This window comes from Bidens hawaiensis, unplaced genomic scaffold (assembly GCF_021521415.1).
Source record: "Bidens hawaiensis isolate Kalapana, Puna unplaced genomic scaffold, B.hawaiensis_p1.1 tig00010855_1, whole genome shotgun sequence".
NCBI classification, from domain to species: domain Eukaryota; kingdom Viridiplantae; phylum Streptophyta; class Magnoliopsida; order Asterales; family Asteraceae; genus Bidens; species Bidens hawaiensis.
Genome location: NW_027491838.1, coordinates 209957 through 281802, shown reverse-complemented (window position 1 = coordinate 281802; position 71846 = coordinate 209957). Strand labels below are relative to the sequence as shown.

Here is a 71846-nt window from a genome sequence, read left to right as displayed (position 1 = left end):
ACTCGCTCTTGCGCAATCCTTATTCTAGCATGTAAAGGCAATGAGATGACCCTAACTTCCTATCACCTCTCGGTCTCAAAGAAGGTGCCTAACTGCTGTACTTTAACCAAATAATCATGCAACAAAACCCTACGGTTGTTCCTACCGCAAACAAACCCTAAACACCAAGTCTAGAATCAAACAATGCACCGATCAATCAATACAAAACTAATCAATCAACACACGGGGTTTATGCAATAAATTGATATAATTTCCAGACACTAAACACAACCTATTTCATGTCTAAATCAAACTTTACAATAACAATTAAGGTCTATCAATCAAATAATCCATGAAACCTATCAAAACCTAACAATTAACATCATTCCTAGGTAGAACTAACAAGATTAGCCTATGATCATATTTGGACAGCAGCTAACATTCAATAAAAACATCATATAACTCATACCATTCATCATAATAATCATCCAACAATCAATTCTACTCATAAACAATTCAATCTCTTAAACAATTGCAAAACAATTCAACAATTAAGCAAGAAACTAAAATTGTATGAACAATGAAAAAGAGGTAAGGATATGAGATGTTCCGGGGCTGCTCTCGGCTGTAAAAACAGTGGTGAATGATCCCGAGGCTTGGTTCTTGTGTCTTCTTCCTTCCCTAGCCGCTACACGATCAAAACCTAAGCCGAAAAAACTTTTTCTCTCTTCCTCCCTTCTGCTCCTTCTGCGATCGGCCAGAACTAGGCTGTTAGGGTTTTTTTAATTTTTTTTTATGTTATAATATTGTAAGTAATGGGCCTCCATGATGCATATGGGTCGGGCTTTGAGCCTTGTCTTGAACTTGTATGCGTAAAAGGCTCGTAGAATGCTCGAAAAGCTCGGTTTCTTCTTCCTTGTAACCCATAACCTACAATATGAACAAACTTATGTAAAACCTAAATAAAACGAGTTAAAACACATAAAATATAATATATTACATAGATAAAAGGTGCGGAAATACGTGTGTTTTACAACACATCATTGAACATCAACTCAAGACCCCCATTAATCATACTGCAGTCCTTGTTTAAAACCTAAGTAGTTATGATCAAAATTTTATAAGTAAGCCTTTCAAATATTTGATTTGTATATTAATTTATTTATATGTCATTACGCATGCAGAACATATTAAGAGACATGCAAAATCAAAACTGGTGAGGAAAATTAATAATTAGTCAATTAGAATTAGCCATTCATATAACGATATACTATTATACATAGTCATAAATAATCTCGTCTTTATTATAAGCTCTTTCATAAGACTTATGGGTAATAGACCTTTAGTTATATGATCCTTAAGCATATCATGAATGTATTCGATATGAGAATTTAGTTTCCTCAATTCGTTCATAAACGAATAATGTATTTCATATCAAAATTTAATGCAGCACCTCTCGAACTGTAACTGTTTGAGAAAACGTGGTAGCTGACTTTATCATAAGAAGTCTTCAATATATTATTTATATGGAGTTAATAAACTTATGAGTCCAATGATAAATTTTCAACAACACTTATTAGCAATTGCGTTGAGATTTAATCAACATATTATGTCCTTAAAATTTATATTGTTGTTATCAGTTTATTATAACTCCTCCATGAGATATATTAGGTTCTGACATAAGAATATATCCCGAAAATTACATTTTCTTATTTTTGAATATGACAAAGTTTAGAGTAATTAACCTGTTTGAATTCTCACTTTTTCTTTTAAATTATAGTCCCTCGTTTCATTTATAGATATTTCAATACTCTTTTAGATGCTTCGCATTAATCTAGTCATATCTAGTGTGTTGCAATTCGAGTAATATCTGAACTAGTATAGACTTGTACCTACATAAGGCTTCTACTTAATGAAGCATAAGGAAATAATATCAGTGATCCTATTATCCTCTAAAGGAGAGCATTATTGTGTGTTACATGTATAAAGGCCCTTTTAAGTTAAAACTAATGTCTCTTCGGGTCTATCTCAGTATGTTATGATATATATCACGTAAGGGATATCTCTTGAGATCTATCATATCAAAGTATGTATAAACAATACTTAGACTTATGTAACATATGCTTGTTAAAAGAATGTCATCTATATAAGGACAAGTTTGTTTTTAGTTGCTCCCACTTATCTTGAGGTAGGTACATTAATCCACTTAGTTGTTGATGAAAATTATTGTATAAAGGTTTCATCACATTTTGATGTTTGCATTAACCCATACATGGATTATATTGACTTATAGACTAAATGTTCTTTGACCTTTAGTTTAAAACTTCAAGTTTCTTTATGAACATGTAAATACACATGTCAGTTGCTAGGAAAAGTTGTTTAAACGTTCATGTTATGTATTTCTTAAATATTATAAGCTACTTGAGCAATGATGATCCTCAAAGAAATCTTTTGTAATAAGGGTAAGAAGATTCTTTGATGATTTATCCCCTCTTGAATATAACCTTTAATAATCAATCGTGCTTCTTAGTGTCTTAACGTTTGTATTAGGATTTAGTTTAGTTATGAACACTCTTAGGTGATTCAACCAAATCCCAAACGTTATTATGACTTATAGAATTTAATTTAGATTGCTAATAATTGCTTTATTTCATTCAAAAGATTGATTGATATTAATGGTTTAATTAGAAGAGGTAGGATCAGTAAACTTTTCAACATCCATTTCAACTTTAGTTAAGGAGGTTATCTAATCATCAAATTTAGTAGGTTTTTAAAACTTAGAAATTGGTAGGTTTTTAAAACTTAGATGACCTCCTGATTAATTATTGGTTTTATTAGAAGTTTCAGTTTTATGGATTAGCTCTTGTTTAGGTTGCTATCATTCTTAGGATTCTAAGTGTGTAAGAGTTGGTGCAGTATGGTGTATAAGAGGTGTAATAGGAGTAAAATTTAGTGACTCTCTTCCCCCCCCGCCTCGTAATGCTCCCACTGATCTTCAAATCTCTTGAGAAAGCTACATGAGAAGTTTCAATTATGTACGTGACGTAGGAACATTTCATTCATATGTTAAACTTAATTTGATTTCCTTAACGTCCATATGTCATAAGAAACTTAGGGACATATTTAGAAGAAATCATATTAAATTAAGTATGTTTGAATGGATCTCTATAAGACCGTGGATCATAGAAGATATATTAGATACAAGAAAATAGTCGTTAAATGATAAATTATGTCTGAATATTCCATTTAGAATAAGTTCCACGAATGTCAGTGAAATATAACTTCGGGTGGACCCATACTTATTCCTTAAGCCTAGTAATGTTTATGGCATCTAACACATGATTTTAAAATCACTTAGAATGAGATTATTTGAAAATCATCCTCATCAACCATGTCATGATTTCTCATGAAATATTGGTTTCAATGGATGACATTTATAGGTCTCGTTTGTCTTTTGTTAAAATTGATAACAAGAGTTGTGAAAGTATATAGTATCATCTAGTTCTATCTTATAAATGTTTCTATTCGGATATTGATAACAAATAAGATGAGAATTTAGTGTAAGAGTGACTTTATGTTGTCTATGCAAACCTCACAACTGTTATAACGCAGCTTAAGTATTGATACTAGATTCTGATTAACTATCAGAATTTATAAGGTATCCTAAAGCATAACTAGAACAATTTATTATGGTTTATGATAACCTGAACATTTAATTTTGTCACCAACACTCATGTTAGTTATTCGTTGATTTTTGGTAAGGAAACATATATAGAACTACAATCAACCTATCATGTGTTAATTGGAATATAGGATTAGCAGACTTAACTATCATGAATATGTGACTACTTATTTTAGCCAACGGTTCTTTTAAATTATGGAAAATCTCGTTGCTTATGCCTAGTATAATGACATATATTGCAGTGAGGCTTCTCCTTAGAGAACTTAAAGCTAGAAGTTATACTTGTATTTTGTCTATGAACCTTAGAATTATCCTCTTTCCGGTTTTAGTGGTCGTGAGTTGAATAACATCTTACTTTCCAGTACTACATATATCTTTTTTTGTACATATGTTGCTGATCAACACACTCATTTTCCTTTGGTACTTTTGAGTGTTATAGTTGATTCTTAAGACATCAAATTGTACCATTAAAAAATTTAGTATCTAATGTAATGGAAAATTATACTTGTTTTCATGTGTGAGCCCTTAATTTTATGGGTTATGTCATGATATTGTACATTATGATGCATTCAGTGATGCCATTTGACCTTATAGTTAGAATTTTAAGAAGTAATGTATGCATCTTAGGAGTTATTTTGATTATTTTTTGGATATTAGATTAGTTTTAGGGAAAACTAAATCTAAAATAACTCTATTTAATAGCATGAGTTTATTAATTATCATAAGAGACATTATGTTTGACTCATCCCATTTATGCTCTAAGTTTCTTCTTTATTACTATTATTAGAAGGAGCAACGGGATGGTCATGTCTTGAGGGATAATAAAAAAAATGAGAAGAGCTAAAAGTTAATGAAACTCTTTATGAGGCAAAACATATTGGGTTTTACATTAGAGTGGATGATTTGAATGGGATAGTAATTTATAGAAAGAAAATTATAGTGAGTAATGTAATGGGATATTAAAGTAAGATAGATTAAATTTTATGATCATTAGATTAATGAAGGATCATTAATGTGAGGATCATTTTATTTTATTGAATATGCGATATGTCTATTATTAACATCAAACTAATAGACTATATTAATTAAAAGTTCTACTTAAATAAAAAAATAAATCACCTTTGGGCAGAATTAAAATTTATTTAAGTATATGTACAAAATAATTGTAACACATCACCTTTGGGCAGAAGTGAAACAATCATTTTAATTATACACGAGTTAGTTTTGCTTGATTTAAATGTAACTCATCACCTTTGGGCAGAAGCGATACATTTAAATCATATTAGGCTAAACTAAAACGGCTTGTATTAAGACTTGAATGATATGCTATATGTAATGCATCACCTTTGGGCAGAAGTTTACATCAACAATTTATTCAAGTTAAAGCCTTTCTATGTTTTGTAAAATTAATCAATATATATATTTATATTTTAAGTGTCTTACAAATCATTAATTAATAGCTTGTATTAAGACTTGAATGATATGTTAGATGTAATGCATCACCTTTGAGCAGAAGTTTACATCAACAATTTATTCAAGTTTAAGCCATTTTATGTTTTGTAAAAATTAATTAATATATATCTATATTTTAAGTGTGTTACAAAACATTAATATATTATCGTGTTTTCGGTTTTATTAGACCTCGGAAATTATGAGTTCTCTGTCAACACTTGAGTTTTCGGTTCTTTATTGTGTTTTCGGTTTTATGAGATCTCGGAAATTATGAGTTCTCTGTCAACATTTGAGTTTTCGTTTTTTATTTATTGTGTTTTCGGTTTTATGAGATCTCGGAAATTATGAGTTTTATGTCAACACTTGAGTTTTCGGTTTTAACCAAGATTTCGTTTTTAACCAAATCCAAATTATTTAAGGTAAACATATTTTGGTTCAAATTCTTTAGAGATTAATTTTATCTCCAAGATTTGTTTTAAATTTTGAAATTTATAGATTCCATAATTATTCAAAATTTAAAATTTTTAAATATTTGTTTATTCAATTATTTTAAAAAAAACACAATCATAATCCGAATTTTAACCAAAATATGTAATATTTTCGAAAAACTCATGACGAACACGAAGAACATCACCGAAAAAACCATAAAGTTTTTAATAGATATTTAATGTGAAATTGGTTATAACATTGTTTTTAAACAGTTTATGTATAACAAGATTTCAATAAGTTAATAAGAATTTAATGATAATATAATAAGAAAACAGAATTCAGGTTTATCAGATTTTAGTTTCATGTTTTCCGGTTTAGATCCAGATTTAGGGAAAACATAAAGAACTGATTAATCAACATAGCTCTTATACCACATGTTGATCAGTTCTTCATGTATGTAATAGAAAACATGAATGTTATAATAAACCTATAACTAAAAACATACCTGTTACAGTAGAGAGAGTGGTCATGGCTGATGAGAATCCTTTTGATGACATAATAGTCAACTTGGTCGAGTTCCCCTTTAGGATGTATGTTAGTGATGGGGATTATGGTTCTTGAGGAAACCGAATATGGAGAGGGGGTCACGAATTTCTTAATGTGAGAGTTAGGTTTTTCTTATATTGATGTTAATTAATCTCTTCCATATACTTATATACACACAAGGGGAAACCCTTAATTAGCAAGTAATGGTAATATGGTCAATCAACAATTACCTAGCTAATTATTAATAAGGTATGATTTAATTAATTTTGATATATTATTATATAAATAAATGATAATGATGGCCACACATAAATATATATATATATCCATATATTTATTCTTATATATATATATATATATATATAGAGAGAGCAATGTTAGAATAAGAAATGACTTTTTTCTAAAAAGTGTAAGAAGTGATATGGGCCATTGGATGATATATAACAAAGGAGAGTAAGATGGTCCATAGATATTTTGTTATTTTGGAATTAATTTAGGAGTTATTATATTGTTATAATATTCAATTAATATATTGATTGAAAATTACTTTTGGCATCTTCCCCGGAAGACCAGATCCATCACAGGGATATCAATTTGCTCAGCCGTCGTCGCCATTTCCATCCACCGTTCCGCGCGGTTACAGTTTGATTATTGGTGTTAAATCCACCGCACTTGTAGTTGCAGTTTTATTATACGTCTTCGTCGTCCACCACTCCGCCGCCATCATCAAAACTCTAGTTTTCTTTGCCGGATTTTACCGATGGCGGATGTGGATGTTGGTGACGGTGGAGTGGGGGTGTATGTCGGCGGAGGCAGAGGCGATGGTGGTGACGGCGGAAGTGAATGGTAGTGACGATGGAGTGGGGGGTGTACGGCGGTGGCGGCGGCGACAGAGGCGGTGGTGACGGCGGGGTGAATGAAACGTCGCCGGCTTAATATGATATGCTTTAATATATATTTTTTGTAGTTAGAATTAATACTAATTATGTTTTAATTATTGGTGTTTTTATGTTAAGTGTGTTTTTATTCTTGATGTTCTTAGTGTTCTTGGTGTTCTTGAAGTTGTGTTCTAAATATGGATTAATATTTGGTGTTGTGTTTTAAAACAAATTGTAATATAGATTACAATGTGTTTTTTGTGTTGTAATTTAATTTTGTTTCCATATATAATACAAAACACTAGACAATTATGCCTTTAGAGTGTTATAAAACAAGTATTAAAATAAAACACACCGACTAAAAAACACACTTTCCATCTAGACCATCAGATCGTTAAATCTAACGCGCCAGATTACTTCTTACACATTTTAGACACACTTCACTTCTTATTATAACTCCACCCTATATATATATATATAGAGAGAGAGAGAGGGGGGGGGCTAGAAGAAAAAGAGAGACTTTTGTGAGAAGTATAAGAAAAGATCTAGACCGTTAAATAATACACAGGGGCATTTTTTGTCCATAAAGTTTTGCTTAGGAATTAATTAGGTTGTTAATAGCCCTTTGGATCTTATTTTGGATGAACTGAGAGAGAGAGAGAGAGAGTCGTGGATCTGACACGATTTAAGTTTTACGTAAAAGGTAAAGACGAATACTCGATGGATCCGACACGTTTTTGAAATCTCATCATTTTAATTTTATGCACAATATTATATATATATATATATATATATTGTAACGACGTAAATTTTAGAATTGTTAATTATTATATTATTATGTATGTTATCTATATGGGTTAAAACAATCGTCATTCCAACAAAGGACCCATTCGATTTGCGGAGATAAGGCTTTAGAAATATTGTGTCATGTTCAATGTTCATATTCATACATAGTGTCTTATTTGTTCATTTTCTTACCACGTGTGTTATTGTTCATTGTAATTAAGTTATTCAAAGTAATGTTTTGTAGTGTTTTAATTCTTACGATCACATGCTAGTATTGTGTTTTAATTAAATGATCAGATGTGTTGCTTGAATCAAGGCTAAATTATAGGAACGACTTAAAACACACATGACCATAATGGCCTTTTGATGCAAAAAACACATGCTTAAAATATAATACACCATAATTTTTGGTAACTTTCAATCTTAGCTATTAATCTCTAGATCTAAGGGTTCACATTTCTTCCTATCCTTTTTAGACACATTGATCTTTATATATATATATATAGAGAGAGAGGATAAAGAGAAAACTCATCTTTAGAGAGAAAACTTAAAAGCTCCTAAAGAATTATTTTTAATTAAAAATAAAAAAATATCTTCAAATTTATGTTTTTGTCATTATTCTTATATTTTCTTACCCTTTGCTCGAAAAAAATAATAAATAAATAAAAATAAATAAATAAAACCCGATGTAATGCACATACGTATTACTGTGCGATACCGTTGTATTACACATGTGTATTACTGTGTATTTTTGAGTTTAATATTGTTTAATTGCATATATTCAATATTTGTGTATTGTATATGTGTAGTAGTGTTGTATTATATGGAAAAAAAATAATAATAAAATAAAAGTCGATGTGGTGCACATGTGCGTTAATGTTGTTTACACATACGTACTAATGTGTATTCGATGTGTGTATTAGTCTTATATTGCATATATACAATAGTGTGTCTCAAATATGTTCAATAGTATTGTATTCTATGCAATACAAACACTTTTGCATACATGCAATGCACACTATTAAACATGCGCACTATACCGACGAGGTTACCGACAAGGTTTTTTTTTTTTTGAAACCAATAATAACATATAAGAATAATGAAAAAAATAATTTTAAAAAAAGTTACAAATAGTTTTTTAGAAGTTTTTAAGTTTTCTTTTTAAAAGCAGTTTTCACTATATCCCACCTATATATATATATATATATATTAGAGTTTTCTCAATTCTTATATGAGTTTTTATTTCATCGTATACCGGTGGTAACATATAATAATAATAATAATAATAATAATAATAATAATAATAATAAATGGTTAGTGAAGCAAGTAACAAACATGTGATGTAAGTTGGAAGCAGTTGAGTGTAGAAAGAAGCATTGAGTTTGAGTAAGCGTCGGTCGGTCACAGGTACGGCCAACACCACCTCCTCCACTTGCTTCTCTCTCTCTCTCTCTCTATACAATTCCTCAATCGCAGATCCCAACGAACGAACAAACAAGGTATGGTATCACTTCCTCCTATCTCAATCCGATCTAATTTCACCGCAATCGAGCACCATTAGCTCCGATTGCAGTTCAATTGCTTGCATTCTGATTATCTGCACTTCATTTCATTCATTATTTGCTGTGGAATTAGGCTTTAGCTTTGGGATAAATCTAAGAGTCTCGCATTTATATGATGATCAAGTTTGTGAAGTTGTTGTAATTTCACCGCAATCAAGCACAACTACCTCCTATTGTAGTTAAATTGCTTACATTCTGATTCTGATTATGCTTACTTAATTTGATTGTTTATGTTTTTTAATTTCTGTTGTAGAATTGACCAGAGCTAGGGTTTTGTGAATTGTTAAGTTTAGGTTTGTGATCACGTTTGTTACTGGAATTGGTTTTTACAGTTGTGAGTTAGCGAGGCTTGACTGGATACTGGACAGTTGACTGAACATTGTAGGTTATTGAAATTATGAATGCAAGCGATGCTTATGTCAGTAAACATGTGTTTATTAATGAGGTGTGCAAACTAGCTTGCGGTAAACTGTTGATAGCACAAAACGGTGAGAAAATGATAGGGGTAAAGAAGATAGATACATCAAGTTGGGTTAAAGGTCATAATCAAGAGTCGTTTGTAATTATAATAAAATGAAAATAGTTAGTATGTGTTGTTACTTGCATTCTGGTCTGCTTAGAACATGACACATTTTGGATTATAGAAGTTTTGTAAAATTATAGTGTTCAATGCTATATGTGTAACATATTTTCAAGTGTGAAGGTCGTTGTTACGCTTTGTACAATTTATTTTCATTTTTATAAAATCAAGTAATTGTGAAACTTGTTCAAACCCTAATTGCTTAAAATATCTATAAATTAAGTCAATTTGTTAAAGTATGGCATCTATAACTGCTTATAAATGTGTATATGTATTACGTAGTATTCAACTTATACATATTAAATTCAAGTAAATGGGATATCAAATCCTAATTGCTTAAGATATCTATAAATCAAGTCAATTTTGTCCAAAGTATAAATATCTATAACTGCTTTAATGTGTATACGTATTACATAGTATCCAACCTTTATATATAATAAATTCATGGTTTACTATTTGTTTGACAGGTGATTAATTTCATTAACCCTTGTTCAGAGCTACTTGCATCTGCAAAAGTTTATCTTCAATATTCAAGCTGTTGTATATCTTTCGCTATGCTTCAGTAGCCTTGTTTCTACAAGCATGTAAGCTTTTGTTTTAATTCTATTTTAATGTTTTCTTTTGTTCTTGTTATGATTGTTTAAATTTGCATTATTTCAGGCTCAGAGCTGTCAGTTATTATCATGAGTTGTAGGATGCTTAATCAGCACAGCAATGGGCATACGTTTTATAACTTTTCAAGGGCCATTGCTAATTTACTTTTTATTAGTTTGCTGTTTTGTGATCAAACTTCAAGGTCTTACTAGTGATGGTATGCTAATTTATGCATATTGAAATTTGAAAACTGTATAAATGTCTAGGGCTGTAAATGAATCAGATCAAACCGAACAGAACGAGACCCTTGTTTATGTTTGTTCATTAAGACAAACGGACGGTTCATGAACACATAGCCGAATGGAACTTTTTGTTCATGCTCGTTCGTTAAGGAAATGATTTTGTTTTTGTTCGTTCGTTAATTTTATAAATGAACAACGAACAAGCGAACATCTATTAATTTTAAACTAAATCCAACATTCTTAAACTTGAGTATTAGACATAATCACCCAAAATAAATATAAACTTGAGTACTTCACATAATTATCTGAAAATACTTGACATATATAAAAACCTTGAATGACCAAACATAAACAAAAGAGTGTTTTAATGAACGTAAATGAACGAGCATAACCAAATGTAAATGAACGAACATAAATGAACACATTACCGAACATTCACGAACACGACTTCTCTTCATGTTCGTAGACATAATCCACCCAAAATAAATATAAAGTTGAGTACTTCACATAATTATCTGAAAATACTTGACATAGATAAAAACCTTGAATGACCAAACATAAACAAAAGAGTGTTTTAATGAACGTAAATGAACGAGCATAACCAAATGTAAATGAACGAACATAAATGAACACATTACCAAACATTCACGAACACGACTTCTCTTCATGTTCGTTCATTTAGTTAATCGAATGGAATTCCTTGTTTATGTTCGTTTCTTTTTTAAATGAATTTCCTGCTGAATGGTTCGTTTGCAGCCCTATAGATGTCTAAATGATTTTGTTTCTTGAAACTTTATATTATTTGCCTTTTATAGTATTTGTCTTTATTTTTATCAGGTGAAGCTCTTGTTAATTTCCGAACAAACATTATTAGTTCAGATGGTTTGCTTCGTCAGTGGAGGCCCGAGGATCCTGATCCATGTGGATGGAAAGGGGTAACATGTGATTTGAATACCAAAAGAGTTGTATATTTGTAAGATATTAAAACCTTAAATCTTAAACCTTAAACCATATATTGTTGCAAGACTTGTAATTTCTTTGGTTGTTTATGTAATTTTGCAGGAATCTTTCAAATCACAAACTAAGTGGGCCGGTATCACCAGATATTGGAAAGCTAGACCGTTTAAGATTTTTGTAATCGATTTCGAGGCTTTTATCTTGATATTTTAATGTTTTTTTGTGCATGATTTTTACAAATAAACTATACCTGTTGCTAATGATACTAATATTATGTGATTTAGAGATCTTCACTACAACAACTTTTATGGGGCAATTCCTCCAGAGTTAGGAAACTGTACAGAGCTGCAAGGATTGTGAGTACAATAATTTTAAATATGATTAAAGTTTACATTTTTCTGACATCCTGTTTAATATATATGGAAGTTTTGTTTTTTAGATATTGATGATTTTGTTTATTAATAACAGTGACATCATTTTTTTCTCAGATTTTTGCAGAATAATTACTTCAGTGGAGTTATTCCTACTGAATTAGGAAATCTTTCGAAGCTTCAAACATTGTAAGTTATTCAATTATCTTCTGTAATTTGATCAAGATGGTTTTTTGATATTATGCTCAAGGATGCCATTCGTACGATTTTTATGCTAGTTTTAGGCCTGGAAACGAACTGAATGCTCAGTGAACTGTTTGTTTGGCAGGAAGTTCGTTTTTGTTCATTCATTTAATAAACAAACAAAATTGAACACAACTTTTTGTTCATTTAATTAAAGAACATGAGCATGTGTCTTGTTTGTTCATTCACATTCGTGAATGTTCGGTTACGTTCCTTTGTTTATATTCGTTCAAGATTGGTTCAAATATATTTATTACCAATACTAATCTGAAATCAATTTGAATTTTGTAATCGAAAAACCTTGAATTGACTATCTTTGTTTACTTTTGAACTATTGGATGTAATGATCATGGTAGTTTAGGCTTTAACTTGGGAATACGTTTGCTTTTGGCAGGTGTTTCTTTATGCTCATTCACTTATGTTTGTGAACCATTTGCTCAGAATATTAACTGTCGAATATAAACGAACATTGACACGTTCATTTTCTTAACAAAGGAACATGAACCAGAAAACCTATTCGTTAAAGTGTTCGTTTTCGTTCTTTTGTTTGGTTAAAATTATACGAGCGAACATGAACAAGCCCCGTTTGTTTTTGTTGAGTTCGTTTACATGCATGGAATTCACGATTCGTGTGCGTACTTTTAATATCTACAATCTGAGCTTCTACACAACTTTTAATTGATTATTTGTTCAAGAAACTTCTTAGTTACAGTGATATGTAACGACTCACAATCAAGAGATATTTTATTCCTCAAACTAATTAGGGTTTTGTTTTTGTGCATTGCAGGGATATATCTAGCAACTCTCTTAGTGAAAGGATTCCCGCATCACTTGTATATTTAAGGAACCTTTCAATTTTGTAAGCGTCATATTAATACTTTTTAATATTGTTGTTGAATCTTTTATTGATTTATGTTCTTTGTACTTTTGAAGCAACGTCTCCAACAATTTTCTATACGGGGCCATCCCATCTAATGGTGCTCTCGATCAATTTGGAACCGACTCGTGAGTTCTGAGTTTTCAAATAATAATGTAATGCAACTTTAAATCTTTAATTGAAGTATTGATATATATTTTATTTTATGGTTGACTATTCATAGTTTTCTTGGAAACCGTGGCTTGTGTGGGACGAATATTAATCAGTCATGCGAAAATGATGGAGGTTCAGGAGGCTCGCATCCTCCGGGTTTGTTATAACTTGATGCATGATATTGTACTTTTATTGCTTTTGTATGACGATTTATTGACTTACATAACATTTTATGATAATATTGTTTTATTATAGGAAGTCAAAATGTGAAGAAGAATTCGGGGCGGTTACTTATCAGCGCTTCTGCTACCGTGGGTGCTCTGCTTCTGGTTGCACTTATGTGTTTCTGGGGTTGCTTTCTTTACAAGAAATTTGGTAAAAATGATGTCGAAGGTCTTGCAGTTGATGTTAGTGGAGGTGAGCTTTTAACAATACTTCTGTGTGTGTGTACATATATGTGTCTGCATGTGTATATATATAGATGTATATATGTATTTTTGTGTATATTTGTATAGATATATACATCCATATACGTGTGTGTACAAGTACAAATAAATACATCTCTTTCTCTCTATATACACATGCATAGATATTTTACACAGTTTTTTTTTTTGGTGAGAACACGCATAACAAACTAAATCATTCATTTTTCCAATCTTGGAACAGTTTTATATAGATATTTATTGGTTTAGGTGCATCGATTGTGATGTTTCATGGAGACCTGCCATATTCTTCAAAAGATATTATTAAAAAGCTGGAAACTTTGAACGAGGAGCATGTGATTGGCGCTGGCGGGTTTGGAACAGTATACAAACTGGCAATGGATGATGGGTGTGTATTTGCTTTAAAAAAAATAGTGAAACTGAACGAGGGATTCGATCGGTTCTTTGAGAGGGAGCTTGAAATTCTTGGAAGCATTAAGCACAGATATTTAGTGAATTTAAGAGGATACTGTAACTCTCCAACAGCAAAATTGTTAATCTATGATTACTTATCGGGTGGCAGTCTAGATGAAGCTCTTCATGGTAATATAATCCATCCCTACAAATGCATCATATGTATGTATGTGTGTGTGTGTGTATTTATATGTATCCATCCCTACTAATATATCATGTGTATGTATATGTGTGTGCGTGCTCGCACGTGTGCTTGTGTGTAGGGTTTGAATCTTTTAAGAACTCCAAAAAGTTGAAGAACATCTAGAATTCCTAACAACCAATCGTTTTATCTATTTCTTTTTATATATCTTATATTATTTAAGGGTAGTTTTGTCGTTTATTATATGTAATTTTGTGATTACATATATGTAATCTCAAGTTTACATATGTGTCATAATAACTAAATTTCATATATGTGCAATAACCAATTTACATAGATGTAATCATAATATTGCGTATAGTAAATGACAACGCTACCCTCAAATAGTAAATGATTGGTTGTTGGGAGTTCTTGAAGCTCTTAAATTATTTGAAAGTTCTTAAATGATCCCGATTCTATATGTGTTGTGAGTGTAGTAGTTATGCAAGTACACGGGATAATAATAATAATAATAATAACAACAACAACAACTAATTAATTATTATGTCATTTGCAGAAAAAGCGGAGCTTTTAGATTGGGATGCTCGGCTCAACATAATAACGGGAGCTGCAAAAGGGTTGGCATATTTGCATCATGATTGTTCCCCTCGAATTATACACAGAGATATAAAGTCAAGTAACATTTTGCTTGATGGAAATTTTGAGGCTCGGGTTTCAGATTTTGGACTTGCAAAATTGTTAGATGATGAAGAATCTCACATCACAACCATTGTTGCTGGAACTTTTGGTTACCTGGCTCCAGGTATGATCATAAATTTTGATTACATGTACAATGTTAAATATTCTTTTTGAAACATTATGTATGTTACTTATTTTGTGTATAACATTTGTTGCAGAGTATATGCAGAGTGGTAGAGCAACAGAGAAGACGGACATTTATAGTTTTGGTGTACTTGTGCTTGAAGTTATAAGTGGGAAGAGGCCCACTGATGCATCATATATTGAGAAGGGCCTTAATATTGTTGGCTGGGTACGTCTCTTTTCTTTAATATTACAGATTAGGAACTCAACATAGACATACGCATATGTATATAAAGATGCTCAAAAATTTCGTGGAAACAACATAGATGCTAACACAATTATAAGATGCTCAAATATTTCTTGGAAACAACATAGACATACGCATATGTATATGCGTAAAATTTTTGTATGGGTCGAAACGGCTAAGCGATTTAACTATTTTTTGTAAATAGTGGGGTGCCAAATATGATTACAATATTTATCTTGGTTAAACATTTATCTAATATCTTTATTAAGTGATCAAGAGATTCTAAGCATTAAAAGCATGGGTGTGAACGAGCCAAGCCACTCATGAACTAATTGAGATCGGTTCACAAAAAGCTTGAATGGAGCCGAGCTCGAAGCCGAGGTCAAGCCTAAAGATAAGCTTGTTCAATAAACGATCCCGAACTTCACTTATCAAGCTCGAGCTGGCTTGCGTGCCTAAACGAGCCTATTATTTATATGCTTTCTTAGTGTATTAAATATATATTTGTATAATACTGAGTTTTACATATAAATTTATGATACAAATTAGTTAATAAAAAATAAGCAAGCCGGGCTCGAGCTTGGAAAACTACTCACGAGCTCAACTCGAGCTTTAGAAATAGAGTGTATACAAGTTTGGGCTCGAGCTTGGTAACTACTCACGAGCTGAGCTCGAGCTTTAGAAATGGCTCGTTTACACCTGTCATTTTTTCATTGTACTTGTTTGACCCGTTAAAGATAAATTTAAACCCAAATCAACCTATTCAATAGTAAATACATGTAAATTGAACTATTGCAACTAATATTTGCTTTTTTTAATCCTTTTCAGTTGAATTATTTGATAACGGAGGACAGGCAACGTGAGATCATTGATCCAAACTGTGAGGGAGTCGAGTCCGCAACCCTAGATGCTATACTTTCACTTGCAATTCAATGCGTGTCATCAGCCCCAGAAGATAGACCCACGATGCACCGCGTGGTTCAAACCCTTGAATCAGAGATTATGACTCCATGCCCAAGTGACTTCTATGATTCCAGTTCTGATTAGGTACAACAATTATAACGGGTTTTTGTTATATATTCTTCGAGCAGATCGACAGTTGAGTTCAGAAATCCTGCCTTAGGTAATATTTGCACAATCTCATCAAGATTTGCAGTATTTATGCTCGGTTTTCTTGCGTCAAATGTATATTGATGGTAGTTTTTAACTTATTTTATGTTGCTTTATATTGTTCATGCCATTTTTGGATCATATGTTTCTTGTTTTTATCGACATTGAGGAGTTTTTGTCTTCCTATCATGTTCCACGAGGAGTTGTTATTATGCTATCTTTGGTTGTATAGTTTCGTATTTGATAACTTGATATTTTTGTAATATGACTTGAAATGTGTCTAAAGAGCATTGCTAGTGGATGTGTAAAAACTGAACCATTTAACGAAATACTCAACCCAAAGTATACAATTGACAGTTTGGCTTTTGGTTTGAAGACTTAACAGAAACTTTTGCTTCGGTTTGTCCCAAAAACCAAACTGAACAGGAACCTAGACTGTATACATCATTTTAAATTTGATGTATTATCATACTTTGAACATTAGTTGGTTCATTTAGTAAATAGGAAACCTCGGTGGTGGCAGTGTCAATGATGGTTGAGGTGATGGTGGCAGACTGGCAGCGTCAATGATGGTGGAGGTGGTGTTGGTGATAAGTTGGTGGTGGAGATAAACAATGGTCGTGAGTAGAGATGATCAACAAAACCGGTTCCTGGAACCGAACCGGTGGACCCGAACCGGACCCGAACCGGTTCCTACCCGTTTTTTGTAGGAACCGGACCCTATCTGATTTAACCCGATGATCCGTGACCGGTTCTTGCATTTCTGAGCGGGGGCGGGTAGGAACCGGAACCGAACCGGAACCGGTTCTGGAACCGGAACCGGTTCTGGAACCGGAACCGGTTCCTAACCGTTTTTTTTGGCCGTTTTTTGACTGTTGGGGTCAAAAATAGCCGTTTTTTGACCGGTTACGGTACAGGAACCGGGTTAGGAACCGGTTAGATAGGTTAGGGGTCCGAGGGTGGGAGAACCGGTTCGGTTCCCTAACCGGTTCGAGCCTGGAACCGGTTTAAAAGGTGGTTTTGAATATAGGAACCGGTTAGGAACCGGTTCCGGTTCCTCGTCCCAAACCGTTTTGAACATCTCTAGTCGTGAGTTGTGTTAGTTTGTTTAGATATTATGTTTTAACTTTTTTTTGAGTGGTATGTATATGTATTGAACCATTGTCTAATCTGAGTAGATTCAAATTATGACGTCTAATACTTCTAATTTGAGGTCAAGTGACATGTCAGTATCACATCATGAGCATGACCATGAAAGCATCAATGATGGGAAAACAACAAATATGGAATTGTTATTCGTACTGCAATAAACCGAATGAACATTTGAAAAAAGAAAACGCATATTGCTATACATAAAGGCTAAAGTAAATTTAAACGACAACTGAAACAATAACATTTTTGTTTCGAGGCAAGTTAATTTTATCCTTAGCAATTGTGTCTTCAACCATTCAAGAAAATGTGCTTTAGATTTATGGCAAATCGCTTTGCAAGATGCAATGAATCAACAAGTTTAATTCCTTCTCAGTATTTCACAAGTGGTGACTAGCCAATTGAACTTCGTGACTTTTAAAGATATCAAGTAACTAGAAATCATATATGGTTACAAAAATTAACTGAGTTTTTGTGTTTTAAAAGGATTTTTCTATTGTCACAAACGATGTCGGGTTAATCATAAATAGACCTCTTTTTCACCTTTGGAATGGTCACAAAACCCCTTCGAATAGACAACTTTCCAAAAGTCTAAATTCGTTAGCAGGTATCAACCGGAAGTCGCAACTTTTTGAGCCATCACCTTTTGATAACTGGAACCTTTAATAGGTGCAAGTAATTTGAGCCATGCGTGCTATGGAACCACCAATCAAACCATTGCAAACCAGTACTATATTTTACCTTGCCCATATATAGTAATTTGAGCCATGAATGCGAGTAAGGTAGCCAACTTCTTATTATTTTTAATAAGAAATAAATGCATTTAATAGGATTAGAAGTGAGAAAAAAAGTAACTTTAATCTATTTTGGTAAATACATTTTAAATCACCTATATTGGTAAATAATTTTTCACCCAACCCAATTTGGGTAAAAACTCTTCATTTCAGCGCTAATAAAACAATTTACCTAACATAAATATACATTCAACAGTTAAATGGTACCTCGCTAATTGGTCAATTCCTCATTATAGCTATCTTAGTGGATAAGCTGTCATCCCTTGAACTTATAAAAGTGAGCTTTACACGGAATGCTTGTATAAACGAGCAGATCACATTAAACCATCCTAAGTAAAACATGGTGCTGCACCTAGACCTTATTTGTCATCAAGAACATCATTTGTGTGTTCTTCCATGGACATTTTTTATTGGTTTGAAGGATGATTCATCCTTGAATCCTTAGGATCCCTCTATGTGAGGTAAACAAGCATTATGTTAATGTCTTTTCCCTTTTGTTTTGATTATGTTAAGATAGGGTGCTCTCAATTCTTGTACAAGCTAGTACAACTGTAATTAACAATAATGTAACCATAAAAGGTAGCATGATGAAAATGTAGTTGTTATTTGAGGCATGAATGAACTTAATTAGGAGTGTTCATAGTAGACACTAGGCATGTCAAATATCTCGGGCAACATTCAGGTGAGAACCTTCTTCAATAATAATTAGGTTTTTCCATGACATAATTATATATGAAAATGAGAAAGCTGTGAGTTCTCACCATTGTTGACAGTATACAACAGAATCTTCACGTCTGTTGATCCTATCCGGTAGAAATCAGTACCGGGGAACATCAAATAAACCCGGTTTGGTTTATGAACTAAAAGTGTTAAAAGTTTCATTAACATCCCCTATGGATTTAATGAGTTTTCATTTGGGTGTCACGGAATAATGAGTGGGCGGAGTGGCGGTATTAAACGAGTGACCCATATTAATAAATGGAACATAACGAATTGTACCCGGGCAACTAAAGGTGGTCTCAATCTCGAAATACGACTTTGTGACAAGTAGTATCAAAGCAGGTTGATGCTCGAATCAGTTGGCATGTTACCGTCCATTTCCACTTCTACGGTCTAGCAGATAAGAAGCACGCTTACATATCATCTAAGTGTGGCTAAGTTCGGTTAAGAAGTCTAGAAGATTATCCAAAAAGACAAAACAGAGAAACAACATGAGACAATAGGAAAAGAGTAAATTGAAAAAGATCAATATCCTCTTCTTGAACCATTCTTACAACAACCATAGCACAAGCATGATAGTATTGTCACTTTCGTGAGACAACAAGGACAAAAGCACCAACAATTCAAAGAATTTGTCTCCAAGTCTTGACAAGCCTTCAATGCCTATAAAAGGACTTCTCCACTATTTTCACCAACTCCAATTCTCACCTCTACTAGTTTTCTCTCAAAGTTAGGTTTGAAACGACCTTTAGAGCTTGAGGATCGCTCCATAAGGATTCCAAAATCGGAAAATAAGATAAATAACTTAACTAATTCACCTAGTATGGACTTTATGTCTTTATAAGCTAAATTAGTTCAATCGAAGGTGCAGTTGAAAATCAAGGAATCTCAATCGAAGGTGACGAAGAAAGAGATTGTGTTGCAGATCCAAAGGTGAATAACAAAGAGCAAAGTATAAACATAAAAAGTTCTTACTTATACATTCTGCTTATTTAGTTCATAATAACAATGCTTACATATTACTCTTATACGTTCAAAAGAAGGTGCAGTTGAAAATCAAGGGATCTCTACCGAAACTAACGAAGAAAGAGATTGTGTTGCAGATCCAAATGTGGATAACAAAGAGTAAGGTATAAACATAAAAAGTTATTACTTATATATTCTGTAGATTTTAGTTCATAATAACAATGCTTATATATTACTCTTATACGTTCAAAAGAAGGTGAAAGAGATGATGGTGAAAGAGATGATGGTGAGAGACAAATCGATGAGATCATTCCAGGTTGTTGATTAAAATATTATTTTTATACAAATAAAAATTAAAAACACACAAATGATATTGACAAATATGATTTTGCAGTTATAGAGATTGAAAGAGTTAAATAAAGAAGTTGGAGAAAATGATGTTGATTAATATACTAATTCAAGTGTTAAAGATGATGTTGAAACACATCAAACGAGTCATTCAAGGTTAGACAAATTAAAATTTTTATTTCATATTACAGCGCAAAATTAATTTTTTTTAACAAAAATAATATGTAGTTACAGAAATGGAAGAATTAAATAAAGTTGTTAAAAAGAATATTGAAAAGGGAGATTCAGGTATTGAAAGCTTTATACATTAAAAAGTATAAACACTCATGTCTATACACACACACACACACACAACTTAATTTATTACAGGACTTGTTAATGTTGAAATTGAAGAAAATTATGATTATGACAGACAAGTTTTGGATTCAATGAAAATGAATTCTCCATTTTTAAATCAATCAACAACATTTGCAACACCAACATCAAAGTCGAAGATTATACCGCTTAAAGCTACATCTCCTACACCACCACATGACCTTAATTTGAAAGTGGTACAAAGAGAAGCAAGAGAGAAAAAACTACCTCCTGCATTGAAATCACCTTACCTACACATACAAATCGCAATGGCTGAAAAAGTAACAACTGATGAGAGGATTATTGCCCGTTACATTTTTTTTGAACTATTTGAGAAAAAGAAGATGAAAATCATTTACAATTCCATATTCACAAAAGGTTTCAAGTTTGTCTTTGAATGTTCTTTCCCTGATGTATACATTTCAGCTGGTGCAATGGACATTTTTACTAAACTGTTAAACTATGAAGAAAGGAAGACAGATGAAAAATCATCACCTTTAAGATATTTTGCATCATCTACGATTATAGTAAGTATTACCTCTTGAATTCTATATATATTATTTAAAATTATTTACTATTTTATTTCAAACTTAATAATTTTTTATTTTTTTTTTGTATGTGTAGCCGATTCACTACTTTGACAAAGCAAGTACTGCCAACAACTATCAAGTGCTGGAAATTTTCACTGATAACCAATATGTAAAAATCCCTAAAAATAATAACAAGTCTCTTCAAGCTGTTACCTTATTTATTGTGCCAATATTATATGATTACCATTTCTATTTGGTAGTATTCAATTTGAAAACAGGAACAATCGAGCTGATAGACAACATGATTAACGGGGAAATACCAAAAACCAAAAAGTTTGACTCGTTGAAGAGAAAACAACAGTTATTAAAGATTCTTTTCATGCAAGATACAAAGGGGTATCGGAGAAACTGGTAAATATTTTTATTTTCTTATAAAGATGTTGCTGATCTAATATTCTTTAATCCCCCTTAGACTGCAACTAATATTATTTAATCCCTCTTAGAGGGATATTTTTTACATGTGCTTAAATAAAAAAAAAGAATCTTATTGGACAAAGGTTGGAAATTGTTGTTATAAAAAGAGTGAAAATGGAGTGTAGAACAAAAAACAATTTAAAGGGTTATGAGATCTTTACTATAAAACACATGGAAGGGGAAGCATCCAGAGTCATCTGGTTTTTATAAAGAGTCACCAAGACAAAAACGACAACTAAACGATTGGAGGGTAAAACACTTGTCTAAAGTGTTACTCTAGGAAATCAACACTGTCAGAGACAAGTTAATAAAGTCAGCAAAAAAGTATAATGAACATGATAGAGAAGATGAAAAGTTTCAAATGAAGAAGATATTCAATGTAATCGAAGAGAGACATGAAGAATAACAGTTTTTTGATTTTTTAATCTTGATTGTGTTTATACATTCAGTCAACACGTTCAGCTAACACGTTCTATGTTATTAAGGATTTTATCTAATACGTTCAACTAACACGTTCAGCTAACACACACTACGTTATTAAGTAGTTTATCTAATACGTCTGTTAATTTTGATTGTGTTTATATGTTCAGATAACATGTTCAGCTAACATTCTTATACATTCTTTAACCAATACGTGTTTGATTTTTGAATTTTGTTTGTTGGATTTAATTTGAATTTCGTTTGTGCTTATACATTCTTTATCTACCACGTTCTGCTAATACGTTCTAATCTTCTGCTAATACGTTTCTAACTTATACATTCTTTATTGTATTAATACGTTTATACGTTCGCCTAATACGTTCAATCATTTTATTTTTTTGATAGATATATTGGAAAAAAAGGTTATCGGTATAACTTCTAATACGCTCTTTTAAAAGTTCAATCTTATAACATGCTCAAACAACACTATATAATTATAAAGACTATACTTGAACGTTCAGGTAATCATAAAACCTTATAAAAAGTTTAAACACAACAATTATATTATAAACTACGATACATAACAATAAGTTTTAGATGAAAATACATAAACACATTAGCCAAAACTCAAAAGAAAACATGAAACATAGAAACTGCTACCATAAAGCACACAAAATATTCAAGTACAATTCGATCTATTACATGACAGCTTTGAGAAAGTCAATCTTCAATTGAATAGAGCTTTATTATCTTGCACAACTCTTTCGGCTCATCAACTTCTTTTTTCCCTGTGTCAACCAAAAACAAAGCAAAAAGATAATTAATAGTACTATCAGGTATGTTTACCAGCAAATTTGTTATTTCATCCCTCATATCCATGTTAACACCAGCAGCTTTGATAAACTCATCCTGTAAAGCGTCACAGTTTTTTGACTCTTCGCAGATCTGATTTTTTATCTTTTTTAGCAACAACTCTTTAACAGATGAAGAAGATGATGATGAAGACGACGACGAACAATCGCAATCCATTTTTTTGTTGATAAGGTTTTTGATTTGGTGAAATTGTGTGATGAAGATGTCCGCCCTCTGTTCTTGTAGTGTTGAAAAATTGTGTAGTGAAAATTGATTTAATAAACAAAATTTCAAAAGTAGACAAAACGTGAAGATCTTTTAAAATAGTAATAAAATAATTATTGGTAAACGTGAAGTTATTTTAAAATATAAATATAAGTATTAAAGGGAAAAGTAAAGATCTTTTAAATCTTTTAAACTTTCGGATAAAATTAAATTAATTAAGCGTTCAATTAATACGTTCAATTATCAAAATTATTAAAAAAATAGAAATGTAATGGTGACTAGAAGAACAAATAGTGAAATGATACCCATATGTAATTATACTTACGTCAGATATTAAAAGTTAACACTATAATAACTTTCTTCAACAACCAAATTTATAACTAAGATTTAAAAATTAAAACTTTAAGAACAGGGGCAAACAACACAAACATACACAAAAACCACACAAAACATAAAAACAGAAAAAGATATGATTTAAACTTCAATAGGAAATTAATTTGATTAAATGTTCAATTAAACTTCAATAGAAAATTAAACTTCAATAAAAAATTAATTCTTAAATCAAAGAAAAAGTATAAAATGATATGATTTAAACTTCAATTAATTTTGATTAAACGTTCAATTAATACGTTCATCTACCAAGAATTAAAAAATGGAAATATAATGATTCCTAGATGAAAAGATACACGTAGGTAATAATATTTACTTCAGATATTAAAAGTAAACACTACAATAACTTCCTTCAACAACCAAATTTATAACTAAGACTACAAAATCAATATAAGAACAGGAGTAGACACCCAACACAGACACAAACAACACACACATTAAAATATGGATTCAGCTAATCCTACCGTGAAAAGCATTCTTAGGGCAAGAATCAACCTGGAATTGGAGAAAGATTCCCATCGTCTAGGTGTGATTCAAGAAACCAAGGAACGTTTGTCTGAATAAGCATAAAAAAGCAATGATCTTTATGAAGAACTACTGAACCAACCCCAAAGCTCTTTCAAGACCGAAGCTATGAGCTACTTCGAGCAGCAAGCTTCATACTGTGGACGACTTCAAGTCATCCTAGAGAAAACTGCTCACATGGAGTCGAACAAAAAATCAAAGCTTGAGGGGGCTAAAGATATCATTGACAACAAATAGAGATGGTGATGTAGTCTTCTTGTTTCTTGGTTTATTAATAATGTCTTTTGTGTGGTTATTTCGTTTGACTGTCTGTATTCCATGATAATGTCTTTTGTTTTGTAAGTGGCGGATGGATCTAATATAACAAGGTATTTTGAAAATTGTTGTCTACTACCATAATACAAATATTCTGTTAATACGTTTAAGATATACTTAAAATGTTTTAAGTCAATGTAACAGATATAAGTCTTTTATGATAAAATGCTAATCAGTTCAACAACTTCATAAGATAAAAAAAACAAACCTGGAAAAATTAAGGTCAAAACAGATAAAAACCATTTTTTTTTCAAGTCCGGGACATGTTCTGCTATTATGACCCGGCAAATTACAAACCTTGCATTCTCTATAATTCTTCCCATACCGAGTTATGGCTGTCTCTTTCTGAGATTTTATCCTTTTATGCGACCCACAACCCTTATTTCTTATTCCACTCGGCATACGGACGGTCACCTCTGATGGTTGATCATATCCTAAAACTGCAGCAAATCTGTCCCTTTTTGACAAAGAAGTTATTTTGTATCGTGTCCATCTGTTTTTTGGATCATAATATTCATCTGATCCCTAACTTTAGTAAGTTCATCAATGTCAGTGATGTAGCTGTTTATAAGATACGCACCGGACAACGTTATTTCTCTTGAAATCTCCTTAACTTTCAAGTTCTTCTCATTACGAAAATTTGAAATTGGAGCCATTCTAGGATTTACACCCGCATCTCTCTTCCAACGATCCAAAATGTATTTTTTAGGGAATCTTTTAATTCAGAACAAATTTAAAATATAAAGAATGTGACGACACAATAACCCTTATTGTTCAAATCTTTTGCAGCTACATGATACCGTCGAATCTACTCCATCTTCACCATCCTTCTTAAACAAAACCTTAACAATAAAAAAATCAAACAAAACTTAGACATTTATAAAAAAAAATAAAAATTAAACCTTCAAACCAAAAATGCTAATACGTTATGCTAATACGTTTTGCTAAAACGTTCCCCTTATATGTTCTATTTAAAAAATGTCTGATAAAATTCATCAACACTCCAATTTTGATTTCTTCTAATATGTTTTGCTAAAACGTTCGGTTAAAAAAATGTCTTCAATCACTCCAATTTTATTTCTTCTAATACGCTTTGCTAATACGTTCTTTTAAAAACATCAATTATAAAACAAAAATAATACATTCTGTATAATTTAATTAATCTTACCTCCAAACATCCTGGTACATCTGCCTATATATTAAAGCAACACAATTTTCCACATGTCATTCAATTAAACTCTCCACATAGGATATCAAGTGTACACATTTCCATTTTTACAATTTCCCCTTCATGAATAATAAAATGAAAAATATGTTGTTAATGGGAATCGAACTCACTACCTTACTTTTGAAATGTTTGTGGTTTACCAACTCAACTAGAATAAATTGATGTTAGATTTCTCTTTTTCTTAATTGGTATAGATTCATAACCTTTCATTTTGTTTTATCACCCGTGTATCACAAGGGCTATATCCTAGTATGCATTAAAGTCAAAGATGAAAAACTTCATATAATCTTCTTCTTTTTAGATGACTTAAGAGATGCAACACCGCTTCGAATGTGATACATTCATCTTGAAAATCATTAAAAATTGCCCTTGTATACATTAGTTCTGCTTCTTCCTCAATACAACTTTCACTTACCAAATCAGGATGCGTGTACCTTTGTATCATGATCATTTTCCTGCTATTGTGCCTTTGAATCTCCATACAATGATCAAAATGACTAAAAAAAACTCAACAAGTGATAATTGTGAGTTAGAAACTTGACAAAAAAATGATTTTCACTTTCTGATCTTGATGTAGTACGCATAAGACCAGACAACGGTTCATCCCTATAATAATAAGCTGGTATCCAATCGTATCTCATATCAAACATGTCAATCAGCCATTTATTCCTTCATTATAAGCTGCCAGTGTTAGTCTCAAATTCGGATTGAGAAATTGAATCAGTCCACACAATGTCACAAATTTTATGTTTAAAATCTTCATTGTTGCAAAGGGCAACACCAACCTAGAGTAAAAATAAAATAATTAGTATTAACAATACGTTCTATGAAAAGTAAACATGCATTAATACCAAAAACATATGTTAATACGTTCTGTTGTCATTAATACGTTCTATGATTACCTTATCAGCAAGTTTCTTCATAATATGCCACATACACAACCTATGTCTTGTGTTTGAGAAGACTAATGCAATTGCTTGCTTCATAGCCAGATCTTGATTGGTAACAACAACCTTTGGAGCGATACCAAAGGAATCAAGAAAAACTTTCAAAAGCCATGTATATAATTCAATAGATTCAAACGCTAACAACCCAGCCCCAACAGTCACATTCCGGCAATGGTTATCAATAGCCGTAAAAGGCACAAAAACCATCTTGTACCTATAAAATAACATAAAAAGTCAAATAATATGTAAAACCACTATAAAAAATTAAAAAGTGAAAACAAAAGTAAAATCACACACTTGGTTTTGAGAGTGGCATCAAATGCTATAATATCTCCAAATGCCAAATAATTCTTCTTTGAAATCTCATCAGCCCAAAACAAAAGAGTTAACTCACCATTATCATTAACAGTGTATTTAAAAGAAAAATCGTCACAGCATCTTTTTTTTCCGCTTAACCTTTAGACAACCATTTCAGCATCAAATTCACCAATAAAATAATTTAACCTTTGTTTAAAATTCTTACAATCATCTTTTGAAGCCCCAAATTCTTCAAAACTCCATACTTTGTCCTAAGAATATTAAATGCCTTAACTGGACCCAAATTCAATGTTGACGGCTCATATATGATATCCTCTTGAACATGGGTTAACTTCCTGTTAGATTGAACAAAATGCATATCAATTGCTTCTACCATTGCATGATTATGTCCTTCTGCAAATTCGTTTATTTCAAACTTAATACCCATATTTCAAAAAAATTTGAGCTCTACAACCATACCGAATTGTTGATCTCTTCCTCCTTTTATAGTATGGTATTTTTGAACTATCCTTATCAACCATTGAGTCATAACTCTTTGGAGGTTTATGACCTTCTTTTGAACAAGTGAAATACTTAGACTGTAATATACCATCATTCATGTATGAACCTCCTTTACAAACACAAAAACCAGCTTTCTTTGCGTATTCACAATAAAAATCATATGCAAGATCAATAGACTCAAATACCATTCCTTTAATAGGTTTAAAAAAAGCATTCACTTGTGGTACGACATCATCTTATGGAGGCCCTGATATGATAGATAAATACACAAAAACAGAAAGAAGTTAACACCTATTTAAAGTTAGCACGTTCAATACTTACTAATTTGTTTAAATTCTAATGTGTTCTTCTAATACGTTCTTAATGGACTGTGTATACGATTCTAATACGTTCTTAACTAACTCGTTCAATTCTTATACGTTTTTCTAATACGTTCAGTCTATTCTATACACCTGCTTAACTAATTCGTTCAATTCTAATACGTTCTTCATGCTATCGACCATCTGATTAGCGATTACCAGATTTTTTTCAGATAATTACCTCTAATCAAATCAAAACTACTTTACCGGTTACAAAAATAGCAAAATCGACTATCAATTTAACAAAAAAATTAACTGAAAACAGTAATAGCACCAAAAAATTTATAATATCAGATGTTTAACTTACTAGCATCTATTCAAATACATCAAAATTCTTTAAAATTAACCTAAAAATACTTATTTTGATGATCGGAATACATCGTGTTCGATAGAACGATAACTGGAAAACTTAATTCGTATAAGCAAAATTGCCAAAATCGTAATCTCAATTACTCAACAAAAACGGTTTATTGGTTTTGATATAAAACAGAGTATAACAAAAACCGTTTCTAAAATTAGCAGCGGGATGGAATTTTTAAACGATGTTAAAAGACACTTATACCCTTATGTTAAGTTACGATATTAGTTTGTGAAAAATTACAATCTACGTTCAAGGTACTCACATCTTACTATTATATTAAAGCAACACACTATGGACACATGGCATCTTTCTAAAGTGTCCACATAGGATGACAAATAAGCTATTTCCAAAATTAAACCCTATTTAAATCTATTAAATTAATTTCCTACATTTAATATTACTTTTAAAATTCCTAAATTAAATGTTCATTAACTCTCATTTAGTGTGATTTCCAGAAATAAAAAAAACATTTAAGTTATTTATTTATTACGCCTTTTAAACTAATTTTTAAATATTTTATTTCAAAATATTGTTATTATAATGATCTTTTTGATTTGTGCAAAACAACTAACATATGAATAAACTATTAAAAGTCTCTTTTCGAGCGTCTGTACATCTAAATACTTAGAATTTGTGTTATGTGAAAATTTAGTTAAATTTGGCTTGACTCTTGATTTGTTTTACCATTTTAAAACCTTAAAGTTATTCTTTAGTATCATTCAATAATTAATATGGGAAAACCACATATGTTGTGTACAATAAGATATTTGAAGGTTTATGAACAATGTTTGTATTTAAATCTTTTTTCAAATTTATATATACTGGAATATTTAATTTCATATATGAGAAATTGTTATAAAATCCTAAATTATACCACGTATATAAACAACTTTTTTTTGTTGATGTTATATTCTTTTTTCAGCATGTTTATTACACGGGTTACTAACCTAGTATGTAATGTACAATAAAGGATTATTGTATTGGATCCTTTACCAATCTATCTATCTATCTACATACATACATACATACATACATACATACATGCATGCATACATATATATATATAAGTTATCATAAACCCTAAATTCATAAAACATTTTCACTCTCTGTTTCTCAGTCTTCACCACTCACGACGGTCCCTCTCCGGCCATCAGCTCCTCCTCTTAACTCCGACCATCAACGCCGCCTCTGAACTCCGGCCCCGCAGCTGCTGATGCTTCCCCCGGTCGTCACTCATCACAGCTTGCTGCCTCATCCTTAATCCTACTTAGTAAGTTAGTAATCTCTCTACTTGGAATCCAATTTACTACCTACCAATTATTCATCTAGTTTTTAGATTTTTATAGTTTATCGTGTTTTATCATGTATACCAGGTAGTAACAGGTTCGTGCTCGTGTTTGGGATACAGGTACACGATAAGTTTTCGTGTCGTGTGCAGGTATACACATTTCGTGTTCGTGTCTTATCATGTACGGGTCTACACGATATACCAGCCATACTTAAGAGTTGGGACAACTTCCCATCGTGCAACTCTCTCTTCTTACACCAGAGGTGTTTTCCATCCCATCAATTTCATCTCAAAACCATAAAAATGCATATCTTTTTCATTATAACCATCACTAATTTTTTTTTAATTTAAATATAATAATACCCACTAAATGGTCACGTCACAATCCCGACTTCACACCATTTTGTCTTGACAGAACAAAACCATTGACTCATCAACTAGTGGGATAGAACAGCTTGTCCTCGGCGCTAGGCGAGGCCTAAAAGACTAATCTGTAACTTTATGGACGAAACCTGTGATCCAGAGGGTCTTAATAGAGGATCCTAATGATCCGGACCTTATGGAACATAGTGCGTACTACAATCAGTACCTTGTGGACAAACCTCTCATCATTCTTGAGGCTGAAACACAAGGTTGAGATAGTGGTCAGTGGCATATACCGTTTTTCAAAAGAGAAAGGGGAAGGAGGCAGTGGATAGATTTTTTGTGTAACTGTTAATTTATTGACAAGAAATTGTCAGTTCCCGTACGGTTATGTACGTGAATCCCTTAATAGATTGCTTGAAGATATAATTAAAAGTTAAAACCAAACCGGCTTTCAAGTTTTACATTAGGTAAGAGTTGAGCTCAAACTTGCCTCTTAAGTGGTTAAAAGGCGTGACTATCTGGTTTTGGATTGTTGAGCCCGCTGAGTTGTGAAGTCGGCCGGTTTATAGCTAGGCGGTCCACGAACATATTGGATTCTGTGGTACCTATACAGCTAAGTGGTCCACAACAGTCCACAAACAGATCAGATCCTTTTGAGACCACCATAGCATAAGGGTGGATAAGGTGGTCCTCAATGCTCCAGGTTAAAGCATATAACAACCTGGAAACTATGCTCTACTTTCTGTGGCAACCAGATGGTCCATAATCCACCCAACATAGTTTCACACCAACCACTTATCCAACAAAAGACCACATTCATAAATTTATTTAATTTAAAAAACTAACAAATACGCAAACTTAAACTCAAATTAAACTGCAGTGTACTCATTAAAACATTATTATACTCAAAACATGATCTTTCAACTCCATAGCATATGATTAAAGAGTACTAAAACTAACATAAGTAAAGCTGGTTCAGTAGAGTCAAGCAAACCAGGTCACTGATTGTATTCTTGTGGTTGTAGTTTTAAGTGTCTGCGGAAATTGCTTCAGGAAGATGAAGCAGCTTATGAGGCGACATTGGGGACTTGGGCTTAAGAGATGGCCCTGTTAATCTGTTACTGTTGTTCTCTTTCAGGCCTTGTAGGCCTGTGAGCCCAAGTACTTTTCTGACTTCATTTGCCAACTCTATGACCATGTCGTCTTCGTGACCTGTCCAACAAAAGAAAATAATTAGGTTTTGGGTTGTCATATCTGAGTTATTTATTAAATAGGCCGTGTTCGGGTTGACCTATGTAACCCGTTTAATCAAACATAGACACGTCAACCCGTTTACGACCTGTATAACCCGTTCACTACGCCCCACCAACCTACTTAGCATGTTTAGATAAAAGGGTTACATGATTCATGTTCAGATATTATAATTTGATTACTATTTGTCAACCTGTTTGACACGTTCATATAAACAGGTTAAACAATTCGTGTTCAGGTCACAAGACTTCAAGTGTGTGAAGTCTAGGATTGAAGATTTTAACGCACCAATATCAAACATTGCCTTCTCCAGCAAGAAAACATAGTCTCGATTGTTTCCACACGGGCCAAAAGCAGTAGCTATTTGTCTGAAAACGCAAACCATACGAAAGGGACCAAATAAATATTTAAAATAGATTTAAGAACACAAAAAGAATTAATGACGATTAAGTGTGTTACCTTGCCATATCCTCCAATGGTGCAGGCCCGAGGTAGTACTTATTTGATTCCTTGTCTGGAGTTGATGTGAAACTGTAACAAACAAAACATTCCAGTTACAACATTTTCCTTTTATGCAGGTCACAGTTACTTTATAAAAGTAGATGGAACCACAAATTGTATAATGGCTTACACAATAACTCCTGATAAAGTAGGCTCTTCAATCTCCCCATCCTGAATCAAGATTTAACAAAATCAGCTCTCGGGTTAGTGATTAAACGTGTTGATTTGCGAGAAAATTAATACTATTTTACCTTGAAAAAGTCTACAGTGGTTTTTCCATCATACTCGCATTCTCTCTTCTCTAAATACTGAAATAAAAAGGAAACAACACAATCAATTAATGTACAAAAACATGTATCAACCGCTTGGTGAGCTGCAGTCAACTCATTAAGGTTAAATTTGATTTTACACACTCATTTAGCAACCGAGTTATAATAACACATACCGCCATTGTCAATCTTTCCCTCTCTTCACCTCCTCTTACACAATACACAGCACCCCACTGAAACAGAAATTAAGTCAAAATAAGAGATAAAAACACAATGTATTTAAGTTTTAAAATAGTGTAAAATGGTAACAGTTGAGGTTAACTAACACAGATGGCTCCTTCACTGTACTCAAGTGTGCACGTTCTTGCAGGGTGCTCAGGTGTACCTCTATGATCAATACATGCTGTGACATAATAATATGATTATTAACTAAGTAGCACGGGAACGGGGACGGGACCAGGATACGGGGACGTTATGGGTACGGGAAACGGCAAAAATCAAAAATCCAAGATACAGGTACGGCTAGGGTACGGCAAAAAAAATATTAAAAAATACAAATATATTAAACAAAGTTCAAAATAGATTTATATACTAATATAAAGAGCAAACTACAAAAAAACTATATCAACCATAGGTAATTAATTATCAATAAAAAATAAATAAATGTATAATTTTTATCTATATGTATAGTCAATTTTAAACATTTTATTTATAAAATTATAAGTTGATGACCAAATGTAAACTAGTTTAGATATATAGGGTCAAATTTTAAAATGCATAACTTAATTTAACATTTTATATAAAAGTTAACAAGTTTTAGGGGCTAAAGGTAAACAAGTGAAAGATCAAGGGGTTAATGTTAAAACTAAACTTTTATAACCCTAGAAAAACTAACAGCGCCTACTTCCTTCTTCCTTCTTCTTCATTGGTTTTCCGGCGCCAGAATTCTTCACCGGAATATTCTATATGGCCGCTCCGCCATGCTATTGGCTACAGAAACGTCTCGGAATCGTTTGTTGACCGTCCCCATTTAACGGGTTCGTTTAGGAAACGTTTCTGGCGCGTTTCCGTCCCCACGCCGTCCCCGGGACCGGTACTCTAACCTCTATGTCGTCCCCGTGCATCAGAGATTATTAATATATGATTGATATAAAGATGCATAATAATAGAGGAAATAAAAAGATAATGGTTTGGGCAACTCCAACTGCTTACCAAGATCAAACACACGGCGGTAATTTTTGATATACCCGATCATTTTCTCATCATAGTCAAACCCGGGGTTCCATACCAATGAACCATAACCAAACACCCAGAAAACCATGATTTGCAACTCTTCACAAACTACAAGATGTTAATATATAACATTAGGCATATAATATTGTTTTGACTTTTGAAAGTTCATGTATACCACTTTATGACAGCATGTTTCATATGAACTAGTTTCAAATAAAATATTGGAGTATCAATAATCCATTGAACTTTTCCTCAAAAGCAAGCATTTGATTTTTTATAAGTCAAACAATATTACTTTCCAGATACACGGTTGATATAGATTTTGTTAACATATGTACAATTAATAATGCTAAACTAATAAAGCCAACTTTAACAATTTCATTTTATACCATAAGCATCATCAAAAACGCCAAAACTGCTACAGTAAAACAAAAAAAAATACCGAAAGTTAACTTTTTTCTAAAGAAATAACAGTGTATTAGTCATGTTAGGTTTTATCCCAAAACAACACCTTTTTTAATCATTATTCTGCCAGTAATTTACTAAATATCTGAACATTTTAATCCAAACAGAAAGTGCCTGAACTCTCATGATTGACTTCAATAATTCAAAATAAAATCCAAAATAGCTGAAGTGCAAATCAGATCTAACAAATCTATTCTAATTCATCCAATAACAGTTTTTTTTTGTCATCATCCATAAATATATAAACAGAGGATATTCTAAATATGCTTCATATAAACCTGCTTCAATAAAATATCAATAAGCCATTCAACATTCCTCAAAAGTTAGTATTTAACTTTTTATGTCAAACAATATCACTTTCCAGAGACATGATTGATATACACATTCTGTTAACATATGCACAATTAATAACACTAAACCAACAAAGCCTCCTTTAATAATTTCATTTTATACCATAAGCATCATCATCATCATCAAACATGCCCAAAATGCTACATAAAACGAAAAAGTACCAAAAAGATAGGATTTATTAAATCATGAACCATTTCTGCTTGTAATCTACTAACTAACTATCCAATCATTTTTCAGCAAATTCAGACCACAAAAGTGCCTAAACTTCTTTAATAACTTCAATAACTCAATATACAATCCTAAACAGCTAAACCACCAATCAGATCTAACAAGTCTATTCTAATGAATCCAATGACAGTTTCTTTTTGTCATCACCCAAAAATATATATACAAATAACACGAAAACAGAGAAGAGACTTTTTATGACTTTTCCACAAAAGTTAGTATGACTTATTATGTCAAACAAGGCAAAAGGCCACCGCCAGCTGGCCCAACCCAGCCGTATGGAGCCCTTAAGCGCCTCCAAGTTATCTCCGGTGGAAAACCCACCGCCCGAAGGCCCACTGGTGGTAAAACCCGGATGCCCTCAGGATCGAACAGAAAATCACAAAGATATCAGTCTTCCTTCATTGAGCCAGTGTCAAACAATATTACTATTAATAATTTCCAAAAAAAAGTAGCAAAAATTAGGGTTTTAATAAATAATAAGAATCATAAATCAGAGCAGAAAAGAAAAGTGCCTTGATGAATAATTTAATATAGAATCCAAAACAGGGAAAGTAGGAATCAGATGTAAGAAATATATTCCAATAAAAAGAGTTAGTGTGATCATCCATAAAATAAAAATAGCAGAAAATCAAAGCTAACGTTAGTCCATAGCATACATAATAGCAGGCAGATGAAATGAATCAGCATAACATGATTGAGTGATTACTACGTAAGTGGAAGAGCGGAGTGTTGTAATGTGCGGTGATTGAAGAAATCTGACCAGGAGGAAATTAGGGTTCTGGCGACGGTGGAAGAAAGAGGAGTTGGTATAATAGCGTATACCCCTCTCTTCTCTTCTCTTCTATTTACTACTATTTACTTATCGTCATGTATGGATGAGTGGTCGGTCATCTTGTGATTTTTCTGTTTTTTTGGAAGGAAATGATTATTATGTCACTCTTTTTTATTTATGTTTATATTTCAAGGGGATGTAAAGTTCAAATATTGGTTGAAAAATGGACTAAATGTATTCAGAGATAAAATAAACGGTACGTCTAAGAAAGTAAAGGCTCAAGAGTGCGTGACATATGTTAACAGAATGTGTATATCAATTTAAAAAAGCAATTACCATTATTATTATTATTATTATTATTATTATTATTTTGTCAACTTCAGTGATTTGTCTCCATCCAACCAAAGAAATCATCACCTGTTGTTTAAAAACATTATTGGGTCATTGTCCCCTAATCTTACCATGCTTGTCCTTTCATGACTCTCAACTAGCACGTTTTTGGTACTCAACTTGTTATTATGATTTTATAATATTATCAACACAATGGCTTCTTGTTATAAACCAAGCATTATTTAAATACACAGTGTTATTCAATAACTAGTCAATAAATTTTCATAGAACTACTAAAGTCATTTCTAGAAAAACGGTTTTGTTAATTTCTAAAAAAAATTCTATGATCTTGCTTATACATAGCAGTTAGCAAAAACAAGAGATATGATAAGCTATCAAAAGATGAATCAAAAGAAGAAGTAGATACATGAAAATAAGACGAGCATATTGTGTCAGCACATTGATACATGATGTGTGGGTGAAATAATATGTTTTAAGTAAGTTATATCGTGTGTTTTATGTGTTTATATGCCTTGGACACGATTACTTTGAGTGGTTTTACATTTACATGTGAGTGGAACTTAAAGGAGCTAAATTGGCGCATAGATGAAATGGAAATGAATATTTTATTGCATGGAATGATAGAGAATTTGAAGACGAAGACGTAGCCAAAAACGGTGCGTAAAACGGAGCTATAACGAAGAAGTTATGGGCAAAACAGTGCAAGGGGGGCTATCACCGCAAGCAGGGGCGCTGATCAGGCAATTTTGGAAGAGATGCTGCAAGTTGCGGTCTTATGGACACAAATTTCGGCCTAGTTCGTAAAAAGACGGATTTTAGGTTTTTGCCTCTATATATAAATATAACCTTAGGGTTACGAAGAGGAGACTTCTCCCAGCCGTTTTTGGGTATTAGGAAGCCATTTTCTACCATCCTAACACCTACCAATCACCACAATCATCCATGCTTTCATCTTTCCACACCATAATCAAACTATTCAAGATGAAGATGCAATGCTAAAGCTTTTGTGACTATCTCCGGGAGTAGGGTTTGTGTTTGTAAGCAAGACTTTTTGGTATTTTGGACCTTAATATTGGATGTTTGTTTTTGCATTCAACAATTTTTCGTAATTGAATGTTTTGTGATTTTATCAGTTAATTGGTTTGTGGTTATCAACTTTTAGGATTAGGTTCTTAGAGTCATTGACCCATTTATCTCTAGCCATGAAATCACTTACATTTATCAAACCCTAAAACTGGTAATCAATTAGGTTATTAGTCAACTAAGCCAATTGTTCGGATTAAGTTCTGATGATAAGCGAGGTCAAATATCTAGTCTTTTGATTATAGGTGTAAGCAAATGAGTTTTCCAAATAAGTTTAATCAATTGATCTAGTTGCTTCACAACCTGAAACCTAGAGTTTGGTTACTTTTCTTTTAATTGTTTTACAACTAAATCAATAATTAATCTGCTTGACATCGTCTGTCCATCTAGAATAGTTAGTTACTAAGTATTGAACTTGATTAGCACTTTCTACCGATTCCCTATAGATTCGATATCTTACTTACCCTAGCTAGTAAAGGTAATTTTTATAAATGTTTTTTATTGACCTTTCGACATCGATCAATACACATATAGTCATATATTAATTTTATAGATAACTAACATACTATATATGACTGAAAAAGAATGTTCTGTATGTCAAAATAAAGTTCGGTTTCTTGATCAAAATAAGTTACAAAACTTATTATAAGGTTTACCAAACTCAAGGGTACACAGGTAACGACATTTTATCGTTTATATTTCTTTTAGTCTTACCAAATTCAATAAACGTTATTAGTATATATCATTTAACGTGTTTTATTAGTTATTAATTTATAAGTTATTATACACAAATGAGGAGTTACAAAACTATCATCCTTGATTTATTTCTGAGTTAAGACGAGATATGATGTGCATGCATGTCATCCATAGGTGAGAAGATTCAGTGAACGTGGACACTCATGTCTGAAACAGCTTCATTTATTGGTTACACCAAATTTCCCTTGAAAAAGTAGCACCTTAATAACTAATTAATTATTAGTAAGCTTAATGTAATTAGATTTGTATGTTATTATCTAATTGGGTAACTTTACGCCTCGTCATGATATATATAAATTTGTTTAAATGGGCCCGCAAGAAGCCAGATCACACAACGAATAAAAAAAATTACGGATGGCAATTAAACATGAATCCTAAGGGTGTTTACGGTCCGGTTTTTGGGTCAAACCGTGAACCGAACCGTTGGTAACGGTTTTTTATTCTTGTAAATCAAAATCAAACCGTTGAAATTTTAAACTAAACCGTTCATTACGGTTTGGTTTCGCGGTTTGAGTCTCGAATAATTTGAAATGTTTAACATATATAAATACAAGTCGTCCATGATAATGTTTAAATACAATCTGTCAAGAAATATAAAAATACATCGGAATAAGTGGCTTGAGATTCTGAGCATGAGATCATAAAGTATATCTTGATTTAAGGTATAATACTTTAATGAAGAAAATTTAAAGACCAATTCATTGCAGCTTGCTACTGCATTTGTACTATCAGTTCATATTTAACATAAATATTGAAATTATATATATCTATATATATATATAACATAAAATATTTAAATATATATATATAATTATATTATACGGTCCGGTCCGGTTTTGTACGGTTGGTTTTTTATATAAACCGTAAACCAAACCGTTCACTCCGGTTTGAAATTATTGAAACCGACCGACCGAAACTTGAAGAAAAAAACCAACCGTTAAACCGAACCGATGACCGGTTTGGACGGTTTCACGGTTTCAAACCGAACCATGAACACCCCTAATGAATCTGATGTGAATACTTGAAACCTGATATAATTGGAATGAGTAATACCCGGTCCATATAAGTATGAGACGGGTTTAGGATTAGTTTTGAAATTTTTCATGGGTTTAGGATTTCTAATAAACTCCGATTAGTAATATTTGGTCAAACCCCGATAGAAACACGACGGTTTTGGGCCAGCTCTATCCGAAAGGTACTTTTAATAAATAAATGTGAAACTCAAAACCCAATGGGTATCCTAGAACCCGGTAGTAATTACCCGATAAATACCAGACGAGTCAAGGATAGGTCTGGGACAAGGTTTTATAATCGGGTATAGGTCTGGGAATACCTAGACCCGTCTCAAACCCGACCCATTGTCATCCCTACAAAACATTAAGGTAGTTTTTGGTATGCAGGAATGGGAGGCGGAATGAAATGACCCATTGTGAGGGAATGGAGAAAAGTATGTTTGGTTGATCAAATGAATGAAACGGCTCATTACCTAGTCCGTTTCTTTCTCTCTAAAACACCACAATTTCAATCCATCCATACCCCATGTTTTTTTTCATTCTATTCCCTCTTTCACCCTACATCACCTTCACCACCAACCACTACTATCAACACCCACCACCCACCGTCACTACCACCAACCACCACCATCGCCATCCACAGCCACCGTTACCACCACCACCACCAACCATCGTCATCAATGCCAGCCGCTCACCCCGCCACCCGCCTGCCACCATCAACGATCGCCCCTGCCCCTCACCACCACCACCCGTCGCCTACCGCCTACCATCGTCGCTGCCCACCACTACCACCTCCATCACTACCACCACCCACCCCCACCCCACTACCACCACCCCACCATTATCTCTCGTCACCCACAACCACCTGCCACCGCCAACCACCATCACCGTCCACCAATGCCACGTCCGCCACCTACCTCCCACCACCATCGCCACTCACTATCATTTTTATTTTATTTTTTCTATTTTTCCTACCTACCAAACAACTAAAAGTAATTATTCATTTTATTCTCATGTGGTAACCAAACATCTCATTGGAATGGTAATAGCCTATTCCATTCCTTTGTCCATTCCATTATCACGTTCCTTTCATTCCGCCTTCCATTCCATTATCTCATACCAAACAGACCATAACATTCAAATTTCTAGGATTGTGAAAACAATCAATCAAATTTAACTCACCTGATCTTTGAGGAAAAGTGAAGATCTGGTTAGAAGGTTGTAAGGTCTTAAGTTCGAATCTAATTCAAACTAGGTTTTATCGTAACGGGCCTTTGGGCGTCGGTTTTTTCCGAAACATTAGATGATGGACTTGAGCTACCCAGCGATGTCTGTAAATCCCAGTTAACCATGCTTTATTAGTTAGTCGTTTAGAAAAACATTGTGAAAACAAAATGTAATTACACCAGATGGACCATCTAATAAATAGTTGGTTTTTGTACACTTCTTGATAAGAAAAAAAAATTAAAATAGAAAAGCAGTAGCTTTAATTCCTCCACGATTGTCGCCGAGCGAGATATAAATGGATATGCTATATATGGGCTGGGCACATTTTGAATTCCTGTTAATATCTAGAAAATGATATTCTAAAGGTTGTTTTATAGTAATATCTTTAAAGATTCCATGACTTACTTAAAGGTGTACAAGTGAAAATGTGAAATGGCATACAATATATATACATTAATCTTTCAATTAGAATATACAATCATGTCCTAAATCTGTATTATCTATACACTTCTATTGAAAAGAAAAAATGAATCCAAATAAGCGTAACAACCGCAATTCATATGCCAACCATATATAATAACCATTATAAATATAAAGAAAAATTTAGATTACATCGAAACAGAAGGCAAGTGGGCAACAAGTTGGCTCCACTACCCCTTTTTGAATCGCAAAACCCAATCTTTTAAAAACTATATTTGCTGATCTTGGAGTCATAACATTACTATGCATGACCCGTTGAACACGGGTAAGTAGCTCCACAGCTTCAGGCGCGAGGAAACCAAAAGTGTCAAAAACAAAAGGAATAAATACATGTTGGTTGTCAAGACACGCCTTTTCATGTTTTGCCACCTTACCTGAAGCAGCTTTTAATGCGGCTTGACCGATTGCGAAACCACTACTCCCTAAGCCCACCAAAGGAGAAACCTCTGTTAAATCCACACACACGTGTTTCCCTCTTATCCATCCAAACACCAAAATGTTAGCCGGTCGAAGAGATGATCTTCCCTCCGACGGGTCAGACAAGAAATTCACAGGTGCTTCTTTCTTAACAGAAATTCCAGCCCGCCTGAATATATCAAAGAGCATATCCCTAACCAAATCGTGTTGGTACTTGAACCCCGGGAGCTCTTTACAGTGCATCGCGTGCTCCCCATATGAGTCTAAACACGCCTTACGACAAACAGGACATATCTCATCAAACGGAAATAGAGGAATCATGAGGCGATACTTAAGGATACTACGATACTCCACTGGAGTCATATGCTGGCCTAACCCATCTATAGGGATAGCAAGAAGAAAATCTTGAGCATGTGGTGCTTGTAGAAACTCAAAAATGGCTTTTTGTCTGCTTGTCATGTTAAAGTGTGACTCCATGTCGTGAACAATTTTACTAAAAAGAGCGCTCGCCAATGCATGCTGGGCTTTAGAGGGGGCGGTCTCTTTGTTAGAGAAACTGATAAAATCGACGCTTGGAATCATATCACGAAGACAAGCCAGAGCACAAGAATAATCAGAATCCATCCCACATATACCACTGTCTCGCAAAATGTGATCCTGAAGCACCCACGATTGGGCTCTCAAGGCCACAAATGCATAAGAGGAAGCCTCTACTGCCGAATACAACCACAAACCCCCATTCTTAATGGGTAAGGAAGCAAGTCGCCATTGGAGGTCTCCAAAGAAAGGACCTCCACAAACTACAATGTCCTCGATCGCCTCACGCGATCCTTTGTCGAAAAACACCGCTGCCTCCATCATGTGTACAGGTTGGCATGTTCTCAAACCAAAGAAAAGTTTAGCAATACCCATACATGATCGAAGCAAAAGTAACTCACTCTGCGGGTCACCAAGTTTTGGGAGAAGACGCATCAAATCAACAACATTAGTAGCTCTCTTCTTTGCCAAACCCTTAATAAACCCTGTGTCTTTACTAACAGCTCCCCCAAGAAGCTTCACCCCTAATAATGGTCTCCCGATGTCAGCAGGGAATAAACCGTCACGAGACTTCGTACCATCACAAGAAGGCCAAAATAGCTCAGTTTTCTTAATATTCAGTTCAAGACCCAAAGTTGGACCCGTCACCTTAATGATATCCAGCACTTTAGCCACTTCCGTTGAATCTCCAAATGACTGTCCCATCATCAAGATATCAGGCATGAAGAAGAAGCTTGCAATTGTCTCGAATCTGATGCACAAAGGGGTGTAAAACAAGGGGGAAAAAAGTGGTTCCAATGGGTCTCCTTGTTGAACCCCCGTGGTGGACCAAATATTATCATCCCCAAGATATAGTCTTGATGGCTGCCCATATAAAAATTCCATCCACAAGGAAATAGAAGGGCATCTGATCCTTACCCCATGAAGTAAAGCTGATCTATCCATCATATTAAATGCATTAGAAAAATCAACTGTAAGCATTGCAAGAGACCCATCAGTGTGGCGCTCACTCAATACCCTGTTGGCGCTATGTAATATGGCCTCCGCACCACCCGACACACCAACCCCAAACTAGAAATCATTAAGATATTTGGTCATTTCTTTGCCAACCCCTTTCATAGCCACATTAGAAACCAAATGACTCCATATAGTACCCACTGCAATAGGTCGAATCCCGTTGTCGGGTTTTAAAAGCGGTGTAAGAGGAGCAGACGCGACAAACTCTGCCAAAGTAGACGGACATCTCCCTCCTAACCATAAATTAACCATTGCAGTGATAGCACATATGAGGTTAGTGGTAATATCCGACCCTTCTCCACAAAGAGCATCCAAAATATGTTGCGCTCTAAAACCGTCCCTCCGACATGAAGTTCCTTTGGGAAACGATTTAATGCAACCAAGGACTCAACCTCCGCCACAAGAGGAGGCTCGGAATAAGTCATGTTCGGCATAGCCGGCGGTTTCTTGCACGGGTGTTTAGCCTCTAAAGCCTTTGTGGTATCAGAATTGTATGGTGCAACACCAGATGAGCATAACACCTTTACTGCAGCAGTAAAGTGACCATCCGCAACTTTTCGAAAACACTGTTTAACGTTATTGTTGACAAGATCCCCCTCCTTTTGAATATCCATGTCACCTTGGCCTAAGGACCTCGAACCAGAACCATTTAACAGATTTTTAATTAACATGGTGATACCGTCAACTTTCCCCCATGTGGCTAAAGAACTCATTATTGAATGATGTTGTATGGCTTTCTTATTCCCGGACCTGCTTTCGAGCTTTCGCAGCCCATAACTACGACCCAGTCACCATTTTTACACTATCGCAATTGTTAGACGGGTGGAACCAACAATGCTACCGGCACCAATACTATAGTCAACCCGAGACCCGACCTGATACCATGCTAAAACGGCTGAAAAGAACTAAAAGCTTCAAGAAAGTGGTTCCTTCAACCCTCAAAATTGGACTAGCATTTAGGAAGAGGTGTTGACTCGCGTTTGGGTTGACATTTTAAAGGACTCAATTGTTGGTAACATAAAAACCCAACACACCATGTGGGCCCTGATTTTTTAGTCGTTCCACTCTTTATGGGTCGTGAACAGTCTCCCAGTAGATCAATTTGCTTCAAAATGCTGTAACTTGAAAAGGGAACGTGTCAAGTTTGTGGTATTTACAACAAATGTTATAACCACAATAGTGGTTCAAGCAATTTAGATATTGTACACGAACTCCTTGATTGAAAATAGCATGAGGATCAACAGGGGGTTATAAACACTTATGTTTGCATTGGAGGCTCTTCATCACAACTCAAAATGTGTGGCGGTGCTCGAAAGGCTTCAACAAATGACTCGAAAAGGAAAATGCTGGAGAAACCCAAAAACACAACTAGTGGCTTAGATGCATTTTGTTTCGTGGATCTCAATGAGGATGTTACCAACGAATCCTCGCTCGAACCAGAACATCCACTTTGGGAGGGACAAGGCAAAACGAGCAACAATGTCTTCTTCGCCCGACGAGAAATTAAGGAATTGGATGAAGTTTTTGCTAAGATAGAAATTTTTGGCGCCAAGTTTGAGGAGGTAAAAAAAATTTGTTTAAAAGAAATTGCCGATGACCACAAAGATTAAAAAAGAATTAGCACTAAACATGGACCATCTTGAAGGAGCGGCCCGCGAAGGGGTCGAATTGTTAAAACGGAAGATTCTAAAATGGCTCTATATAAAACTAGAAAAGGGTGAGTAGGTTTTTAAAATTTTCATTTCAATTAAACACTAATCTAGTTTGATCAACTCTTTTTAGAACTCAAAGAATTGTGACGTGCAAGCATGTAAAGAGTTACGAGTTAGAAAAACAAAGCTGATATATGAAGGATCAAGTGAATTTAAAAATGCATTCTAGGTCATCCCATCGATTCTCCAGTGTGGAGTTTCACCTTATTAGCATGAGTGTATGCATGCATGTGAGTGAATTTAACAAAATAATCCATGTACTCCCTAAATCTCCGAATCAAGTAAGATCATCATCAAATTCAAGTGCATAATCAATTTCAACAATACAAACAAGCTTATTAACATGAGTGTATGCACGCGTATGAGTGTTCAACACTCCTCTCTCTCTCTCTCTCTCTCACACACACACACACAGTAGAGGTGCTCTTTAGGTTATTTATTTAGGTTTCGGGTTGTTTGGGTCGGGTTGTTCGGGTTTAAGCTCAAAACAAATGGACCCAAGAACCGACCCAAATAAGTTTGGTTTGTTCGGGTTTCGGGTTACACGGTTCGGGTAAATTCGGGTTGGGTTTCGGGTTTAACAAATTAAAAAAAATCCACCTTTAATAATATCATAAATTAAAAAACCATATTCCAAGTCGTTATAAAATGATAATATAAAGCCATATTCAACAATAACGCGCATATATTATTTAGCAACACATGAAATTTATCATAAAAGAATGCATTAAACGATATGAATGAGTGTTATAGCTTGTGGATTAATACTTGTATAGATTGAAGAAATATGCTCAATAAATACTGGTTTAAATACTATACTATTTAAGTTTTTGAATTGAAGATACATTATCCGCATGCTTTATGGTCATTAATACATTGGGATATGATAGATCCAATATTAATTGGAGTCTTGATAACAACCAAATAAGAATACATAAGGTTACTGTGCTACTTCACCGCTAAACTACTCAATAAAATTAGGGATACATGCATCGATGTATTATACTTCGGGTATTTCACCAATACCGACCCGAATATTTTATCTCGGGTTCGGGTTAGGAGTTTAATTAGTTCGGGTGAATTCGGGTTGGGTTATTTGGGTCTCGGGTCGCTTCGGTTCGGGTTTGTTATTCGGGTACGGTTAAAAAACACACCCCTAACACACAGTTCATTCACACGCACACATGCATTCGCTAATTTTTGTTTCTAAGGTTGATTCTAACCTGTTTGTGTGAAACATTACCTAATCAAACTTAATTAACCAAAATCCACTATATAACTTACCTTGGATTTCTAAAGAAATTGAGGAGATGATGAAAAGAGATCTTGTATGTGGGTGTTTTGATGTTTTTCCTAGCTTCCTCGCCTTGATTCTTGCTACCTTCAAGTTTAATCTTTCATGGATGAGTGAGTGTTCTTGAATAATTATGAGTATAATTTGAAAATGGTAATGGTGAATGAGGATGGTGGTAGTGGCGTGGGTTTTATGGAGAGAAAGGGGATGAGTAGGTTTGTGATGCGTGTATGTAGTTTTGAAAAATTGACTGTGATGGTGAACCCAACACATAAATCAAACAAGTAATGTTAATCATTTTAGGAGGCTTTTTTATTAGCTTTGGATTGGAGAATGGTGGAGGTGGGGTAGGTGAGGTGAGGTGCCCGGCTAGGGAAGGGTGGGGAGGGGAAAGGGTTGGGCTTTTAAAACAAATTTTCAAGTTTCATTTTAACGTGTTGCGAGTTTTAGATAATCAATTGGATCCCATTTTTAGTCATTTTTGTCAGACTTTAAACGAAATCAAATTCCTGACAACATAAGCTAAAGAAACTATTTTTCTGAAAATAGTTGTCGGGTTCTTATAGTGTCTCTGACTGGCTTTGGATTACTTATTTTCTAATTTTTACGATTCGAGCCTTCTAAAAATAATTTTATAATTTATTACTAATATTTTCATAAAAGTTTTAATTTTTCAAGTTGTTCCTGACACGTTTGGACTCCTTTCAGTCTTTAAATTGTCGCCAATTGTCATTTCACCTAGTGTTCGCTACGTGAAAAATTTAAACTTTTTCGAACATCTAGTAATGCATTTCTCATAACTTTGAAAATTCGGACGTTAGACAAAATACTTATATTTATATAATTATTTTATTACATAATCACGATTACATTAGTGTCGATTGTCACATTTAACACCAATAGCTGATATAATGATAAATATATATGTTTCCCTTGTACTTTTTATATAGTATTTTATAAGTTTTTAATTATTTTTTGTTTAGAATTTGTATACTACTAGCCTTTTAGTGTTTGGTAGGTTTCGGTCATTAAAAATGGTTACAAAGAAGAAGAAATGAGAAGGAAACAAGCTGAAATGAAGAATCTGTCGAACCAAAAAGAAAACTGGTCCAATCGGCAAAAGAATCGGACCCTTTTGGTCTCCCCACGCTGTGCGGCCACCCAAGGAGACTGTTGGTTTTGAAGACCACCGTCTTCACCGATCATTCCGCGTTGCGTTTTCTCTTCCAAAAGAAAGATGCAAAACCCCGTATTGTATGGTGGATTCTTCTACTTTCCGAGTTTGACATAGAGATTAAAGACAAGAAAGGAGAGGAAAATGTTGTGGCGGATCATCTCTCCCGTTTAGAAGATCCGAAGAGGGAGGAGATTCGTGAGGATGCGATAGGTGATGAATTCCCTCTCGAGTCGAATGATTTTGTAGATACGGAAAAGCAATGTATGCCATGGTTCACTGATTTTGCTAATTATTTAGCTAATGGTGTTGTGTTGAAAGGGATGACTAAACAACAAAAGAAGAAGTTTTTCTTGAATGTACATAGTTATGTGTGGGATGACCCTTTTTTTGTGAAGATTGGGGGTGATCGAATTCTCAGGAGATGTGTTACGAGAGAGGAAGGGTTGGATATCCTCAGGCATGTTCATGAAGGTTTGACGGGAGCTCATCATGGTGCACATGCTACGACGCAAAAGATTTTTGATTATGGTTTTTACTGGCCTACGGTTGTGAAAGATGCTTTGAAGTTTGTGAAGATGTGTGATGCTTACCAATGAACCGGTAACATTTCCTCCAAAAATGAGATGCCTCAAAACCCCATCCAAACTCTTGAAATTTTTGATGTTTGGGGTATCGATTTTATGGGACCGTTTCTGACCTCAGGTGGTAATAAAAACACACTTGTGGCAATTGATTATGTTTCCAAGTGAGTTGAAGCCCAAACGTTGGCCACCAACGATGCTCGAGTTGTCGTGAAGTTTTTGTTAGTATACATTCTAGCCTTTCAAATTTCAATTATTATCAACTCCGAAATATTATATATTAACTCGAAGGAACACAAGACCACAACATATATGTTGATTTATATCGTTTATTATTATTATTATTATTATCTTTTTATTTTATTTTCTATTATTATTATTATTATTGCCAAATTACGAGTATTACAGCTACAATCTTATTTTCAATGGCAATCATCATTTGACCATTCTGAGTTAGAGGAGTGCTTGTCATGACATGGATGGTGATCAAATTTAGGAGAATCATAATCCCATGCCCTTTTCAACACCTTAGGGTGATAATCTTTGCATGGATCACCATACAATTCTTCTGGATCCATTATCTTTCTTGTGTATCTTCCATAATGACTTGAGTTTCTTCAACGATTTCTTGTGTTACTTCCAAGTCTTCTTTTTCTTCCTCATCGAATTCAGTGTGCTAACAAGATGCCTATCAAAATGACATATATGAATAGTTGGCTCAGCCTTTTGCATAAACAGCTTAAATGTTAAATTAAAACCATAGTCTTAACAACATGATCATACAACAAACATAATACAAACAACCATGGCTGGCCGGGGCATAGCGCAATGTGGGCACCGGCCGGGGCACTTAATTTTCAAGGGAAAAAAATTCATATATATATTTATGAAAAAACTATTTATAATGTTTTATCCTAATTATACAATAAATTGCTTGGTCTAGTGGTAAAGGAGTATGACTCCTAACCAAAAGGTTGTAGGTTATAATCTCACTTAAGACATTTTTAAGCTTATTTTTATACAAAAAGTTTTTTACACAACCTAAATCATAACCAAGTAAGCCCATTTAAAAATTTAATTGTTTAAACCAAACAAAAACCATTTACATAAGGCTTAATTTTTTTTGCTTATATTATTTCGTTATTCGTTAGGGTCTACGGGCCTTTTTATTTCGGCCCGGCCGAGACATAAATTCTCGGAGACAGCCCTACAAACAACTCTACATAAACAAAGTGTGCAAACACTCTTGCTTAGAACTTCACTACATAAACAACAATAAACAACCAACTAACTACTAAATATATCTTCCATTTAGTGGCTTCATTAGCATTTTTATGACAAATTCTTCATGCTTCTTGATTGTCCTAGTCAAAGCAGGAATTTCTTTCTCACATCTTGGGCAATTCAAGATATCAACCCATCTAATCCAACCACAACTTCCCTTCTATAACCAAGTATGAAGAATTAAGAACAAAATCAACTAACAGAGCATACTAACCAAATTGGTCAATTAACTTAATTGACCACAATAACCTAGTCGAAGTAACATAATCGAACTTAATTGTAAAATTTACACAACACAAGAACTGTTAGTGATTTTAGTGTAATTAAGGATTAACTTTTTGACCAAGTTAATTGTAATATGAATCTAAAAAAGTCGGGTGCGGGGTGCACACTTATCTGATTTTATTATAATGTATAATCCTATTGGTACTTAGGGGTGAAGCCCCTAGGTCGTGGGGGTTCCAAGGGGGCAACGCCCCTGGTAGCAGGGTTCAAGGGGCGGCAGCCCCTGGTAGGGTCTAAGGGGCAGCGCCTCTGGCTGGGGTCGAGCATGGAAATTTTTTATTTCGGACATATGTTGCTTTATTAAAATTGTATTAGAAAATTAATTTTTAATTTTAATTAATTTTCGTTACAAAATTTAATGAAACCAACATGAGCGTATTTTCAGTTTTATGATAACTGCAAAATAGTTATCATTGTCCCTATCAAACCCTAATATAACGTTATTTGATCATACGATAGCATCTCTAGTTCATCATACACTCACAAATATCATACTTAAGTCTTGCTCAAATCAATTCTGAGTTTCATCCGGTCAAAATATTTGAAAACCATAAATAATTTTGATCTGATAGTATTTACACGACTCTCGGATATCCAAAAATACTTTGTTTGCAGAAATTCCCTAACATAACCGACGACCCTGGTTAGCCTCAGTCTTGGAAAAACGATAGCATGTAGCAGCACCACATGAGCAAGTAACATCTGATACATCATACTTGGAGCACGATTTCGATGAAGAAGAATACAACTGAGGCATCGCCAGTGTGAAGATCGAAGACGATGGTGACAATGATGACATTATGTGATTGGAGACGGGGAAATGAACCGACCTTTCAGGTTAAAAACAAGTAAATTCGCTGAGCAGGGGCAACATAGTAATTGCACACTCTGTTTAATGCCATTACCTGACGGTGGACAAAAGTGAAAAAAAAGACCACCATAGGCCCATGTGTGCGAAAATGATACCAGAGGATTGAAACCTGAGTTTTAGGTTTCACCATAGGAACCAAAATTACAATTAACTCTTTAATAAATAATAAAAAAAGAAAGAAACCCCAACAAAAGTATTATTAATTATAGACAAAGGTAGTTGGTTAAAATTTTATTATGAATTGTTTAATAAATTAAGAAATGAGAATAGTAAACTATTGACTATTTCAAAAAAAAAAAAAGAGTAAATTGCGGTTTTCATCTCTATGGTTTGTTTAAATCTGTGGTTTTAGTCCAATAGTTTCAAATCTGCGATTTTCATCTCTGTGGTTTCATTTTACTTGCAATTAAACCCGACCCCACTAACCCCGCTAAGTATGATCGTTAAACCCATCAGCGTGCCCCCTCATGTGAGGGGTAATTTTATCATTTTCTTCCCATGTACACCTCATCCCCTCATGTGAGAGGGCTTGCGAATTAGGATTGAGACTTATTTGGGGAGAAAAAGGCCAAAACTGCCCCTCACGTGAGAGGGACGATGATGGCTTTAACGACCAGACTTAACGGGGTTAGTGTGGCCGGGTTTAATTGCAAGTGAAATGAAACCACAGGGACGAAAATCGCAGATTTGAAACTATTGGACTAAAACCGCAGATTTGGACAAATCACGGGGACGAAAACCGCAGTTTACTCAAAAAAAATTAAAATCCGATGAAATTAATAAAAAGTTGGCCGACGAAATCATAATCCTTAACCATTGACTGATTGTTTATCAGCTCCATCAAACATGTAACCTTCTTTAGTCGGCCGATGAAATTTAAGTACAAATGGCGTTATATTACTAGTCCATGACTGATTGTTTATCAGCTCCATCAAACATGTAACCTTCTTTAGTCGGCCGATGAAATTTAAGTACAAATGGCGTTATATTACTAGTCCATGAGTTTGGTCAGGTGACAAAAATCTATTCTGTCGAAGACCATCCATGAAACGTCGTTCCATCTGTTGTTAAGTAGTCATCTTAGATTTTATGGAATCTGTGAATTTTCTCAAATAGGAAAACCACAAAAAGGGATGTTTCTCTTATGTAGTTTTTTTTTTTTTTTTTTTTTTAATTTTTCTTGTTAAATTAGAAAGATATAATGATAAAAAAGATGAATTCATATGTACTTTTGACATATCCATTTTTTGTTGATCAAATATGGATAAATCACACCAATCCATTCGTGTGTAATTAAATGTAACACATGTCATGCATTTTCTAAAACTATTTATAACAAAATAAAACCATTTTATTATTATTATTATTATTATTATTATTATTATTATTATCATCCACTCCCACAATAACCACCACCAAACGCCGATTCACATCTCTTCCGACTCCCACATACTCCCAAACACCAATTCCCACCATGGATTCCGGTCTTCCCGCCGCCGTAGACGCCAGATCCGGCGGTAAAATATCAAAACGGAAACCAATTTCCGCCAGAACCACTCCGTACGACCGACCGGAACCCTCCAATTGGCGTAACGGCCTTCTTTTTCCGGCCAAAATCGTCGCCGGCGGTGCAAGTAAACTTATTTCGTCGATTTGGAGCCCTAAAACTTGGGGCTCAAATGGGTTGTCTTCAGAAACTGATTCCGATTCAGGTTTGTGTTCAAATTTGGGGCTTTTTTGATGTGAGTGTTTGAGTGTGAATTGAGGGTGGGTATGGGCAATTGCATGTGGGCTGAGTGTTTTGGTTTGTGGGTTTTGGGTTTTATTGTGTTTTAAGGGTGAATTTGGGGATTAGGGTTTGTTAATGTTACGGAAGTTGAAATGGGTTTTAAAGTTTTGTGGGGATGAAATTGAGGAAGTGAAGTTTTGTGGGTTTTTGGTATTATGTTGAATTAAGAAAAAAGATTTGAAATTGATTGGGCTGACTTGTAGTTTGTACACATTTAAGTCAGATGATTAACTTTCTGTCAAAGCAATTCTTTGACCCAAAACTGTACATAATAAAAGACAAATGTTTTATGTTTAGTGTCTGTTCGCATTGGTTCTATTTTTTCTGTTTACTTGTTGTGTTGGTGTTGAATTATTGTTGGATTAAGAAAAAAGATTTGAAATTGATTGGGTTGACTTTGTACATATTTAAGTCAAATGTTTGACTTTTTGTCAAAGAAATTATTTGACCCGAAACTGTACATAATACAAGACAAATGTCTAGTGACTGTTGGTGTTGGTGCTTTTTTCATGTTTACTTGTTTATTATTTGATTATTAAAGTTTTGATTTTGTTTATTCGCTTCTGTTAGTTATAGGTATTACTTGTTAGTGGTTTATTTGTATCTGGTTATTTATTGTTAATTCGGTTTTGTTGATTACAGAAGTTGGTATAGAAGGCGAATGTGTACCTGATGCAAACCTTCCTGATGGTGATGCTGAGCTGAATCAGGTATTTTCACAGATTTACCGTTTTATCTCGGTCAATGCGAGATTATGACTTACGATAATTACCTAACCTTACATTTTTTGTATTTTTCGGGATACATGGTTTTCATTAAAGCACTCAGTATTTTAAATTTTTTTCATAGGGCACTCAAGTATGCATCTTGTTTAATTTATACCAATTTTGACAAAAAAACAGTTTTAATCTATAACATGTTGACACATTGTCGAGATTTTAATGTCTTGTTAACATTTTTAAGGGCATTTATCGTAACATGTTTTTGGCTAACTTGGTATGAATTATCTTACTATGATTGAAACAAGATATATACTTGGGTGGCCTATAAAGTAGTTTCAACATATGGGTGCTTTAATATGTAATTTGATTACTTGTGTGGACCCCGCATACATTATGAGCAATGACCACACTTGATATTCTTAGTATACATTACGGCATTTGTAATATAATTATAACTTTATGATCGTTGCACATTTGGCCACTATTTTGAGGCAATGTGAATTTATGAGGCTATTAATGCACCGATTCGTTGTTTTAACTTTTGATCTTTGAATGCAATTATCTCATCTAATATGTATTTTTATTTCACCAGAATAAAGGCAGTTCGTCCGGGAAGAGTGAGATTTTTTATCTAATTGAACAACTAATTATGCTTGAACACTTTTCAAGGTGACAATCTTTTTCTATAACATTTCGTGGTTCATACTAAATTATGTCTCAGCTGTACTTATTGATATTTTTCATAACATGTTAAAACAGGGAAGAGCGTGATAAACTAATCGAGACTATCAATTCGCGAGTTGTAGATTATACCATGAAAGAGGGAATCAATGCTGCACCAAGTAAGATTCTTAGCAGGAATCGTTAATTTGAACATCGCTTTCTTTTTTTAATATATAAAATAATGTTGTATTGTCTTTTTTATAACAGAGAATCCAGATATCATCGACAAAACCATCACAGAAGCAAGAAAAATAATTTCAGAGAACATGGTCGGAACAAGTTCAAAATCAAACTTGGACAACAGCATTCATGGAATTGTTAGTAAAACTTTACACCTTCTCTTTATCTGATTTGACATTCTGCTAAATTACTTATTACACGTTTAGATGGATAATCATTCAAATGCATCATGGAAGATTCAGAATGAAATGCAACGATTGCATTCCAAGGTCACAGAGCTTATGAAACCAAACGAGCATGTATCTTTAGAAGCACTAAAAACTGAGAATGAAAATGTGAACTTGCTTTCAAACGGTTGGTTGTTTTGCCTCATTTTTCTAGATGGTTTCATTTTCTTGTCTAAAATAAAAACAATATTTGACATGTCACATAGTTTAATAGTTTATTGACTTTCAATTGCTAGTCAAATATAAAAATAAGTTGGCTTTCTGTATTCTTAATTTTCTGCTTTTTTTATTTTCCTTGGATTTCAGATATGAATACTCAAGATGATGCACCAACTGAAACCTTTTCTCTTCCAACAATCGAGGAGCAAAATCCGGTAACCATTGTTTAGAAAAAGTTTCTAGTTTTTTTGTAATGTGAAAAACGGTTGAACAAAATTTAATAAGTGAACGGACATGAATAAAGTTTTGTCTTCATATAGTTAAACCAACAAACAAACATGAACACGTCTTGTTCGTGAATGTTCGTTCATTTAAATTCGTTTATGCTCGTTCGTTTGTTTTAAGTTTGTTAAAATGTTAACTTAAATGCTATTGGCTAATTATAATTACCTTAATTTTAGTAAATTTTTTGTATTTCACATTTTTGGTTTTCATAGCTCAGTTATGTTCATTCGTCTCTGTTCAGTTATGTTCGTTCGTTTACGTTCGTGAAGTGTTTGTTTATGTTGTTAACGAACAAGCATGTACACATTTTTTTTCCTAACGAATGAACACGGACGAGAAACCAACGTTCGTTTAACTGTTCATGTTCGATCGTTTGTTCGATTAAAGTTAAATGAACAAACAGGAACATGGTCCGTTCATGTTTGTTCAGTTTGTTTAGAGGCCTGGTTATATTTCATCTCTAAATGGTCAAACTTTAAGTTGTCTAGAAATGAAACAGACCGAGTGGGTTGAAAGTTGCTCAAGTATTATTCAAATGTTTTCAACTCCTTTGATCGACTAATTCCAAAGTATTATTCAAATGTTTTCAACTCCTTATATTGACGGATGATTTACTGATCAAAAACTTTCTTCTATGTTTTGCTTTATAGATCGCAGAGGAAAAAGACGTTAAAAATGATAAAACGAGTGATGACGTCACTCTTGTTGAAGCCAATCCCGATATAATTATTGAACATGCAGAAGTGGCTGATGTCATTAATCTCTCTCAGGGCAGCTCAAACACGAGTGACCCGACTTCTACCAAGGCGGGCAATAGCCCGTCTGCTAAACGACCCGTGACAAGAACTAGAAAGTACAACACTAGAAGAGGGAGGGCCCGGGGCAAGTGAAGATGACTTTACTGAGAATCAGTGAGATTGTAAGGTCTAGGGTTTACACTGTTGGGTGTTGTTTGTAGTTCTAGTTGCTGGTTTTAGGTTAGGGGTTATGTGTTTGTGTTTGTGTTTGTATTTGTATTTGAACTAATAATTCATCTGATTATGTGTTAGATTAGTTGATTGTTGTTAAGTGGAGTTGTATTTTGTAATATGTTGTAACTTATTATACATTGTAGTTTCTTTCATCTTTAGTGAATTTAGATTGGGAATAATAAATGGTTTAGATGAAAAATAATTAATCTTTTGATACAAGAAAGAAAGAAACATTAGCTTATGAAATTTATTATTTTTTACTTTATAATTTAAAAATTGCCCCTTTTGTTTATGTAATGAACTTGCATGATTACTAATTTTTCTTTCTTTCTTTCTTGTCTTGGCTGTTTTTGAGATTGCTTGTTTAAAATCATATAAGTATTTTTATTTGCTTATAAAACTTTTCCTATCAATAATGACTAAAATAATGTACAAGTATAATACATCAATGTATGATTATTTGTGTATAAATACATACATGACATAAATATCAATACTTATGATTTAGAAGTGTAAACATAAAAGAATTCGTAACTTGTAGCGTTGAGTATAAATTATAAATGATTAAAACAAATGATTTTTGCATCTATTCTAGTGTAGAATGTAGATATGGCATGGCAGAATTGCAGCCTCTAATTGGCTGATAAGCACAAATGGCATCATTATCAGTTCATCACCACATCTTCTTCTTTCACAAACCCTAAACCCATTGACATAAACCATAATCTGTCAACCATGGCTTCTTCTCCTGCTTTCTCAGTGCTCTCATTTTCACCTGTTAACACTGAACAACTCTCTGCTACTCGCCTAAACCCTAGACCACAACAGCAACCTCCTCGCGGTGTTCATAATATTCGAAGTCGAAATATTATTAGCGCTTCGGTGTCGTTTCCTTCGCCCGATCAACTTGCAGCTTCCATTTTCTCAAAGGTGTGGTTTTAATCACTTTGTAAAATATGCGCATGTGTTACTGTCATTGCCACCAGCCAATTAGTTTTCTTATTATTGGTTAAAGTAGTTATCGTGTTTAGTTATGAAGTACGTATAATCGTTGATTTCAAAATCAACCCTTGCATTACGTTTATACGTTCTTTGTGCATATCGAACTAACTAAATAGGTTAACTAATTTAACCAGTATTAACAAACTAGATGACACGTGGCTATGGCAGTGAGACGTTGTTAATAGCTGCTTTGTACGTTCGTGAAAGACTGAATTTTTGGCAATGTAAATAGCTGCTTGACTATCAGACTTGGGAGGAATGAAGGTAAGATAAGAAACCTAAAGTTCGTTCAGCAATAGCCCGTCAAGTAGATCGATACACAACCTCGACTGAACTAAGAGAAACCGTCTGTTGTTTCTTTGATTTCCAAGAGATAGGAATTAGGACCGCCCCCCCCAAAGAAACAAAATAGGCACTAATAGTTTGGAAATATTTGGGACATGAAGCTCAATCAAAATCATAACACTCTGCTAAATCAATGTAGGATTATTATTGAAGAATAATCCTTGAGAAACTGTGTCGTTAACGTAGTTAGGAGTATGAAGAGCGGCATTCCAATGAGGAAGTCATGGGCTTTGCGTGAGTTGACTTAGAAATTGAACTAACAAAAGCTAAATCAGGACAACGATGAATAAATTAACAGTTTGATCACTTAACAGTTTTTAGGTTTTGTGCTTGAATAAATTAGGTTTTTGCGATTTCTAAGCTGTGAAACTTATGATCAAACTCGAAGTTATTCAATCTGCTCAAAACCTAACTTGTTGGAGATCTAGTCAACAAACATGAATATAAGCAATGAAATCTAGGACGCGCGGATCCGTGGTGGATCTTGAACACATAATGTGGGTGGGCCGGGCTATTTTGAACAATAATTTGGATGGGCCGGACTCAACAAGCATAATTTTTTTTAATCTTTCGAAAAAATTACACTACTGAACAAAAACGCTGGGTGGGCAACGACCTGCCTTGGCCCACACTAAGGTCCTCCAGTGGCATGGATTAAGTGATCTACCTTGAAATAGATTTCATATACTTAATTCACATTTCTGCAATGATCCAAGTTCTAAACTGTTTTCTTCCTTAAAAACAATAACACCTTTGGAACTAGGCTTGCAAACAAACCGAACACGAATGGAGCATGTTCGTGTTCGCTCGTTTAACTTTAACCAAACGAACGATCAAACTCGAACACGTAAATGAACAAGGTTTTCATGTTCGTGTTCGTTTGTTAAGAAGATGAACACGTCCGTGTTCGTTCATGTTCGTTTGTTAATAGTATAATTATAAACGAATGGTTCATGAACGTAAACGGATACACATAACATAGACCAACAAACATAACTAGGGTAAAACTAGTTAAAACTAAACTAACTTGTAACAGGCCAAACCATTATTAAATGAATATATTAACGAGCGTAAACATACAAAATTAAACAAACAGAAACTAACGAACATAAATGAATGCTTATTTAACCAATGAACAATTTTTTTGTTCATGTTCATTCGTTTTATCAAACAAACGAATGGTTCACTGAACGTTCAGTTTGTTTACAAGCCTATTTGGAAGCCTAGATTATTGATGTGGTTAAATTTCCAATTTCATGATGTGATGTACTTAGTTGTATGTATATCTAAATTAGGTCACGCAAACAGATCGAGGAGTTACACTGACAAAGGAACAGCACCTGCAAGTAGCTGAGTTAACAAGTGAATTGAGTAAATACTGTATAGATTCACCTGTAACATGCCCTCTGATTTTTGGAGGTAAACTGTCATTGTGATCTGTTTTTGAACTTCAGTTCTAGTGGTTTATGATTATTCTGAAATCTTGACCAATTCATGAAATTGTATATAGAATGGGATGTGGTGTATTGTTCAAATCCTACATCACCTGGAGGCGGTTTCAGGAGTGGTTTTGGACGCCTTATTTTTAAAACTAATGAAATGATTCAAGCTGTTGAAGCTCCTGATATTGTGAGGAACAAGGTATCTTTCTCTGCTCTTGGTTTCCTTGATGGAGAAGTTTCCTTGAAAGGTATGTCTCCATCCTTAAAATAAAAAATATCATAAAATGCAAAACCAGCCCAAACACCGAATTTCGGGCAATTATCAATAATGAATTGGATTAGTTGGGGTCATAAGGGAGTCTTTAACAAGTTTAAATGGGTGGCTCTTGTCAAAGTAGCTTACTTAGGACGGGTCTAAAAGGTCAATGCTACCCATCTCCAATTTATCCACCTGCATATACTGTACGGCATGTCAATAGTCGACTAGTGGCAATAAAAACAAATTGGTAAATCACACCTTTTGTCCTGTATACGAATTTGCAGGTTGTCTTTATACTAAGGAAATTGCATAATTAATTCTATTTTTTATTTTATTTGAAAAGTTGTAACACATTACGTTCTTTCACTAGCCGGTGACAACTTTTTTTGTTAATAGGGTCTGAAAGGACCAAACTACCCCTTAGTAATAAATAAATAAATAAGGGGAAAAGAAAAAAAAAGAAAATAAGAGAATTGTAAAAAGTACATGATTTTTAACACCAATTAGTGGAAATGATGTAAGACAAAATGATTGATTTCTTATGTAATTTCCATAGTGTAAGGACCGAACCTGCAAGTTGGTATAAAAAGTAAAGAACGAAAACTGTAATTTACTTATAACAAATATAACGGGCAAATTTTACTGCTTTTTTTTTCTCCCCCTAAAATGACCTGTTACAACCTGAGCCCACTTTGGTCAAAACCCGTTATGACCCATTAACTGACTCATCAGTTTTGCCGGGCTTAAACTGCTTAGGAATAGGATCACCAGCATTAGCCTGTTTCAACTATGATTATGCAACCGAACACTATATCTCAAGTTTCTTATGTTAAAGAGTTTGATGCTTAGATTATTTAACATATTCACCTGCTACTTTTCTTGTTTTGCCTATGTGTAGGAAAATTGATAGTTCTTGACCAGAAATGGATTAAGGTGGTGTTTGAGCCACCGCATCTTAAGCTAGGCTCAGTAGAGTTTCAGTTTGGTGGTGAAAGTGAAGTGCAGCTCGAGATTACATATATCGATGATAAATTAAGGTTAGGGAAGGGGTCTCGAGGCTCAGTGTTTGTTTTCCAAAGGCGAAAACCAACTGCGTAAACCGAACCTGTGTAATGATTCATGTGTGTTGTATGAGATATTGCATATTGTATATAACAATAATAGAATGAAATGTTCATCTTTTTTGATTTCATCTTGCTGTTTCTAAAAATAATGTTGATGAAAGCCTTTTATCTGTTTAGAGTTAAAAACCTATTGTTTATTTGGAACCTTTTCAATTTGGATAAATAATTTTGTAAAGAAATGAAAAGGCTTCAAGTGAGTTGAATGGGTAAGGCGTCGTCTATTAGTTAACATTCTAAATATTCAAAGATAGCATATTAAATATTTATAAAATTAAAAATCTAAAAAATTTAGATAAAACACTAGTGCAGTCACAATGTGGTTTGGCTGGTTCTGAAGATGAGTCTAGAAGACGACTTTGGGTCGAATTTCTGGAAAACGACAAACCAAACTGGCTGGTTTTACCGGTTTGACAGTTTAGCGGTTTGATTTTAGTTGTTTGACTAATCGAATAAAACAATCAAGTTTAGACTAATCTCTAATATATTCGATTGTTATCAAAACGTATCTTGTTTTAAATCATTAGTTTGTATTACAAAGTTTCAAGTGGTAATGTATTTATACAAAATTGACTTGGATTTAGAAGCACTTCTGAGAATCTAACTGTATTTCAGCAAATGTTTATGCATGATCTTGGACTCTTGGCACTTGTACAAGACACAATACACTTAGCACTCCAAATAGGATCTTCATCTCTAAAATTTAATGAATTTTTTTAGGCAAAATTTGTAACTCATTTAATCATTTTTCTTTATATTTTATTTTGAAATGTCTTCTGCTTCTTCTATTATCTGAATAATTACCGGACATAATAACCTACTTCTAGTCATTTTCTTAAGAAATAGTCGCTTAAACTAACTCCTCAAATAAAGTTAACAAAAAGTGACAAACAAGATAACTGTATAAAATAACCATACTTTGTAAGTCATAACATGACTGGTATTTTTAATGCTTTCATAACCTGACTCGGATTTTTCATACGGTCATCTTACCTGTTCTACTATTTGGATTGTTAATGCAATTCACCAATAAGTCTAAAGTATAAACATATAATTTGAACAATAGTGACATATAATTGAATAAAACTATATAGAAGTGTAGTCCATTTTCTACTTAAAATTAGTTGTGTATTGAGCACGTCCAAAAAAATAGAGATACATAAACCGGGCTAACAACAATTACGAGCCACTTAACTCCCTAAAACGATGCTTAAACATAACTTGTCACGACCTCAAAACTGAATCTCATTAGGGTCCGACGCATTTGGATAGCCGCGGTACTCCAATTTCACATTCAATGTTGCACATATAGCCCGAAACTTTAACCTCAACGACCCCATAATATCCGTTACAGACTCGGTTTCTGGCTCCAGAATTGGATACTTGGACACCAACTCATCCATCTCTTTGATCTTCTTTTGAACTCTAGTTGAGACGCAAGTTGGGTCGACACGAATCACAGAGTTCCAGACATCAATGCAGCCTCTGTAGAACCCCAACTCCTCACCGGTTGTGAACCCGGTTTTTAAGCCAACTTGGCGTCCATCATCTTTTCCAGAGGCTAAACCAGTTTCATAGCCTTCTTGAAAGCCTTGGTTCAAGTGGGTGTCTTCTAAATTTAGCGACTCGCCAAATATGTCGTCGAGCATATCCACAGTGCCAACTGTGAAGGAAGTACGAGTGTCGTTGGCCTGTTCTGGCTTTTGCTCCATGTCCACCAATCGCACAATTGTCGGGAGAATTTGGGGGTTTAGGGTTTTCAAATTGTTGACTGGCTTAACAATTTTTGGTTTTTATTTCTGGCTTAACAATCTAATATAATATATTAAACAAGTGTTTTACCCGCCACGGTCGGATCTATATGTGTACTCATCGCGCGTTGCGGCGGTGGACTAATGTGGAGTTCGGTTGGTATAGGTTAGGTTCGGTATGAGAGCTCCGGCAGCGGATTAGCGCGAATTCGGTCAATTTGGGTTACGTTTGTTACGGTACCGAAACTAAATCAGAAAGATCGGTAAAACCTGAGCGTTGTCGCCTGTCGGTCTCGGGCGATGCGGAGGCCAGTCGGTAAAACCCGAACGTTGTTGCGGCCGGACGTTAAGGCGGCGAGCGGACATAAATTATATCGGTTTTGATACGTTCAATACGATACCGGTACCGAAATTAAAACATAAAAAGAAAGAAAGAAAACATAAACTAATGTGGATGGCCTAATGGGTATGGGTGCCTTTATGCATGGTTGTAAAAATCGTGCCTAGGCACTGGCCGCTGAGTACTCAATGAGTAATCTCCACCTAGGCTGATTTTTCGGTGAGTCATCCTCGAGTACTCACTGACTAGGGCTGAATACTCCCAACTTCTTAGTCGGCCGTCTAGGATCCGTTTAGCGACTTTTGCAACCTTGCCTTTATGACACTAAAACTCTTAATTATTATATGGTAATAATTAGAGCACAAGGGCCATTTTAACATATGGATTTAACTGAATTTGTAACTATCTGTGTAAGGACTGCTTGTTTACAAACTGCTTACTTTAAGAATAGTTAGTATACTTAATAATGATTAAGGATCCAATTTGTAATTAGGTAAATACATAAAAAAAATAATAAGAACTATTATTTACTAAAAGAATTATATATAGGACATTTATAAATTTCTTTTTTACCCAAATTTGAACCATATCCTGGACCTAAAAATTGGAGATTCTAATTATCGTCAACAGAGATGTAAGTTAATCTTTGTATTATCACTATAATAGGATTAGTATCATAAATCACTTGAGATATGCATACATCACACTAGACTACTAGCCATCTGGTAACACTTTTAGATTATGCGATCATAAGCAAAATAATGATGTATATCGCTTAGTAACATAAATCAATCAAACATGCGGTAGCAGTATGTAACACCCCATTTTGTGAATGAAAACAAAAATATAAAACTTATTTTACAAATGACTAACTAACGATTAAATAATTGTTAGAAATATGAGACGTCTAAACGAGTGAATAACATGCCAAATATTTATTGGAACAGTAATGCATTTACACAAGTGTAATACAAATACCGTTTAATAATAACTAGGTTTGTACCCGCCGCGATGCGGCGGTGCATTAACTTGCATTCGGTTGGTGGAAGCTCTTTATGACCGTGGTGGTACATTAACGTGCATTCAGTTGGTAGAAGTTTGTTATAATACCGACACTAAACTGAAAACATTAATCTGTCAACTTAGAAAACAGTAGTGGCACTAGTATAACTTATAATATAAAAAATTAACATATTAAAGAAAAAATAAATACAACTTATGATAGTACCAGTTAGCTTCGTTATGAAACTGACACTAAACCCAAAGATAAATTAACAAATGTCTAGAATACTCACATAACTTGTTATACCAAAGAATAACTCATTTAAAACGATGTTTATTGGATTGGTAAAACTCGGGCGTTACAGCGGCAAGTAGACGCAAATTGGGTCGATTCCGGTTGCGTTCATTACGACACAATAACTAAAAAGAAAACATTGATCGGTACCAAGGCGTTATGGCGGTGAGTAAATGCGAATTGGGTCAGTTTCGGTTACGTTTGGTATAATGTTGAACTAAAAAATAATCAAAATACTGTATGACGTGTCACAAGTCGGTGCTACCACATGGACCAATGATGTTTGTTACGGTTGTAGAACAAAAAGAAACAACGATCGGTAAACCTGAGTATTACGGCGGAGAGTCGACCCGAATTGGGTTGTTTCTGTTACGTTCTTTACGATATTGGAATTAAAATAAAAAAGAAGGATGATGTGTCAGAAGCTAGTGCCGCCACGTGGACCAATTACGGTCTTGCGGTACCAAGCTTTTCAAATATAATATATAATAATATAATAATACTAATAACACTACTACTACTAATAATAAACCAGATTTAAACCCGCCGCACCGCGGTGGCTTGACGCAAATTCGGTCTGTATCGGTTAAGTTCGTCACGACATCTGCACTAGATTGAAAAATTATATGTGAACGCCCAAAAAAGTGTCAGCACACGTACAACTTATGATGAAAGCGGCACACATATGGTCGTTATCTGATAGAAAAATAAATTAGTAAACGTATTACTTATGATACAAAAAATAATATAAGTAAAAACAATGTTTATTCGGTTGAAAAATTACAAGCATTTTGACGAAAATTCGGTCGGTATCTATAGGTTCGCCACAACGCTGGAACTAAACCCAAAAAATAATTTCAAAAAATTGACATATTTAAAACAATAAAAAAATCAAAAAAACAAAATAAACACGGGCATTGCAGTGGCAAGTCGACATACATTCGGTCGGTAACGATTAGGTTCGTTATCGTATCAGAAATAAACATAAAAAATAATTTCGTTATTGGCTAGGTTTGTTACGGTACCGAACCGAAACTAAATAAACAATAACATGGGTGTTGCGGTGACGACGCGTTGCGTTTTTAATTGGTCACTTAAATTCGTTACTGGAATTAAATCTAAAACTCAATTTCCTCAAATTGTTATACTTAAAAAAAAACCTTTAAAGAATCTTGATTGAAAAAAATATGATGCATATGGAGAGCCAAAACATCTTTCTTATATCTTCTCTCTAGTTCTCTCTTGAGTTCTTGAGTGTTCTTGAGTTCTCACATTTGAGTTCTTAAGTTATTTCTTATGTTCTTGGTATCTCACCCCTGCCTCTCTGATATCTTGGTATCAGAGCCATAACTTCGGCTCCTGTTCTCCTTTACTAAAGGTTCGGATTCGTATGCTCTGTGTCTGCCGTCTTTGAACGGATCTCTCACATCAAAAAACCAACCGATAGTTAAGGTCTAAAAGAACGACCGGTAATGTTCCGTCCAAGATCCCTGTTAGAAGTCTAAAAGAACCAGCAGTAGAGTGGTAAGACGACAAGAGGTCGCAGTGAAGTCTCGTTTTGCGGTGTGAAGACCAAACAGTATTGAAGACAGTCCAATATCCAGTCATGTCCGGCCAAACACTATCCCGTTCCAGTTCTACCCTACGTCAGTCATCAGCATCCAGAATAGATCAACTATATGAAATATCATATATTTCTGATGATTCTAAAATACCTATTACTAGTATGCCTTTAGTAAATCCTTATAATGTCTTTTCTAAACCTTCGAATTCATTATCCAAAAAAGTCAAAAAATTAATTGGTTCTACTTCCAATCCCCATGTAAAAGAATTTGTCCAAACCTCCAAGTTTGATTCACATCAACTACCAGCCACCACCACCGAACACCTTGTAACCCTTTCCCTACCGTCAAATCTACCCAGAATCTGCCAAGCCTAAGGTTACACATACATCCACTTCGGTGCAATCCGACTAGCCCTTACCTTTCACGGAAGAAAAGGCTTACCGGCGTTCTCTCGTATAGTCCTTGTTGATACAAGATTTGTTGAATACCAACATACTTGTATAGGTACTATACAAACCACCCTGAACACAGGCACTGTGTTTGTCACCTTCTACCCAAACTTCAACATGCCCATAAATGACCCATCTCTACTCACAGCCCAAAAGGCCCAGATCCAAATTGGCGGAACCCCACAAGTAAATACTTTCCAGGCAACCTTTCACTATCAAATGGCGTACAGGGTACAAAACCACTCCCTAGACATCATGGTCCCAGGACAAGATGACGCTGGTGACGCGTTATTCATTGATGTTGATTCCAACGCCATACCAACCTGCACATATGTTCCAAAACAGCTATCCAGAGAAGAGTTGATAAAACTGTTACCTGAAAAATGGATAACAAATTACGAACAAATCCACCAAACCCCTGTGCATACAACAACAACCCCAGAGTTTTGTCAAGCATAAAGATGGAATGGTTGAGATAAAGTTCTCAAGCCAAGAACGAAGAAACATATTCCCAACAATAAACATGATGCGAACCATACCACCACCAACACCAACTCAACACATCGGACACGTTTGTTACGATGTATGCAACTGTCCATCCTGCGTAGAAGAAGCTTTCAGAGTTGAGTATGACGAAGACAAACCAAAGAAAAAGAAGAACTCACAACGCTCCCTAAAGAAAAGGTATGAAGATGGAGACCCCAACGTTGGTCTACTAGGTGATTCATCAGGCAAGTTTGACTACTATGTCCTTTATGGTAGCTCAACGCAGAAGCCAAACTCAAAACCAGAACCCTGCGAACCATCACCTCCACCAAGCATGCCTCCTAGCAATCTAGAAAGATGTTTTGTAATCACCCCATCATCAGATTACCAAGCAGAATTCCCACAATTAACCCCGTTTGGGAAACCTGACCAGAAAGCCAAACACTCATGGAAGATACAAAACTCTTCCATCATGACATCAAGTGGTCCCTCAAACCCCACCACTGCAGCAGAAGCAACTTTAAACTGGCAAAATGAAAATGCTGTTGCCCATAATAAAGTTCTCACAACCATCCTAGCTCAACAGGACAACTTCAGCAGAACCCAAGAAGTCCTGGTCAACAAACTTCAAGGTATAGAAAACATCATCTATGAAGTTAAAACAAAGATTCTAAACCTCCACCAAGAGCTGATGGAAATGGTTAGAAACACTCCTGCGATGCAGACATCAATGACTCTCTCCCATAAGGAGTCAGAGATGAAGTTTCTCAAGGCTCAACTAGCAGACCTTGAAAGACAACACAAACAGCAAAAGATCTCAACAATGGCTGATGATCCATGGAGGTTACCAACCTCCCCATTTGCAAGACCTAGCTTTGACAGCCTGTGAATCTTTAAAGGCTCTTGCAAGGTTAAACATTTTCACTTTGCCAGTTTAAAGTTGCTTCTGCTGCAGTGGTGGGGTTTGAGGGACCACTTGGTGTCATGATGGAAGAGTTTTGTATCTTCCATGAGTGTTTGGCTTTCTGGTCAGGTTTCCCAAACGGGGTTAATTGTGGGAATTCTGCTTGGTAATCTGATGATGGGGTGATTACAAAACATCTTTCTAGATTGCTAGGAGGCATGCTTGGTGGAGGTGATGGTTCGCAGGGTTCTGGTTTTGAGTTTGGCTTCTGCGTTGAGCTACCATAAAGGACATAGTAGTCAAACTTGCCTGATGAATCACCTAGTAGACCAACGTTGGGGTCTCCATCTTCATACCTTTTCTTTAGGGAGCGTTGTGAGTTCTTCTTTTTCTTTGGTTTGTCTTCGTCATACTCAACTCTGAAAGCTTCTTCTACGCAGGATGGACAGTTGCATACATCGTAACAAACGTGTCCGATGTGTTGAGTTGGTGTTGGTGGTGGTATGGTTCGCATCATGTTTATTGTTGGGAATATGTTTCTTCGTTCTTGGCTTGAGAACTTTATCTCAACCATTCCATCTTTATGCTTGACAAAACTCTGGGGTTGTGGTTGTATGCACAGGGGTTTGGTGGATTTGTTCGTAATTTGTTATCCATTTTTCAGGTAACAATTTTATCAACTCTTCTCTGGATAGCTGTTTTGGAACATATGTGCAGGTTGGTATGGCGTTGGAATCAACATCAATGAATAACGCGTCACCAGCGTCATCTTGTCCTGGGACCATGATGTCTAGGGAGTGGTTTTGTACCCTGTACGCCATTTGATAGTGAAAGGTTGCCTGGAAAGTATTTACTTGTGGGGTTCCGCCAATTTGGATCTGGGCCTTTTGGGCTGTGAGTAGAGATGGGTCATTTATGGGCATGTTGAAGTTTGGGTAGAAGGTGACAAACACAGTGCCTGTGTTCAGGGTGGTTTGTATAGTACCTATACAAGTATGTTGGTATTCAACAAATCTTGTATCAACAAGGACTATACGAGAGAACGCTGGTAAGCCTTTTCTTCCGTGAAAGGTAAGGGCTAGTCGGATTGCACCGAAGTGGATGTATGTGTAACCTTAGGCTTGGCAGATTCTGGGTAGATTTGACGGTAGGGAAAGGGTTACAAGGTGTTCGGTGGTGGTGGCTGGTAGTTGATGTGAATCAAACTTGGAGGTTTGGACAAATTCTTTTACACGGGGATTGGAAGTAGAACCAATTAATTTTTTGACTTTTTTGAATAATGAATTCGAAGGTTTAGAAAAGACATTATAAGGATTTACTAAAGGCATACTAGTAATAGGTATTTTAGAATCATCAGAAATATATGATATTTCATATAGTTGATCTATTCTGGATGCTGATGACTGACGTAGGGTAGAACTGGAATGGGATAGTGTTTGGCCGGACATGACTGGATATTGGACTGTCTTCAATACTGTTTGGTCTTCACACCGCAAAACGAGACTTCACTGCGACCTCTTGTCGTCTTACCACTCTACTGCTGGTTCTTTTAGACTTCTAACAGGGATCTTGGACGGAACTTAATATGGATTCAAACCCTGGTAGTTGAACCACAAAGAAGTTAGTAAAACCCACTTAAGCCAACAAACCATCACTACAAACTTTTTTAAGTGCTGAAACTAAATCATAAATATAAAACAATTGGTTTAGTTGTGGCATCACCATTTGATCTTTATCTATACATATAATACAAAATAATAATAAGAGTGAATGAAAGAAGTGCACATGTGCATGTTTTTTACACAAAAAAGTAAGGATTAAGATCCTTGTCGTCACAAGAAATGAATATAGATAAGGATTCATGTAGTCGGTTAAGACCTTTATAAATATGGATTGCTTCATTCGTATGTTTACTTAAGTTCTTTCATTAGCTTACAATAGAACTCAGGTACGACTCTAAATTTTTTATTTACTCTAAATTAATACAAAAGTATAATATTAGTTTTAAGTTATGATATTAGAGTAGGGTTTAGGGTTATACTAAGGTAGATGTTGAGTGACTCGACTCTGGTCTAGGCATGGACTGGTCAGCTTAAACTAGGTTGAATTGTCCAAAGTCGACCACGGTTATTACTAGCCGGGCATAACATCACATAAACTCATATTACCTTCACTTGTAACAGGACCAAGGGAGAATACATGTACTAACAGCTATCAAACCAACGAGTTATCATGACTACTTTTGAACTGTGATATTATACTTGTATTATCAAACTTGTAATAATAAGAATGCTACAATATTTGAAGAGCAGTGTGGGTATAAAGCATCCTTGTATACTTAATGGATACGTTACGATAAATTGAAATAGGGTAGGGATGCCTGGTATAGAGTAACCATGCACTTGGTAACGTATTCCATACTTACACGATGGTTGGGGGACAGTGATGTTCGTGGCCCGATGGTTGTGGTAATCCATGGTAGCATGTGCTGCCTTTGGACTCAATTGTCATAGCCCATATTGTGTATGTATAATTGGTAATATATGTTTTGTAAATTCTGATCATGAGCTCACCAGCAATAGCTGATATTGTTTTAAATAAATGTTGTGTTATCTTTCGCTGTTAAGTTGTATCAATTGTGATATTGAACCAAGAATTTCTTGGCGAAGAGTGATATTGAACCATGATGGAAATTTTAGAGCTACTTGGCGAAGAGTGATATTGAACCAAGAATTTCTTAAGTTTAGTGTCGTAATAGTGACTTGATATACTTGAGGATGTTATTGTTATAAATAAATGTTGTGTTATCTTTCTGTTAAGTTGTATCAATTGTGCATGAGGTTTTAGTTGGTATAAGAGCGTGAGGTTTTAGCGAACTAGACACTTCAATAAGAATACCTAAGTTTCAGCCAGCAAAGCTCTAGACAAGGACCTGACCTAGTCAAACCAAGCAATTTATATAATTATGTTTAAATGTTTTTAATTTCAGGAATAATAAAAAGGAAGGCATTGTTACTTAGGTTTGGTAAGAAAAGGCCAAAGTCGTGAATCATCATCATCTGATAGTTTTAAGTAGAGAATCCTTGAAGCACCAACTAGTTTTACATATGACTCATATCTACCACACCAATATAATCCCATTTTACCACCACCCAAACCATATTCACCCTTACTTATACAACCACACATTCTAGAATATCATAACCTTCTTATTTGTTCCATTTCTTCATATGCTAGTCTGTTTGATTATTTTGTCAGCCCATCCTCCATCGACATCGTTCGCACTTGAACCCTTACGATGGTAGCGAAAGTATGTCTGAAATTATACCCTAATCTGAGGAAGTTGAAACTTTAGAAAAGACTCCCGCGGTACAATACAGGATCCCTTCTCCTCACATAGTATTGCCACCTGTACACCCGGGCGAGTCTAGTACAGGGAGGGGACCCCAACTCAAAACTAACGACACATAATAGTGTAAGAGTTACTGTAAGTGCCAGGAGAAACTATGAGGCTAAAATAACATAGTTACAATTAAATAAACACATGATGGAAGAGGAAAAACGCCACATGAAAGAAGAAAAACATAGATTATAGAAAGAACTCAATAAAGAAAAGGAAAATATACCGAAAGATAGGTTTGTTCTCGGGAAAGCAATTGAAGGATTCATGAGGTGAAACAAGAAGAGATAAGCACTCAGTATTATATGTTTGTCTTATATAATAGTAATAGATTTCTATAATAGACTTGTATAATAGTGTATAATAACAATGTATTGTATTATAAATTATTTTTTTATGCTGATTACGTATATCCTACGTGTGAATATTATAGATTAAGGATATATACCATGTCTGAACAGTATGATAACATACATAGGTTATATCTATAATTAACATAAAACAAACTTTATTTATAATACAAAACATTATACTTTACAACTATTATACAAGCCTATAATATAAATCTATTACTATTATACAAGAACATATAATACGGATTGCTTATTTCTTCTTGTTCCACCTCATAAATCCTCTAATTGCTTTTCCCTAGAACAGACTTATCTCTTGATTTATTTTCCCTTTGTTTTTCACGTTCTTTCTATAAGCTACACTTTTATTCTTCCACATGGCGTTTTCCTCTTCCATCCTGTGTTAATGTGCTTCTAACTATGCTATTTTTCCTCTTCCATCCTGTGTTAATGTGCTTCTAACTATGCTATTCTAGCCTCATAGTTTCTCCCGGCACTTACGGGAACTCTTTAACACATTTTCGTGCTATTAGTTTGGGTTGGGGTCCCCTCATAGAACTAGACTCGCCCGGATGTATGGGTGGCAATCCGATGTGAGGAGAGGGGTCATGTATCTAAATGCAGGAGTCTCTTCTGGAGTTTTGACTACCTTAGATGTAAGGTCTAATTTTAGTCATACTTTCTCTACCTCGTAAGGGTTGTAGTGAGAACGATGTGGATAAAGGAAGGGCTTGTAAAATAATCAGACAAACTAGCATATGAAGAAATGGAACAAATAAAAAGTTTATGAGATTCTGGAATGTGCAGTGGTATGGGTAAGGGGAGTGAATATGGTTCGGATGACGGTAAAATGGGATTATATTGGTGTGGCAGATATTTGTCATATGCAAAACCAGGTGGTGCTTCAAGGATTCCTTGCTCAGAACTATCAGATGATGATAATTCGGGTGATTTAGGCTTTTTCTTACCAAACCTAAGTAAGAATGCCTTCCCTTTTATTATTCCTGAAATAATCGTACTCAGTATATCCCACCAATAGCAATGCTATGGTAGGGTCTGAGGAGGGTAAGATGTAGACAGTCTTACCTCTATCCCATAGGGATAGAGAGGATGCTTCCGGTGAGACCCCCGGCTCGATAGTAGTTTTGCATCAAGCCTTGGACATAAGACACATAGCACTCAATCATCAGAGACACCGGCTGATTGGTGCATGTGCCCTTGTCTTTCAGCTATCAACGCCACCACATGATGCCTGATTAACCTTCCGCCACTTTTAACGTTATTTTCACGAGATTAGTAAAATAACGTCAAAATTAGTGCACTTTTACTTTTGCCCACCCGAGGGTTCACACATATATAAATTATATGCGCGCGTCGCAAGCAGGGCGTAAAATAAATAAATAAATAAATAAAAAAAAATAAAAAAAAATAAAAAAAAAATTGCTTAGTCTGACTAGGTCAGGTCCTAGTCTAGAGATCTACTGGTTGAAGCTTAGGTGTTCCTATTGTAGTACCTAATACGTTAAAACCTCAAGCTGCGATACCAACTGTAACACCCCACTTTAATCCCGGGTGATCATGCACAATTGATACAACTTGACAACGAAAGATTACACTACATTTATTTATAACTATAATATCCTCAAGTATATCAAGTCATTATTTACGACACTAAACTTAAGAAATTCTTGGTCTTCAGTATCACTCTTCACCAAGTAGCTCTAAAATTTCCATCATGGTTCTTATGTGATATGTATATTTAAAATAATATCAGCTATTGCTGGTGAACTCATGATATATAATTTACAACACATATATTAAAAGTTATGCAAACATAATATGGGCTATGATAATTGGGTCCAGAGGCAACACATGCCTACCATGGATTACCACAACCACCGGGCCACAGACACCACTGCCCCAACCATCGTGTAAGTATGGAATACGTTATCAAGCACATGGTTACTCTATACCAGGCATCCCTACCCTATTTTAACCTTTTGTAACGTATCCATTTAAGTATGCAAGGATATTTTATATCACCACTGTTATTAAGATATTGTAGCATTCTTGTTATTACAAGTTTGACAATACAAGTATACTATCATAGTTCAAAAGTAGTCATAATAACTCACAGGTTTCACAGTTGTTAGTACAACACGTGCCGTTCCTTGGTCCTATTACAAGTGAAGATAATATGAGTTTAAGTGATGCTATGCCAGACTAGTTATAACTGTGGTCGGCTTTGGACAATTCAACCTAGTTTAAGCATCGGTGACCAGCCCATACCAAGGCCAGTGTCGAGTCATTCAACGTCTACCCTAGCTATAACCCTAAACCCTACTCTAATACTATATTAAATATTATAACTTAAGCTAACGTTATACTTTTATATTTAATTTATAATTTAAATAAAAAATCTTTAGTGGTACCTGAGTTCTGTTGCGAGATGATTGAAAGACTTAACCCTTCGAACTTACGAATGAAAAAAAAAATAATCATATTTATAAAGGTCCAACCGACTGCATGAGTAGTTATCTATATTTTATTTTCTTTTGAATTGATGAGGATTTTTCATACTTACAATTTTGTGCCGACACAAACACACGTGCACTTCTTACATTTATGTTGTATTTATAAGTAATTTAATAATAATTTTTGATCCCTCATCTTTGTTATTTGTTAAAATTGAAGCAGATTTTTCGTGATGTTACAAAGGGGCTTAAAAAACATCGTGCATTTTAAAACTCAAGAAACCATCACCACTTCAAATAATCGAATTTACCAGTTTAACCAAATTATAGTGTTTAACGAATTCAACCTATCAAATAGAAACCAAACTAATAACATTACCCAAACAGTTCCCATAAGTTTTTAGGGGATGAAATTTAATAAAGTATACTTGCTGCTCGATACACGATTATCACTGTTCGATAAAATGGTTAACTTTATACGATTATGCTCCAA

At 34.4% G+C, this 71846-nt stretch overlaps 7 protein-coding genes across 7 annotated transcripts; 4 read left to right on the top strand and 3 right to left on the bottom strand.

The window, feature by feature from the left end:
• Positions 1–10341: 10341 nt before the first annotated feature.
• LOC143536670 (LRR receptor-like serine/threonine-protein kinase FEI 1) lies at positions 10342–16711 on the top strand. Its single transcript, XM_077030604.1, has 14 exons — positions 10342–10478; positions 10555–10705; positions 11568–11703; positions 11793–11864; positions 11972–12043; positions 12176–12247; positions 13089–13160; positions 13235–13306; positions 13402–13487; positions 13587–13748; positions 14024–14356; positions 14926–15171; positions 15266–15399; positions 16246–16711. Exons 2-14 carry the CDS (start codon positions 10609–10611, stop codon positions 16462–16464), a joined length of 1773 nt encoding a protein of 590 aa, XP_076886719.1. The 5' UTR covers positions 10342–10478; positions 10555–10608; the 3' UTR covers positions 16465–16711.
• A 9780-nt stretch (positions 16712–26491) lies between these two features.
• Positions 26492–27771, bottom strand: LOC143536658 (protein FAR-RED IMPAIRED RESPONSE 1-like). The gene is made up of 5 exons (XM_077030596.1): positions 27542–27771; positions 27328–27417; positions 27062–27220; positions 26720–26978; positions 26492–26602 (listed from the first exon to the last, which is right to left on the bottom strand). The coding sequence occupies exons 1-5, from the start codon at positions 27769–27771 to the stop codon at positions 26492–26494; spliced, it is 849 nt and encodes a 282-aa protein (XP_076886711.1).
• A 3190-nt stretch (positions 27772–30961) lies between these two features.
• On the bottom strand, positions 30962–33317 carry LOC143536638 (gamma-glutamylcyclotransferase 2-1-like). The gene is made up of 8 exons (XM_077030579.1): positions 33191–33317; positions 32305–32381; positions 32155–32211; positions 31961–32017; positions 31840–31880; positions 31668–31739; positions 31497–31576; positions 30962–31169 (listed from the first exon to the last, which is right to left on the bottom strand). Exons 1-8 carry the CDS (start codon positions 33297–33299, stop codon positions 30985–30987), a joined length of 678 nt encoding a protein of 225 aa, XP_076886694.1. The 5' UTR covers positions 33300–33317; the 3' UTR covers positions 30962–30984.
• Positions 33318–43203: 9886 nt separating this feature from the next.
• On the top strand, positions 43204–46687 carry LOC143536657 (uncharacterized). The gene is made up of 2 exons (XM_077030594.1): positions 43204–43470; positions 46100–46687. Exons 1-2 carry the CDS (start codon positions 43204–43206, stop codon positions 46685–46687), a joined length of 855 nt encoding a protein of 284 aa, XP_076886709.1.
• Positions 46688–50529: 3842 nt separating this feature from the next.
• Positions 50530–52975, top strand: LOC143536656 (protein KAKU4-like). The gene is made up of 6 exons (XM_077030593.1): positions 50530–50824; positions 51544–51611; positions 52216–52292; positions 52383–52465; positions 52554–52663; positions 52733–52975. Exons 1-6 carry the CDS (start codon positions 50587–50589, stop codon positions 52973–52975), a joined length of 819 nt encoding a protein of 272 aa, XP_076886708.1. The 5' UTR covers positions 50530–50586.
• A 1928-nt stretch (positions 52976–54903) lies between these two features.
• LOC143536637 (putative plastid-lipid-associated protein 8, chloroplastic) lies at positions 54904–58405 on the top strand. Its single transcript, XM_077030578.1, has 4 exons — positions 54904–55098; positions 56811–56934; positions 57026–57205; positions 58115–58405. The coding sequence occupies exons 1-4, from the start codon at positions 54904–54906 to the stop codon at positions 58312–58314; spliced, it is 699 nt and encodes a 232-aa protein (XP_076886693.1). The 3' UTR covers positions 58315–58405.
• A 1164-nt stretch (positions 58406–59569) lies between these two features.
• Positions 59570–60049, bottom strand: LOC143536655 (uncharacterized). The gene has a single exon (XM_077030592.1). The coding sequence runs from the start codon at positions 60047–60049 to the stop codon at positions 59570–59572; it is 480 nt and encodes a 159-aa protein (XP_076886707.1).
• Positions 60050–71846: the final 11797 nt, after the last annotated feature.

What these genes read in the sequence shown, in the direction of transcription:
- LOC143536637 (XM_077030578.1), top strand. Translation starts at nt 54,904, where the DNA reads ATGGCTTCTTCTCCTGCTTTCTCAGTGCTCTCATTTTCACCTGTTAAC. An exon ending in CAGCTTCCATTTTCTCAAAG is followed by an intron (nt 55,099 to 56,810) that starts GTGTGGTTTTAA and finishes TATCTAAATTAG; the next exon opens with GTCACGCAAACAGATCGAGG. An exon ending in ATGCCCTCTGATTTTTGGAG is followed by an intron (nt 56,935 to 57,025) that starts GTAAACTGTCAT and finishes AATTGTATATAG; the next exon opens with AATGGGATGTGGTGTATTGT.
- LOC143536638 (XM_077030579.1), bottom strand. Translation starts at nt 33,299, where the DNA reads ATGGTTTTCTGGGTGTTTGGTTATGGTTCATTGGTATGGAACCCCGGG. An exon ending in CCACTGTAGACTTTTTCAAG is followed by an intron (nt 31,881 to 31,960) that starts GTAAAATAGTAT and finishes ATCTTGATTCAG; the next exon opens with GATGGGGAGATTGAAGAGCC. An exon ending in ACTTTATCAGGAGTTATTGT is followed by an intron (nt 31,740 to 31,839) that starts GTAAGCCATTAT and finishes TGTTTGTTACAG; the next exon opens with TTTCACATCAACTCCAGACA.
- LOC143536658 (XM_077030596.1), bottom strand. Translation starts at nt 27,771, where the DNA reads ATGGTATTTGAGTCTATTGATCTTGCATATGATTTTTATTGTGAATAC. An exon ending in TTTAATATTCTTAGGACAAA is followed by an intron (nt 27,221 to 27,327) that starts GTATGGAGTTTT and finishes GGTTGTCTAAAG; the next exon opens with GTTAAGCGGAAAAAAAAGAT. An exon ending in TGAAGAAACTTGCTGATAAG is followed by an intron (nt 26,603 to 26,719) that starts GTAATCATAGAA and finishes TTTTTACTCTAG; the next exon opens with GTTGGTGTTGCCCTTTGCAA.
- LOC143536670 (XM_077030604.1), top strand. Translation starts at nt 10,609, where the DNA reads ATGGGCATACGTTTTATAACTTTTCAAGGGCCATTGCTAATTTACTTT. An exon ending in TGTACAGAGCTGCAAGGATT is followed by an intron (nt 12,044 to 12,175) that starts GTGAGTACAATA and finishes TTTTTTTCTCAG; the next exon opens with ATTTTTGCAGAATAATTACT. An exon ending in GCCTTAATATTGTTGGCTGG is followed by an intron (nt 15,400 to 16,245) that starts GTACGTCTCTTT and finishes AATCCTTTTCAG; the next exon opens with TTGAATTATTTGATAACGGA.
- LOC143536657 (XM_077030594.1), top strand. Translation starts at nt 43,204, where the DNA reads ATGTGTGGCGGTGCTCGAAAGGCTTCAACAAATGACTCGAAAAGGAAA. An exon ending in TTGGCGCCAAGTTTGAGGAG is followed by an intron (nt 43,471 to 46,099) that starts GTAAAAAAAATT and finishes TTGGTTTTGAAG; the next exon opens with ACCACCGTCTTCACCGATCA.
- LOC143536655 (XM_077030592.1), bottom strand. Translation starts at nt 60,049, where the DNA reads ATGGAGCAAAAGCCAGAACAGGCCAACGACACTCGTACTTCCTTCACA.
- LOC143536656 (XM_077030593.1), top strand. Translation starts at nt 50,587, where the DNA reads ATGGATTCCGGTCTTCCCGCCGCCGTAGACGCCAGATCCGGCGGTAAA. An exon ending in ATGCTTGAACACTTTTCAAG is followed by an intron (nt 52,293 to 52,382) that starts GTGACAATCTTT and finishes ATGTTAAAACAG; the next exon opens with GGAAGAGCGTGATAAACTAA. An exon ending in GGGAATCAATGCTGCACCAA is followed by an intron (nt 52,466 to 52,553) that starts GTAAGATTCTTA and finishes TTTTTATAACAG; the next exon opens with AGAATCCAGATATCATCGAC.